This window comes from Venturia canescens, chromosome 10 (assembly GCF_019457755.1).
Source record: "Venturia canescens isolate UGA chromosome 10, ASM1945775v1, whole genome shotgun sequence".
NCBI lineage: Eukaryota > Metazoa > Arthropoda > Insecta > Hymenoptera > Ichneumonidae > Venturia > Venturia canescens.
Window position 1 is genome coordinate 14,281,528 of NC_057430.1, and position 61,165 is coordinate 14,342,692.

Consider the following 61,165-nt stretch of genomic DNA (forward strand, 5'->3'; position numbering starts at 1 on the left):
AGATAGACACATTTATTGCTCGGCTGTCGTGGCTCTCGGGTGGACTTCTCTCGGGATAATTATCGGCTCTCCGTGCTCGGTGGTGGTGCTGTTGCTGCTCTCTCTCTCTCTCTCTCTTTCTCTCTCTGCTCATTCGTGACGGCGAGAACGAACGGGCAAAAGTCAGGCGAGAGGATCGGGACTGTATATTAATATAGGAGCATATTCCGTCCCCCTCGCTCTGCTCTTCCTTCGCGCTTCGTATATATGCAACGCTAAAGAAAAAAGAATAAATAACATAAAATAAACGAGAAAACGGAGTGAGAAAAAACAACGCCGGAGCAGACCCCGGGGTCCCTCATCTCCTCTTCTTCTCGCTTTGATATCTCTCTACAGGCTTTTTTCGCCAGTCGAGTCTCCTGGTTTCCCTCCAGGCTGGCCTGTTGCTCACAGTTCTTCGTACAGGCCTCTCCATACCCGTCGCGACGCGACGACTAATACGATTCAATCAGGATTATTCAACGTTGCTGAAGAATCTTAAAGATTCTAAATAATTTTGAATTCTTCTGGCAAAATGAACCTCCTCCCGGAGACCACAATATTTTCTCTCCCCTCCCCCGCCCCCCCCCCCCATCTCGCCCGAAATCAATTCATTTTTCACCATTCACTCGATCTCCACTCCCAGTGGAATGTCCCATGTAATATCGTACGAGGGCACACGCTCCGGGGTCAGTATTTTGCCTCTGCTCTCTTCTCTTCTGCGCATATGCATGCTGGGAGCCACTGCTGGTAACATCGTCCTCGCGAGTGCGTACCTTCTACTCTCTATCCCCGGGCGATACAACTCGCGATCTTAATTGCCGCGAATTAGTCAGGAGCCTGACTAATGATGTCGGCTTTAGGCTCGTATAGGTGGATCTTCTAGATAACTTGGGTATACCTATGGACACGTGAGTATGTAGATATGTGGATACATTATTTATACATTTTATATACGAGGGACCTGGACGTTACTCGAAGCCAGGATGGCATGGTTCTCACTGAAAATCAATTGGAACGGAGTGTTTGATTATGCGGGATTTTGATTTTGGGGCTCCGGCTGATTTTGGTTAGAAAATTACTGAATTTTCTCGGCTGTTGATAACTGGATTCCTGGCCGAGTCGATCGCTTTTGTTCAAATTTATCATTTCACTTTGTACGAGGAATAATGAAAAGTTGGAAATTGACAGAAAATTTTCGTTGGATCGCGATTGGTTGCGAGGCTTTAAATCGGGGAGGCGGAAGTTGGATCGAGACACCCCGTAGATTCCCGAGGAGCTGGTCGTGCTGGAAGCTTTTCTTGAGGGATTTGTCGCCTCGAGGCTCCTTTGAACGCGCGGTGCCCACGCTCCTGGGCTAGGAACTATTCGCTTCTGATTCCGAAGCAAATTTCCACCTACGGCTAATCCAACGCCATTTCCCATCGAGCAACACCACGCGCTTATTTCTCAACACAGATCCACGCAATTATATCTCGATGATGATGTTACTTCGGAAGCCAATCAAAGGGCCTGCATTTCCTGGGGACTTTTTACCAAACGTTTTTTCATAATAGCTATTGAAAACGAAGAGATAAACAATTGAAAGAACACTTTTTTTTTTATTGATTTTATAAGTTTTGGGATTCTTCGTTGCGGGAGAGATGCAAAAATACTTCTGCCAGTTCCTGCGCATGCTCGGGGTTCCGTTTATCGACTATACGGATACGCACTTATCGTACACGTGTAATACATGGTTGCTGAATCTTTTGGAACAGCACGCTCATGCTGGTGCGCGCATACGTGTGTGTGTGTGTGTGTGTGCATTCATATATTTGCGCTTATACAGCGGGAGATCGTGAATTTTCAAGGCAGTGTGGCGCGTCAGGTGAGCCAAGGCGCCCGGAGCGCCGCTGATCACTTTGACCTACGACCCCATCAATCATCGCCAAATCATACACCACTTACCTCCTGCTCTTTCTCTTTCTTTCCTCCTTATCTTCCTCTCCCTTCGTCTCTTTTCTTCGTCCTCTCTCTCTCTCTCTCTCTCTCTCTCTCTCTCTCTCTCTCTCTCTCTCTCTCTCTCTCTCTCTCTCTCTCTCTTCTCCCTTATTCCTACGTCACTCTTTTCATTCTACAGGTATTTCGATGTTACACGCAAACGTGGCGCACGTTCACGTAATACGTAACAGGTATACGAGGGCACCAACCACCTCCACATTCAATAGCTGCCCTCCCCCCGGAGGTGGGATTTCTTCTTCTTTTCTTATTTTCACGTTGTTGCTGCTGCGCACGTAGGTTTTCTTTTTTCCTACTTTATTTCTCTTCTGAGAGCTCTCTTTCACGAGCTCTCGCACTTCTTCCATTTCTCTTTTTCTCCCTTATTCACGATCCCGCTTTTTCTTAGTGCAAAGTTTCTTAACTCCCTCACAGCGCACGCGTGTTGTACAACGTTCGCGGAAGATTTTACGGAAGGAGATTCTCATGCTGACGCGTAATTGCAGCTATGCGGGATGAGAATGGGCGGCGGGGGGGAGGAGGAGAGAGTCAAACGGTAAGGGATGAAGAATCCGACGAGGAAGAGGGGAGGGAGGGGGCGAGATAAAGAATCGAAACGGAAAAAAAAGAACGGAGAAATCAACGGTGGAGAAAGGGAAGTAAAAGGAACAAATGATGAATCGGGGAAGAGGCCTCAAGGCGGAGAAGAAGAGAAATAAAAACAAGAGGACAGAGGAGAAAATAAAAATTCAAGTCTCATGCACTCCGGCTGCATAGCCCCCGGAGGAATAACGACGAGTGAAAAAAAGGTGGGAGGATACGAAAGACGATGCACCTCATCGAAATGAACCTAGCAGCTACCTCGATTCAGGAATCTTCTCTCAATGGAAGCCTCCACACAGACAGACACTATGGTTAATGCATCTCGTGCCAAGAACTCCAACACGAATAATATCCTGTATGTACATGCCAACACACCAATTCTCACTAGTACAGAGATGGGGAAAAAAACGAGAAGGAACGAGACCAAGACTCAACATCTCACGAAAGCCAATTGAGGCGATACCGACACTCCCACTATATCCATGAACCGGTAACCGGGTCGTGGGTCGACATGGAAAATGAGAGCTATCCCATCCGATGCGATAAATCTAACGGTCAACTTCTGTACAATTTCTTCATTTTTATCTTTTTATTTTTTTATTTTTTTATTTTTTCTTCTTATTATTTTTATTTTTTCTGACAAATCGCCAAGATTTACCGATCGAGGCCATTCAAGATTTATCGGAGCGATCATCAGAAAAATTTTGATCTGTTTTTAGCCCAAGGATTCACTGTTTTCGAGGAATTTGGTGTTATCGTCAGAATTCAAGTGAAGAGCTTCCGAAGTACTTTTTAAGAGCACTTCGTGTGGTAGAAAATAAGATTCGAAGCTCCATTCCTTGTCAGCGAAACCCACAGCGTTGCCAGATTCCAATACAGTTAACAGCGCCACGAATTTTTTTGTACTCCACTTCAAATGTTGGATGATTCAAATGAAGAGCTTTCCTCAACGAATGATAACCGTCTTTTAGACAATGACACCGAATTAGCTGAGTTTCTCAAGAACTTTGGTACTCGAGTAAATTCGAGTGTGACCCTCGCAGCAAGTATCACGAAGCTTTAATGACATTCGGATGCATTGGAAAAGGAAAAATCAAGACGAGGCACTTGAATTCGTCAGAGTTGAAAAAAAAAACGAATCCTGCGGTGTCATAACGTTGAGATGACGGAGATAAAAGCTTTGCACTCGAACGTCTCTGTACGAGTGAACGTTGCAGGACGATGAGAAGGTGAATTTTGATAGTTTCATTCCATATTAATTGAGGAAGGATTAATCGACTGTTGGAAAAGCGAAGAAGCGAACCTGTGTGATTTACCACTTGAGGTGACGTGGCTTACGATCCTTTTTTTCATTCAAACCGTTTTCGACATGGACAATACAATTTTATAAAGTCTTCGAGTTCACCGTCCCCCCCGGAACAAATACGCCCTTTTTCTTGCAACACCGATAAATGCACACGTCCATATACATCATCGAGATTGAAAGGACATGCGTGGGACGACGTGGCAGAGACGAAGGTAAAAACAGTCGATAAACATACCGGGTGACTCCATTCGATCGGGTGAATTTGCCTGGGCAACCTCTCCCAATAGAGGTAGCCAAGATTCGTCCCGATTCCGCAATCGATCGAGCTTTCTCGAGCTCCTCACTATACGAATTATTTTATTCTACAATTTCGTTGCTCAATATTGAGAACCGGAAACAGGACTTTTGGCAATCCACAAATCTACGATTTGACAGAACGAAAAAAAGTTGATAGTAAAACGAATTTCGTGCACTTTAAATGGTTTAAAATCGTTATGAATTCGAGTGCAAAATCGAGGATTAACGAATTCATTGATTATCCGGAGCACCTTGTGCATACGTGCATATTATAGAGGATGAATATACATTCATCGTCTCGCGCGATATGCTACTGTGACGCTGTTGCACTCTGTTCGAATTTACATGTGAATGCGGGCCGCTAACAGATTCCTCTTCGTCTTGTTCCTCGTATAATTATTCTATATCTATATACGTGTGGTTTACTCATCGCGCGGTGCATACGCGGTCCATTAACCCTTCAGCCCGAAGGTCCACAGAGAAATATCTCGAGCTCGTCTCCCACGCTAACCGAATGGACCTTGAATATTTATTAAGGGGGGATCGAGATGACCTTCGAATTATGATGTAGGAAAGACGATCAGTGACAATTGAACGCTGATCTTTCGAAATGGCAGAGAAGAAAGTTTACTTTGGACTGGAACGTTTATTATGGATTTCGACAAAATCACTAAAACGTCAATCCAATTGTTGCGCTTTTATTTAAAATAATGAATCTTCTCCGTTCGTGATTCATCTTCATTTATTCCCCATTGAATTTCAAGCCCATAATATATTCTGATACGTTTGTTTTTGTGGTACGACTGCTGCCGAGAAAAAAGACCTTTGACCCTGCTGGCGAACGATTCATCCCTTCTCCTATCGATCCTTTTATCATATATTCGCACGAGAACTCCATCCGTCTCGTTTAAAGATGAAGCTTTCAAGCTTATACACAGTGAGCGAACTCTCGCGTCCTGGATATATTTTCAGCTCCAATGGACGCAGCAATTATTAAGCGGGGAGTCTTCAGCCACGTTTTATTCGGTGCATCGACAATTGACAATGATATCGAGCACCACGAAAACAAATAAGCTTCGACAGAGTTTTCTCTACAGAATTTCGAGGCCTGCCGGTGCGCAGAACTTTTCGTTGAATTCTCAGGACACCCTAGATGTGGAGAGATCGAAGGATGAGGTCGGTGCAAGGAGAACAAGCGTTTGTAGCGTTGCGATGAGGAAGCCTGTCCAAGAACGAAAAGAGATACGATGTATGGGCAGTTTGTAAGAGAGAAACCACCTCACGATGTTATCTAACTCTGGCGCAGGGCTCATCTTTTCAAACGTCTTCTCCTTAAGGCTTCATCGTTATGTATGCGGGGATCGGCCCGCCGTGGAACAATCTATAACTCGAGCCCTCCCGTGCCCATTGAGAAGTTGCTCTCGATGTTGATAATCGCTCCAGTCATTGGCTACCGATCGCTCAAACCTTATTTTCCGATCGGATCTAATCGCAATGAATCGATACAGAGAAGAATGGGCTACGCGAGGGCTCGACGCGAACGTTGAATTCTCCTCGTTTCGCGCGCACCTGTGTACGTTAGCCTGAAAAAACTGGGAACAACGACGAAATGGCGGCAAGTCGATTATCCCGGCGCGGCGGAAAAGAAATGCTGCGGCTCGCGTGGGAGGAAAATGAACAAATGAGAAGAGAATATATTTGTAGAAGGGAGTGAGAGAAAAAGGAGATTAAAAGAGGAGGGGAGAGACGGAGGAGAGAAAAAACGAGGAGAGCCGTTATATTCCCGTGGCATTTTGGCGTACCGAGGACGGTTATGTGCGCGGGAACCCCCCTCATCTGCCCCCGGCGGGTGAAATTTCCGCATTGCGTTCCCATGAGATTCGTCCTCGTCCTCGTCAGATCTCCTCCTCTGCGCGTTCCTCGTTCTTTCTTTCCACGCGTATCCACACACTCGCGCACGTACCACGCGCAACTCTCGCGTCTCTTGTTGCTCGAATAATAAGAAACGCGGGTATATGTGTGCGATCGCGCTCCCGGGAGAAAATTCATCCTCGCAGGCTACCCGCGATCCGATGCCTGAAAATCTTCGAGAGCAAAGTGTTTCGTTCTATTTCACGCTCAAACACTCTCGTTCACGGAGCGAAAGGAGGCCGAGGAAACTGGAAGGAATGGAAAATGTTTGAAATATATATTGCCAAGATATCAAAACTTCGGAAAATCGAATTTCGTTATTTTTTTTACGGTTACAACGCGCACCTTCGATTCGATTTCTTTTAAGGTCTCAACCACGATCACAGAAGAAGTGAAACACCGACAAAGTAAACGTGCATCTTTCCCCTTACAGGAGCCAATCGTCGATGTAACAGAATGAAAATATTCAAACGACCACTCGAATAGTTCGGCTGTACCTGGAAGCACCGTTGGGAAGAAAAAAAAATTATAAAATGAACAGCGTAACGAGGCAGCGCGAGACTTTTCCTTGTCACGATCATTGCTACCTCTTTGAATGCTGCTACTGCGAGTCGGTGCTTTCGTGGGCTTCTTCGAATATCTTTCCCAAGTTCTCACATATTGCAACGGCTTCAAATAGTTTCCCGAGGCTCAGATAGGAGCAGCATATTTCGAGTATGCGCTTAGATTGATCGATTTCGGGAGCGAAGCTCACAAGATTGATCGCTCACTTGTGTATCTTCAAAATGTATCGTGAGAGAAAAACACGAAACAAAATAATTCGTAGACGAGATTAGGAACAAAACTTAAAGTCTGTGCTATTGTCGCTGATAAATGAAATAAACGCTCGATACGAAGGCCGGGAAGCCGCGGATTCTCGTGAATGGTTTATTTCATTATTGACCTATTTTTACGCTTCCATCGCCCCGGACGAATTGATCGCTCACTGTATCAAGCGAGCTTGAACGATAATTAATAACGCAATAATTCAAACGAATACAAACATCTTCTGGAGAAGACATAAATTTTTTGATTTTTTGTTTTTTTTCAGCCACCATTTAACGCGAACGTGAACGCGGCGTTTTTCTTCCTATTTATTATGTAGCACAGTAGACAAATCAGTTTTTTCGTGTCTCTGTGTCTGTCTGTTCGAATCGCTAATGGCGAGCCAGATCTATCGGACTATTTTATTATGCTCGTTAATCTCCATCGTATTTTGCCTCGAAAAAGTTTATTTCGTTGTTTTTTTTCTTCTTTTGGCTCATGGAGCATTAATACGTCTTTATGATAGAGCTTGATGGATCATTGATCGCTCTCTGACACTTCGACCTCCCGGGTAATATTGATATCCATCATAAGTACAGCGGGGCAACCTGGAGAGTGAAACTCGAAAGTTTCTTTTTCTCTCTTCTTTCTCCGCGTGCATGTTTTATCTTCTTATTATTTTTATTCGTAAAATTTATTCTATTTGCTTTCTTGTTCGGGCTCGAAGTAACGAGGATCATTCGTCAAAAAGACTCGAGCTAGTTCCACCTGAAATTCAAATCGTTCGGCTCCTCCAAACCTTCCGAATCGCACTCCAGTCGAGGATCTTTTTTACCTAGAAACGTTTCAGCTTTTTTGTTCGAGTCTCGGTGAAAAAAGGAGCCGAGCGAAAACGTCGAACGCGGGCAGGCGTGATCCTTCACCTCTTTCACGATCGATCTCGGATTCAAGTACTACAAATTTATTGCGAATTATTCGTGAACGTTGCTCTAACCAAACATCCATTTATTACACGCGCCCGTCCGAACGAAGCCTCGCGCAATCATTACAATTTTTTCCCACCCTCGGAGTCTCCGAGCGCGTCCGCTATAAATCGAGAACGAGACATAAAAATATTTCATGATTTATCGAATCCATTTAATTCAATACTTTTTCATTGAGGAATACATAATATAAACGAATAAAAAACCACCCACTATTTCGCGCACTCGGGCCTCTCGATTTATACGACAAATTCCAACGTTAATCTCATCGAGATCAGTTGCTCTCGGATTCCGGTACAGTCTTCACTATGATTTTTGGCCAACGTTCAATTTCCTCGACGGTGAGATACCTTCGCCCCCGTATAGACACCCAGCCAACGGTATTGGACCTCGTCCAAAAACCCGAAAGATATCCTCACTCTCCTTCCCCATGAGAGAGCAGAACGAAAGAATCAACGTTTGCCTCTCTCTCTCTCTCTTCCTCGCTTTCTCTTGATAGCAGTCAAAGTGTCAGCTACGAGCGAAGTCTCTAGAAATCGATCGTATTTTTCGCACGAACGTTCAATTTTATTGAAAAACAAAAAAATGATTCATATCAGGTTTCCGGGCAATCGCTGCTCCACAAAAATGAATACTACGGCAATGGATGGTTAAGAAAAACTGTAAAATGAAGTAGCCTCTGTCTCTCTAAGAAACACCATAAATCGGTGTTCGCGCGCCGTAAGCGAGGCCACAAAAGTCAGGCGACAGCTCGCTGAAAGACGAGAGAAAACAGGCAGTCGACAGATTTTCGGGTAGGCAACGTAGTTTCGGTGGATACATCGCGAAGGAGAATTATGGCGAGCGAGAGGTGGCGTTGCGAGGAGCACGTGCATCAAATGGTGAATAGTGCGCGCGGTGTGGTGCGGAGCGAGTTTGTGTCGACGGGATAAGAAAAAGGGATAAATTCATCGGGACACGAAACGGCTCATGGCGTGGCCGATTGTCCATGCCAATTAGGTTGAATCCGAATAGCGTAACGGGGTTGGCTCTGCGCCTAATAATCGCGTTATTAACGAGCTACGAGGCGTGCGAGCACGATTTCACTGCTCCCATCTTTCTCGCCTTCTTACATCCCAGCACATATATATATTCGTGTATTAAGTTTGTAAATAGATGCGTAGAAGATGATTGGTGCTATTTTTGATAACGGATTAATGATTGCGCGATAAACGTCGTCGTTTTATTATTGTGAGGGAATGAAGAAATCGCCGGATGAAAATTCGATACGAAAATTAGTCAAAAGACCCGCAACTGCCAGTCCGTTGGATTTCCGTATTTTCTGGCCGATCGATCTCTTTTTATTTTTTCCAAAAGATTTTTTAAACGAAAGAGAAGGAGAAAGGGCGCGACGACCGAAGCACGCTTGACGGCTCTCAAGCACGATACTAATTAGCAACGACAGATCAAAGGCCCTCGAGGGAGATTTCGTTCCTCTTCCTCCTCCACTCGCTCGACTTTGCCTCCTCCCCACAGTTCGGGGAGCCTCGTACGATTGCCCGGAGCAGGAGGCGTACGAGATCGATCGCTGATAAAGCTCGCGTACATATCCACGAATTCTCGTTCTCTTTGAGGCAAGAAAAAAGCCAGTGAAAAAAAAGGAGAACCGAAGATTCGGCGCTGAAAAAATCAAACGCCGCGCGAATCGCTCTTACAATTAACAAAAGTCTACGTCATTGCATAGTTCGAGCACGGAATGTTCTATACTTCTAAACTCAACCGCGACCGGAAAGGCGTCCATAAATTATTCACGCGCGCGCGCACACACACACACACACGCACACACACACAGGTTTAAATGGAGATAAGGAAGTGGACAAAAGACAAAAAAGAGGCTGAAAAAGCGCCATTTTCCGAAGACGTGAGCCGTTCAACGACTTCCATCGTGTACGGAATCATTCGATATCACTATACTCGTCTCTTCCTCGGGCTGCAACCAACTCGGGAGAAAAAGATGTTAGGCGTTATCTCGTCCCGGTCGATCTTTCACGAATGCACGAATAATAGCCCGATTTGGAATTATTCGAGAATTTTTTCCCGTTCAGCTTTTAAATCCCGGCATTTTTCTTTCACTCGCGAAAGCGAATCGCGCAGAGAGACGCACACCCGGAGAATGGAATGAGGCCCTGAGGACCCATTAAACCGGGATTCTTATCACCGCGATATCAGAATGCCCATAAGTGAGGAGGAGGAGGAGGAGGAGGAGGAGGGAGGAAGCCAGCTGGAAAAATCTGATTCACCAAACGCTCAGTTTTATTCTCCCTTATATACACACAGTACATCACGGAATTATCATATTTATTTTTTCTTCTAAACAAAAACAAAGCAGCAAAAGATGGAGGTACGAGCGAATAAAAGTTGTGCGATCCTTAAAGAGCGAGAAGCCCACGTATGAGCGTCGCGAGATCCATGTACGGCGGCGTAATGGCAAGAATGTCGAAAGGGAAGGGTCGTTTCCATTCCTGAATGGTGTACCACGATGCGTTTGCTCGTAGATCTGCGAGCGAGTATTTAAAAAACTTGAGGAAATCGAAGCGAAAAATAAGTTGAGGATATGAGAGGAGTGGAAAGCAACAAGAAGAGTCCGAATTGACTCAGCACGCGACGTCAGTACTGAATAAGCAAAAGGTAAAAAACAATCGTTTGGAATAGCGAATTAAGGGGGGGAAGCGGCAGGACGAGAAAGAAAAAACGAAGCGCAGCTCCGATGCGGAGCTCCCCGAGCTTTTGACCGCGCTGGATATTGATCCTTCACGCTAGAATTAACTCTTAATCCAAAATCCCTCGTGCGTATGTGTGCTGAGTAAACATGAGATGCGACGCGAAGAAAAAGGAGGCGGGGATACTGAAAAAGGTAAAAGTATGTCGTCAAGCAGGACAACTGCGACCACAAAATCTAGAGAGGATGAGGACACGAAAAAGGAAGAGCGGGGAGCTCGCTTTCGGCGCGGTCGGATCGATTTCAAGAGCAGGATTTTGGTGGTCCTCGCTCTGCTCCGACACATCCGTACCTCTGGCAAATCTCACGCGGTACTCTTGATCCTCCGATCCGTATAGACCTCGAGATACGCAGGAGATCGAAAGATCGAATACGAGAGAACGAAGCAAGAGAGAAGAAATGGGAAGAGAAAAGAGAAGGAGCAGGAAAGCCATTCTGTGAGCTGACGAAACGATACGCCTCGGATTGTCACGAAGCGTCTCTGAAAATCGCTGAAGGATGTCGCCCTCGTGTCGTGGGTGACCGTCCGATATTCCACCGCGGGCCCGCCGCGTCGGATTAAGACGTTACTCTTCCTTCGCGTATTTTAATAACACACACTCGAAGCCCGTGCGTGTTAATAATAAAAGGATCTCCTGGCACAGCGATGATTCGCATATATAAAAATTATACAGACGTAAGTACGATTAAGTACGATCGCTTTGATCCACAGTGAAAAAATAAAAGGACGCGATGCGCGCGCGCGGCGGCCGCGCGCCAATGGAAAAAAGTATTGAGTCATGGTGCGCGATCGAGATTAATCGATTCGGCACTGCCGGCTTAAAAGTACTTTTGGAGCAACGCGAACATGATTGTAAAACAGAATTTGCATATTATCGTTTTCTTTTATTTTGTTTCTCATTCGTCCGATTTTTTAAAGCCCCCCATTTCGCTTCGCTCCTTTTATTTCATTCGCCAAATTGATTTACGCTACGAAAATCCGTCTTCCCTCGAACGATATCTGGGCCAAGAATGAACCTGAAAATTCAGCCGCGACCTACACGAAACTGTAGGCCGTTACGCCGGAGGAGGCAAAAGCTGGATTCGGAAAAATCTTGGACAACTATTCACTCATTTTTTCCTAGCTCTGACGTCCCGGGGCACGAGCTGGCGTCGATAGCGAAGCGAAAAAAGCTAACAATCGGTATCGCCTACGCACTCTCTCTCTCTCTCTCTCTCTAAAGGAACGCGGTGGAAAGAATGCATTGGAAAATGCACTCAACCTCGATATATAAAGTGTCCGAAAAGTTGCTATAAATCGAGTGGCAAATGAGCTATGAACTGACTAATAAATCTTGTCAGTTGTATAGACCGCAGTAGGGAGGCTCGTACAACGAATCAATCGGTAATTTAGCGTCTAATTTATCGTGTCAAGTGCTTCGAAGTACACTCAGACAAATTGACACTCCGACAAGATAAAACATCTCGCGCTTGATTGCCATGCAGTTTTTATAATCTCGATATTTGGGCGTGGGTCGCTCTTGTTTTCGCATCGCCGGGAATTCTCGGCTAACGGGAACATTCTCCGGTGCAGAGATAGAGAAGACTCGTAACGTTTGGCCCAGAGTTTTTTTTTCGCGTTGCGAGCACACATAATTCGTTGCCGCAGGTCTTTACCGTTTCGGAATCACTCGGTCTCTTATCCTCGCTACACGCTCCCGCTCCTCGAGCCCGCGTTTTCGGCACGGGAAAAAGGATCTGCGGAGAACTAAAAAAATACCGTCCCCCTCTCGAGGGCGAACGTTACGGTCTCCCTCGAGGGAAAACGAGAGACCATCGGCCGGGAATGTTGTACCTTCCTGGCCAATCGGGCACGGGGATGCTGCTGATTTTTCTGCCCGAGAAACTTAACGTACGACCGCGAAACACGTGTTTAACACTGCTTTATTGTTGCACCAATTTGCCAGCTCTCGTGCCCTCGCCGCGCCTCCACCTCCAAATATGTTTCGAGCCGGCCATCTTCACATGCAAAATTCACTTCTTGCTTCTTCCAGGCTCACGTTTTTCTTTTGTTTTTACATAAAACGCGTTACTCTTTACCGGAAATGCTTTTGATTTTTTCGCGAAATTCCTTTCGAGTTCAGTGACCCAAATTTAGTGCCGATTTAGTTATTCAGAAAAATCGTTTCTAGTCGCACCTCGAAAAATTTTCCATCTCGAGGGAAGCCACGCGAATTGGATTTCCCCGCTTGCAATAATCCCTGCTCATATAAATACGAACAAGAACAATTGCCGCTTTGGAAAAAAAATCATGTTATCTCAGAGCGCCTACGCACTGACATAACTCTCCATAGTGTCACGTGAAACATAATGAAGGAGAGCTGGAGCGAGGACTGCGGTGATAAATATCTCCTACGTGAAAAGAGCCAACTTTCGAATTCCATTTTCCTCGGATCGATCGTCCCGTGCATTTGATTAAATTGAAATTTATCGCAGGAGAACAGCAATCATAAATATAATTGAAGAAGCCAGAGTTTGAAGAACTCGCTCGGGCCTGCTGCTGGTCGGGCGAGCCGAAAAACGAGATTGCGAGGATTGCATTTTTGTTTCTCCTTTGTGACAATTACAATGATAATTCTATGATGAATCCCGAGCCGGCCTAAAAAATCGGAGTCATTATATCTCGAAAAGGTGGTTAGTTACAGGGCATCTTTCACTTCGCCAACCACACATGCATCGCGTAATGATACGATGCTTGAAATTAATGAAATATAATAACGAAATGAAAAGCAATGAAACGTTGAAAAGTGCGGAGGGATGAGAGGGGGCAATACGAGGCCTGATCACAGGGAGCGCGGCGCTCGCAGTTCCCTCTCTTCCCACATGCCCGCGTACACACCCATACGCGCACACTAGCAGGATACTAATAAATGTAACCAGTAGCATATCGTGATGATCGTCGCTCACGTCCTCGTCATTACCACGCGAAAAGGCTTACGCGTTCTTAATTTCGCGCTGGTGCGTTCTCCCTCCCCGTCTCGTAGCGCAGCTTCTGCTCTCGCTGTGTCTACACACGAAGCGAGGATTCCTCGCGTACACGGTAGTCGTCATATTCTCCTCAGAAATTTACTGGTGGACGCACGGCAAACCGGCCTTTCCCGTGTACGTTAGCGATCTTACGCCGCGTGTATAGCTATTCCTCTGGAGCGATGGCCAATCATCGATGCTCCTTTGCTCCGAGAGACGCGATAGAGAAGAGCTTCGGTTCGTTGTAACAACCCACGCCGAGTTGTACCGACGTGCACACGTTACGCACGCATCGTGCCACGAACTCGGAGTCTCGGCTTGGAGGGAACAGCCAAGCGGAAAATGAGGCAGAACGCCGGAGCTTGGCGAGGAATGCTGAAACGAGAAAAATCAGGAAAACATTTGTATTGATGAAAAATTAGGGAATTTTGTTGAATGAAAAGCATTCGCGGGACGTTTTAACGATTTTCCATTTCCTCATACGGATGACGGGATGTCCGCATTATTTTTGACCGCTAGTCCATTTTTCCTCGGGCTCTCCCGCACGTACGTGCGATTCGAGCACAGCTGGGGGAAGCTCTTCCTCGGGGAGGAAGAGGCTGATTATTGTCTGGGAGCACTGGCTTTTATCTCAGGGCGAGATGGATCTCGTGGCTCCTTTTCCTCGCGATAGACGCGTCGGTATATGTATGTTGATGCGTATGCATATGCAGCAGCACCCGCGAGATATTATGCTTGGACCGATCCTCCGCGGGACGTGATGCGCGTGTCTGAGCGGAAAAGGCGCGTGGTGGATCCGGTAATGAGGCTTCGGAGTTTGCTGCAACATTTCGACGAGATATGCTTCGATGATGAAGCGAGAGGGAGCAGAGAACGCGAAGATGAAAGAGAAAATGCGAGAAAGCAGAGGGGATAAAAAAGAAGAGAAAACGTGGCGAGGGAAAAGATCGAGCATCGTCTCAGTGCAGCCTGTAATCTTTCGATTGCACTTACGAGGGGAAGCTCCTCCATCGACGATTTAATCGAGCATCCTTATTCTTGTCTCTCTTACTGACTGAGAGACACAAGAAGGAAAAAAATCAGTGCGATTCAATGGGGCAGGCGAATCGGGGGCTCCAAGAATTTTTTCCTCCCGTCGCTCCGGACAGAGTTTCTGAAATCAGTATGGAAGCACAAATTTTTTTTAAGACCGATTAATAAGCGAATACAATAATGTTTTCAATGCTGCGGAACTCTCCACTTGGAATTTATTCAGGAATTGGACGAATGACAACGGTTTTTCTATCCCCCCCCGCAACGCTCCCGTTCGAATCGCTCGATGCAAGCACGTATGATTGGTTTCAGTTGAGATAAATTGATAAATTAAATAACGAAGGAGAAGAGAGAAAGCATTCGATCGGAGCCGGTATGGAAAGTGTAGTAGCGAAGAGCGAAGAGCTCGAATGTGGATTTTACGTCCGTTAAAAAATATATAACCCAGACAAATATATACATACATATATTCATGCGTAAGATTTCGTATGGAAAGAGGAAGAATAAAAGAAAGAAAAAAACGTAAAAAGTGAATGAGCAGCAGCGAGGAGAAATTACCCCCGAAAGAAATTACTGGCCAGGGCGGCAGTGCTCGAGGGCGTCCAAAGGCCCGTAAGAAACGGAGTAGTGGAAGAAGGAGAAAAGAGCGAGGCGCAAACGCATATAAAATAAGTACAGGAGAGGTAGTAGGTGGAGAAGAAGGAAGCTTACGCCCGATAAACACGTGTAGCTTTTAGCGAGGCATCCCGAGTTGAAGATCTTATCGTATCGGTAAAATATGCCCTCGAGAGACAATATTAACTGCTTCTGCGAGAGATGCACCTCTCTCTCTCTCTCTCTCTCTCCCTTATTTTTTCTTGTTTTTTATTCACCTTGCAAAAATTCCCGCCCTCGCAACACGTTTCGGCGCCTCTTTCGCTTTTGTTTCTCTCCTTTTTAATCTCCGTTTTTTTGTCGCTCTCTTGCTCTCTCCAACGTAGCTATTAATTCCGGGTGCTCGCACCCTCGATCCCGAGGTAACAAAACGTTGAAAAAATCGATTCACTATTTCAAGCATCTCTGAAAATCTTGGAGCAATTTGAGCGAGAAATTGTTGTCAAATCTTTATGTAACGACGCTTTCTTCCTTCTCTCTTATTTTCGATCCTCGCCGCCTCGGATGCAAGCGTAAAGTGAGATATTTTTCCTCTCATTAAATCCCAGGATAGCAATGGAGCTTACGTTAAAAGTGTCCTAACGAAGCTCCGGATAAAAGGAAAAAAAAAAAAAAAAAACGAGCGAAATTCACTCGGAAAAGGTAAATGGAGTCATCGACGTCAGAATCGCATACAGATCGGGAAAAAGAGATGAGTCTCGTGAACGAGCCACGAGTATAGTTTTATACGGTATAAACCAACGAGTAACCTACGCACTCGCGATGTGTCCCGCGGTGCACAAACGATATCGGAGCTGCCAATCTCGGGAATCTTAAAGTGCAATTCTCGTTCGAACCGTTTCCAGCGACCCGTTTCTTTTTCTTACTGCTAATGCGCCAAAATTTTTACGCAACGTACCGGGTGTCGCAAACCTCGGGCTCGATTCTGTGAGAGCTGAAAAACGTCACTGGTTAAAAGATTCCCCACGGAAGTCGTTGCCTGCTCGGACGCCTTTTTCTTTTTAACACATTCACGGAAAATACGCCGCTGAGGAAATGTTCGGTATTCGGAAACCAATTATTTCTTTATTTTCATGACTTCGCTGTTCACGTACTCGAAACGATTATTTTCTGGAGCGAGCGAGGTGACTATAATTGCTGTACCATTTGTCACACATGTTCACAGGCAAAATAAAATGTGAATTAAAAATCAGCACTGATGATTCTCTGCGGGAGAGATTCTCCGAGCTTTCATTTCGAGGGGAATGCGCGCGAGATTCTTTCGCGACATTCCCCTCGAATCAGGAATGAAAATATGCGCCTTTCGTAACGTAAAAAAAGCATGCAGCTCTCAGCGCCAAGTAAGAAAAAGAACAAAAAAAAAAAGCCTGACGCCGCGACTATCGTATCGATAAATAATCGAAAACTCGTTTCCAACTAAACTCTTTTTCAAGCTCACTCTGTCGGCATACTTTTTTCCTGGTGTCTTGAAATTATGAAAAATTTAAATACGTCATGAAGATTGAGGGAAAGAGCTTTTCATAGGATCCTCGTTAGGGATTCGGTTAAAAAATTAAACCGCACCTCCGAGGTTTGCCAACCTCGTGGGACACTGATTTTAACGGTTCTCTAATTTACACTGATCGTAAGTGATTTTTCTCATCTCATCGATTTTATCCATTTGTTTTTTTCTCCCTTCAGATCTTTCGCCATATTCGTTAGCACCTTTCCTTCTCCTTATTCTCTCTCAAAATGTCAAAAGCATATCCTTTCGTTTTGCTCTGCGCGACATTATTGGAACTGTGCAAAGGATCCCAGTCGGGATAAGGAATAAAATGTTGAGCCAGTTGTCCCGAATATCCCGAGACTCCAGTAAATTCCCATTACGATACAATCTCCAGTGCAAAAGAGTGCGAAATTCGCTTAATTTAAAGAATCTTATAAAAAATCATGTTCAAGTTGAATCGTTAATGAATCAATTAAAACAAAAATCAGTGTTACGCAATTAAAATTCAGAAGGCACAGTACTGCAGCTAAGAATTTGGATTCTTGGCCGGGTGTTGTTGAAACGAAAATTCGAAGCGCGATTGCACCGCATCTGCGTCGAAAGTGTCTCCCGAACCCGGTTAGGAAAGTCCTCGGGTCAAGGTCCCTCGTGATTAATGAATCAGTATCGTGATCGATCGTCCCTTCGCCCTTTCCAAATGAACGACGTAATTCCCCGAAAGCAATAAATACATTAATAGGTGATGAGAATTGAATATTTCATCAAGTATTGAGTTTAATATTGAAGCAACGTTGCTAAATAATGAGAATTTTGCTCGGGATTTGCCAGTGAAAACGGAGAAAAACAATGAATTATTCTATTGCACCGGACCACACGGTTTATAGTGCTTTTGTACGCGTTCGTAGGGAACGAATTGTTTTCCGGAGTAAAATCTCGAGCAAGTTGGCCGCTTTTAACGACCGGGGGAAGAGAATAAAAGTGTAGAAAAGCAAAAGAAAATGAACAAAAACGAAAAAAGAAAACGACGGAAAAGAAGGAAAAAGGAATTAGCGTGAGTAGCTCACAAGAGGAAGATGTAAAAGATGAAGGAAAAGATGTTGATGTGAGCGGAGAAGAGGCGAGGAGGAAGCTGCGCATTGTTCGCTCTCCTTATGTTGCCGTTCTATATGTTTGTGTAATAGCGAAGGTGCCAGTTAGGGACTTGCCAACGCGGCTTTTATAGTCGGCGAAGAGAGACCGGGAGAAAATCGTGTTTTCCGGAGCGCGGAACAGGTGGAGGCGGCAATTGCAAACCTCCGACGTTCTCTACCTCCTCGCTGCGTATGCTCTTCTGTAGGTCCGCGTACCCGTTGTTCTACTCTCTGTACATTTTACACTCGCCATAGAAGCTGCTCGTTTAAACTGCCACGCACGCTGTTCGCTACGATATCCGTGTCAACTGCACAAAGGGTGTCCCGGAAACGGGACGAAACTTGGGCGACGTCGACGCGAGGAACGACCTGAAATTTTTTCAAACGGATCCACCGCGAAGCCTCAAATTCTTGTGAAACTTTGTACGAGCCTCAGAAACATTTGGAACCGCGCTCATCCTCGCACTCGCATCCGGGCTTGAAACGAGCAAAGCCGAAGCTCCTTCGGCGCCAGGAATCACGTTAGAAAAATAAAAGCTGCATGGAACTGCACTGGGAGGCGAAACGAGTGAGGATTACACATAACTGAGAGAAAGAGAAGCGGAGAGTACTTTTTCGCGATTGCGAGGATTGAGGTATGAGAAGAGGAAAAAGAAAGAGTGAGAGAGAGAGAGAGAGAGAAGGGCGCTCTATCTCACGGCGATGATGACCGAGCATGCCGGCGTGAGTCTGCTTCTTTTATGCGTTCATAATTGAGATAATCTTTATATACCGAGAGAAGAGTCGAGGGAACGAGTAGACGACGGTTGAGAGAAAGAGGGAGAGAGAGATTACGAGATAGAAAGCTCTAAGAAGGAAGGCATCAGTCGCGGATTGGTCGGTATGTCGATTTTTACCAATCGGCAACTTCCTTCAAACGGTCACCGTTATGAGCAGACATGATCAGCTATAGCTGCACATAGCGTGTGTAATAAATTGAAACAGAGTGCAAAAACGACGAGTTTTTCTTTGAAACTTCACTCGCTCTTATCATTCTGCGCCTTCTTCACTTACCCCCCTCGCTCAAAACTGTCTTCGATGAAGTTTCTCGATCTTGACACGACGGAGTATCAACAATTATATGCAGACGATGGGGAAAATCGCGCGGGGAGCGAGTCCTCTGCGCACGGTGTGCACTCAATGATTCGACCGGGGAAATATTGAAAGAGCGTTTCGAGTTCTGCGCCCAGTCCCCAGGCCTCGTTCCATCATTTTCTTTTCTCTCTTTCTCCTGTGGAAAGCTCGACACTTAAGAGCGTCTCCTCCTCTCCCTGGTCTAGTCCCCCCTCAATCCTACCCTCGTTTTTGACTCGATAAACGGTGCCAGCAGGAAAGAAAATTCAGACCGCAGTTCGGAATTGCAGTTGGTCCTCTCGGTCCAGGCCCAGGAGTTTCATCTTCGGTTGTAAAAGCGGAGACAATGGGAAAAAATGGAAAGTAAGGAACGACTAAGAAATAGAAAATGATGTAAAATGTTGGAGAAATAAAGAAAAAGAGAGTGATAAAGGTGGAAGGAAATGGCGATGAAAAAAGAAGCGAGGAAAAGAGAACGAGGCAGCTGCCTCAGGGAGATTCGCAACGCGGCTCCTGTGTACATGCAACCGAACCAGCGGTTCCCAACTCTCGAGCTATTTAATCCCAAGATTACGATACGAGTCGACTGAAAATAAGAATAAGACTGAATTCTCTCGCGCTCGCGTTGCGCTACTGGAAGCTCCCAACGAGCCAATGATAATAGTGCTTAGCGAGAAAGTGTAAAACCTGCAAATCTCACAGCAATTTCCTCATTGTCCAGCTTTACAAGTACATAGATATATGTTTGCGGGTTTAACTGCGAGGAAAGATTCTTTCTTCAGCTGATTGAAATTACAGCGTGCAAACTATTATGCAGAAATGCCATTACTCGACGGAGATGCGAAATTTCATGGTTTTTCCAGGAGGGATGATTCGAGTGGAAGCTTGTCAATTATCATTTGAGAATAAATCATTTCTTTTATCCTCGAAATGATTGGAGTGACTTTAAAATCGCTGATATGGAAGCTTTTTCAGCAATCGGATGCTAACAGAGAATTTCCATTCGTTCCTTTTTGCCGGAAGGCATTCGAGCGAAGATTAGCTGCGTAGACATTTCAAGGAGGATCTCCAGTTCGTTTAGTTTACCATTTTTTTCTCAAACTTTACATTGCATTTTTTTCGAGGGGCACGAACGTTTCGGTCATCGAAATGAGAACCCCGATGATTGGGCCCAATTACAGGTGGCGAGGGCGAGTCTCTTCCCCTCTCCTTTTCCCGCAAGTCGACGTTTTTCTGTCTCTTCGAGCGGGTGTGCTCTCCTGGAAGAGTATTGCAGAAGAACGGGAGAGCATCTCGATGCGTGTGTGCTTGAGAAGCTGCTCTCCTTCTTTCCCTTTTCACTTGGTCAATATGGAGGCACGAGCTTTGGAGTTCCATGAAAGAGAGAGAAAGAGGCCGAGCAGAGGGAGACGAGAAGAAAAAAGAGAGCCGCGGAGAAAACGAGAGAAAGAAAGAAGAAGAAAGAAAATGCGCCGAGCGCCCAAAGAGAAACACAAAAAAGCTTTGAGGTAAAACAATCCCAGAAACATCGCAACGATGAAAGCAAAATCGAAAGAGCACGAGAATAAACGACCGAGAAATAAGGAACTAGAAAAAGGGGAAGTAACAAGTAAGCTCAGCTTTCGTGCTCATGCAACTTAACGTGTGTTCTTTGGCAGGTGTGTACAAGCTATTGCCCTACCTTCTCGGCCACCTCCACCTCCGCCATCTCTTTCGCGACTAACCACCGCCTCTCTCTCGTATCTTTATCTCTCGTTCTCTCTGCGCGCCTCAGCCCCGCGCGAGTACATTTCTCTCTCGTACAACTCCGCCGCCCGCACCAGGGGAAATTAAGCCCCACTTAACTCGCTGATTATCGTTGTCACGTACAACCGACCGCCATCCACCAACCAACGTATCACGTTTGCTCTCGTACTTTGCCGCATACACGATGCTCTTGCGTGTATCGCACACTGGTTAACTCGCGTATCTGCGTATCGAAGTCGTGCTCTCCCGAGCTCGATAAGCGACCGAGGTGAGAGCACTAAAGGCGGTCTGTAAACTGCCTCGTTATTCCACTGTGACGAACCAGCAGCAAGAACAGTCCCTACTTCTGACATTTCATAACTCTCCTGCTAATTATTCAACGGTGGTAATGTAAACAGCTGCAGGAATCAACATTTATCGAATGCACATTGAGATAATAAAGCTGTTGAAACAACGAAGTTTTGCATTACGGAGTGACTATGAAATGCGGAAACCACATTCTTACCAGGGATTGAGCAGAACTGCAAAAACTCTTCCAACAACATCGATTTTCTCGTGTAACAACTATTTTTTCTCTCGTTGATAAAAATAGAAAAATAATGAGAACCTCAGTGGGCTGAGAGTCTTGGCAGACACTAAGAAGAATTTGCATTCATCCGGGAATCATTTATTGCTGGATTTTTCGTCGAAACAAAATTTCTCGATCAAAATATATTTCGTACCTCGACGAGAGAGAGAGAGAGAGAGAGAGAGAGAGAGAGAGAGAGGGATGAGATTTATAGAAAGAGGACGTGGTAACGTATTTCACGAGGGTCTGGAAAGAGAAAAAAGGAGGGGGGGCGTGTATCCTCGGGTACATAATCCACTGGACCATAATGAATTCCACCCTCAACTCGGCAATCACGAGCGAGGTTCACAATCAAGGGAGACAAGCGAGGCTGAGCGATAGAATATGCGCACGCACACGTACACTTGCTTAAAAACGCATCGAAGCTTTGAATGATTGGTGACAAAGTTGAGGATTTTTGGGAAAACTGCATAATGTTGAAAGTCTAGTAGATTTCCTTGAATAATTTTAATGCTCGAAAGTGCCAAAATGCAGGAACAGAAGAGCTCAAGTGTCGCGAAATTTGCACTCCGCTGAAAGAGCTGGCCGAAGATAAAACCGAGGAAGAAGAAGAGAAGAATAAAATACTGAGACAAAGAGAGAGAATTGAAGGGAGAATAAGAAACGAAGAAGGAGAAAAAGCTCTCTTGATTTCTGCCGATGCTGCTGGACCACGAAGAGCGAGGCCTACACACGCTATCATTAGGAGAAGAAGAGGAGAATGAGGGACATGCGAGGGAGAGAAAAGGAGAAAGAGAGAAAGTGCACACACCAGGCACGGTAGGAGTCCGCGAGACGATGGATGGATGGACGTAGCACACTCACGTCGGTAGCCCTGACTCGCGCCTCAGGCTACTCTCGTCCCTTTTATATATAATGTATATAACACATATATACACACGGCAGATACATATATGGGCTGTTTCGTGCCAAGTGGTCGACTCTTCATCCAAACTGTGCGGATTGAAACTTTCGCTTCTTTTATCACCATCAGAATTTACGTGGACAGCAGTGTTTCCAAGTTTAAAATAAACATTTTTCAGTCGATCTGTGGAAGATAAACTTACGTTGAGATTCGAGCTCACGAAAATCCGGAAAAAGTTTTATTTTCAGTTTAATTTGACATTTTTCATTTTGAGTGATGAAATTTAGGAGAATTTTTGAGATATTTTTGACAAAGTGTGCGAGGATGAAACGAATGAGGCGTTTGGTCAACTTGTGGCAAATTCGCCCATACAAAAAGATCGTGATATTATATGTGGAGCAGCACCGGGCGATTTTTTCCCCCACGTATTATGGGTGCTGGTACTCTCATCATCCCTTTACCCTTCTTCTTCTCTTCTTCTTCTTCTTTCACCGTTCTCTTCTTCAGGACCCACTGGGATCCTCCCACTCCGACGATTTATACCCACGCATTCCGGTATGTCGTTCTTTCTCCTCGTTTTTGCCCCTTTTTACTTTGTTTCTTCCCCCCTGCCTCGCACTGTCCTCTTTCTTCTCCCGGCGATCTCGGATAATCATCGTTCTCTCGTATCTTTGAGAAGAGAGAGATCAGGAGCGGGGGAAGCCTCTTATTTTCCCTCACCCTCTGTTTTTGGTAGCACATCTCAACGCGAGCAGCAAACTCTTCTCCAAGTGCAAGTCTGCGAAACTCTTGCTGCTAATAAATCATCTTTTTTCCAGCTTCGAGGCCACATTTTTTCGTATGATTTTGACCAAAGTACAGAAGAAAATAAAGACAATCAACGGCGCAGCAAAAGCGATAAGATTTTGTTGAATTTTCTCATAATTCAATTGACATATCGCGCTAATTCTTCAGCCCTCAATTCTTCTGACGACTTTAATCACCCGGCAGAACCGTCCATCAGGAACGAGAAATCCGAACGCAGTGTAAAAACCCCGAGGAAAGCTGGGCACGTAGAGTGAAAAAGGGCATGCAATGGGAGAGCAGAAATACGAACGCGTTACGTCTGTTTGTAGTTCAACGATCGAGGCTCCGCCCAAGGGCTTTCGGTGGGCCTTTTCGCTGGAATTTTTTCAACCTATACACCGCAACGAGGCCACCTGTACACGAGAAAAGAGACAGAAAGCGGAGACTGAGAAGCGAAAAGGAGGGAGGCAGGGGAGTAGAGAAAATTCGTGGTTTTTATATGCCGCTTGAGGGCGAGCTCTAATGTGCCTTTGGGCAGGAATCGGTCCGCTGGATTTTTGTCGAAAAACACGAAGGAAAGAACGGGGAATTTCTTCGTACGCATTTTTCGGGAGTTCGAAAAGCCTCGGGGGATCTTAAAGCCGCGTACACATTCATACGTTCTCGTAGTATTGCACGTGCACGTGCAATAAGTGCAGATGCGGAGGTGCATCGATCAATGGACTTCGGATGCCGCGCGGATCCGAAGGGATAGTTAAGGGCGTTGAGGCAGCTTCCAGACGCTCCGGAGGCTCCAGACACTCGCGCTACTATATGTACTAATCTGTGCACAAACATATCCACGTGGCCTCGCCAAATACACGCGCAGATGCTCCAATGTCCCGTTTTAAGACTCGCGCTTTACTGCGCACTCAAATAAAATGCACGTGCGTGGGGCAACGTATATTTTGCATATATGACTTGCATAGCCCCGAGGAATCCGCGTTCCCTCACATGTGTGCCCTCGTTTAGATTCCCTCACGCACCCAAGCATTTTTGCTTACCCGAAAATCGAATTTTCGTCCTCCCGAGGATGCGCCGGATTCGTTCGGTAAATCCTCGCATCTTTGACGAATTTTTAGGGAATTTGAATCGAGGCTCTCCCATATTACATCCAACTGCCTCGCTCCCAAAAATGCTGGATTTACCGTAAACTCGAATGAGCATCCGTCGAGGGACACGAAGCGTCAAAACCCAGCCGAAGAATCGTGGATTTCATTAACAATCTTCTCTCTTCTTTTGTTTCACGTTCTCCGCTCGCTCTCGAGCCAAGACCGCAGACACATCACGCGACAATGGAGTGGTACACGGTACTTGCGAGAATTTCATGAGTAGGCCATCGTGTCCATGTGCTTTCTTAGTCCGCGACGATGAGTACAGTCTTCTGTGAAAAATAATAGCGCGGAGGGTTATAGACACACGCTGAGGAGACAACACGAGAGGACACCGTTAATTAAGAATAATGGTGAAGCTAATGCTTTTAACGAAAGGATCGCGAACAATGAGCTGGTGGATGCAGACGTTGCTCGTTACGAAACGTCCCCGAGGGGGGCGCTTGAACGAAAGTAATTTGAAGGATTCTCGAAAATGTGATCATTGCTATTCTGCTTAAGCCGAATTTTTAACATTTCGAATGGAATCCCAGCGACGGTTCGTCGAAATTTGGTTCAAATTTCTATTATTCTTAGACGTTTGAAAAAAATTCGAATGCTTTCCGAGGCATTTGTTTGGAGCCCTGTGGAATGCGAGATCGCGAAGGAATTTTATGATGTTTGAATACAAAGGTGCGATGTCAAAAATTGAACTGGATTTCGTGTGTGCCTCCCGCTAAAATCTACGAGGCTGCGAGTGTATTCGGAAGAGAGCGTGCGTGTGTGACACGCCCATGCTATTCGAGAGAAAAGATTATTCAGGCTGGGCGAGAGCTGCTGGCGGGCGTCGCCCTCGCTTCATCGCGCAAGGTGCAACGAAAATGAGATTTTTTTATCCCTCTCTCTCTCCCCCGCCTCTATATCGTACGTCATACCTGAGTTCAAGAGAAGCAAAAGTGCCGCCTCTGCACTCGTGATTGCTCTTCCCACTCTCGGCAGCAGCGTACTCGAGACGATTTTTTTTTCTCATCGGCCAAATATTATTACTGCGTGTGTATTATTTATTTTTGGATCGGCACGGGAAAATAGTTGCTTTCTATTGACAATGTTTTTCGAACGGCCAATTCCGCGAGTTGTTATTCGATGTTACGGAAAAAAAAGGAGGCTTCTCTTATCAACCGGAATCTCCGCGATATCAATTCTCATTCCATAAACGAGAATCCATTATTTCGTGCAATGAAATATTGAGAAAAAAATACTTAAACTTTGGTATTCCAGCTGGAGATTTCAAAGCCGAGATTTGGCTTTATCTCGAACGAGCAATTCGTTTTTATCGATCTTTCCCCCCCCCCCCCCCCCCACAGAAACGAGCTGCACTTGATACACCGCCCACAGAAAACACACAGATTCGTATATATCTGTATATACCGGGAACGGATAAAATTGCTATTGAATCCACCTGTTGAATGCGCAGGAATGCTCGTTTTATTCGAGCAGGAACGATCGAGCCCGCGTGTCTCGCGCGTTTCCACATGGCACTTTTTCCACTTGAATCTCTCTCGACTTCTGATCGGTGTATTTCTATAGCGATCTCGAGAGAGACTTCATCAAAGATACCGCGCCGCCATCCTCTTTTCACGAGAAACGAAAAACGATGACGATAACGACACTTCACACTACTCCTTTATATAAATAAACATATAAAGCGCGTGTATATCCGCGGAGGAAGAATTATTTGAGGAATCGTCGCCACATAATGGAATAGAGATTGTCGTTAAGATTTTATTTTTATTTTAGTCTTTATTTTAAGGCAGTCCGGGCTCGGAATATTACAACAGACGAATGTCTGCCTCGTCCGCGTCCCGTTCCAAAGTTCGCTTCAAGGTTAATGTCCCACTTATTGATTTTTAATTCGATGAGGTTGCACAATTTTATCCAAATGTCAATATTCAATGAAATCGAATGCCGCGGTATTTTTTTCTCCCGTGCTTCCGAGTAGATACGTTTATTTCGAGGAATAAAATGTATCTCAATCCCGTGTCGAGCACACGTTTCAAGAATACTTTCATAATTTCTCTTCGCCTCACACATTTTCTCTTGCCTCCTTATCCCTCTTCTTCTCCCTCTCTCTCTCTCTCTCTCTTCGCATCGTTACCTCTGATGATACAAATATTTGCAGCGTACAAAAGAATCTCGAGAGGACTCTCGGGCCACAACAGCGCAATAATTCTTTCTCCTTTTTCACCTCCTTTTTTTGCAACTGCCACTGCTCTTCGGGGTGTTCGCGATTGACGAGCGATGAATCGACTTTATAAGCAACCATTTCGTTCTAGCCTTCAACGAGGCGTCCTACCGTTCCACGCGGACGGAATGACGTTGTTTCGCTCTCCCTTTCTCTCTCACATTTTCTAAAATCACTCTTTAGCCGAAGATTTCTGAAGATATTTCCTTTTCCGTTGTTCCAACGTGTTCCAGCACTATCATTCCACCAACTCATTGAACGGATTCGACGAACTTTTCATCTTTTATGAAACGTCAAACGCAAATTTATCAGTTGGATACTTTTCTTGGCTAAAATCAAAGTTTTTCATAACTTTTTGGAGATGGAACGATTTTGAGCGTTGGAACTCTCCTTGGTACATTGTTGGAAGGAGACACAGAAGAATACAAAAAGAGAGCGAGAGAGCGAGAGCGAGAGATTGCATAGCGCCTACCGGTAAGAAAACTTGTTGCCTTGGTCGGCGTTGATTCGTGAGACGTTACTTCCACCTTTATTAATGGCCGAGACTCGCCTGCTCGTTCTCTCTAAGCAGGCAAACGTCTTGTTTGCCTTTCCACCCAATTCACTCACACCAACTATCATAAAACGCATGTGCATCGCTCGTATATAAATATCAAGCATGTGTGAGGTTCTCTATAGATCTGTATGCATCCAAGTGTACAGGAGGTTCGTGTACGAGTCGCTGTGATTCGTAAATTCACATTCCTCAAAGGAAACTTAATGAAACTCGAACGTACGTACGTATTTGTGGCGTCAATCCACGCAAAGATGATTTCTCATCGTAAACTGTCACGTCGAGTTTTAAATGACGTACAGAAATTTTCGTATTTTTCATAAAATTTCATTTCCTTCGATGATTTTTCTCTCGAAACGTTTCTAGAAAAGCTTTTGCGATCGTCCTGATCGTGCTCATCACTTTTATCGAGTTGCCTCAGAAGACTCCACGAATCCTATCATTTTTTCGAATGTTTGCAAATGATAGATAACGAAGAATCGAGACAATTGATTCGAAATGAAATATCCTGTGGATTTATAGTATACACATTAATAGCAAGCATAGTCTCGAGATGCTGACGTCTTTGAGGCTTGTCGCACCTGTCCACCGCTCGTCCTCCACCGGCGCAAAGCTTTAAGCCTGTCAGCGAGATTCATACGGACTCACGGATTGATATATCTATGCTCTTCTCGCGATCTCTTCGCTCGCACTTCACGTACGAATATTCTCTCGCTGCCCCTTTTATACAATCCTCTTCCGGATATTTCGTGCTCCTTATTTTTCGTTTCATTCCTATTCTTATTTCTAGCTCAATGTCTTTCGAGGGTTAGCGCGCGGCGGTGCGGCGACTCGGAGCGTCTTATGTCTCTCAGGAATGATAATAAGTCACGATTGTGACTCCCGGCGGTCCCACTACCCTCCTGACCGAACGGCTCGCTCACAAAGCATTTAAATATAATTTGACAATTACTGTTTAGGAGGAAATTTACTTTGTAACGATTATTCGTATGAGTTCCTCTTCACTGCTCATTCGCGACATTGTACAGGATGCTTTTGGGGCTTCTGTCGTTGTTGCGTTTCAACCAACTCTCGGACGAACGCAACGGAACGTTATTTGGATCGTGGCTTGATGCAACGTACAAGAATTGCGTAATTATTCCGGCGAGATACGGGAGAAGAATCGAGGCCAGAATGGTACAAGCTCAGTGGAAAATTTGCGAGAAACTGAGAAATACGGACGGCGCGCGCACGCACACAGACGAACGTACGTCTCAACACAGGTGAGCGCATGGGAGGCGAAGTTGACGATAATCGAAGCCGAAGAGCCTGGCACATTTGCATACGAGAGCCATTTCTACCGTGAACTTGGAACCTTCGCTGGTATTAATTACGAACCGACGAGTTTATTAAGAACGGAGAGCGAGAGAGGAAGAGCGATGAGCCGAGCGAGCGGCGGAGCAAGACGGGAGCGAGGGAGAGGAGGAGCTAGCTAGGCAGGTGGTGCGGATCGAGCGGGGAGGTTCTTCATACGGAATAAGTGAAGCAGGTGCATCATCCTCGAGGTGGGAGTTAAAATCGTCGGGAGAATCGATCTCGATTCCTTGCTTTAAAAAATAAAGAGTAAAATCGACGTTGTAAGATAGCCGATCAAGTTTAACGTGGCTCTTGGTTAGTGCGCCAAGATTATTGAGAGAAAATCAATGGCAGGAGGCTGCGAAAGAAATGAATTCTTGTCAAACGACCTCCGTCTTGGTTGGATCTAAAAAAAATGTCGTTTCTGCGCAAAGCTCGTGCGCACTCTTCCGATCGGTGGCTCGATCGAAGATGCTTCCAAATTGTCCCGAAAAATAATACTTTAATGTTTTTTCTTCTCTTCTGGTTGTTTTCATTCTCGATACTCTGAATCTCTCTCTCTCTCTCTCTCTCTTTGGAACGTGTGTAACACGGCCCCTAATTAAAAGCTTGTTACGAACTGGGACGAGAGAGAGAGAGAGAGCGACCAATTATACGTTAAATGTAGGCTGAAATATTTCGGAGAATGCGGGGGTGTTTTGGCTATAAATTTAGGCATCGCGTCCGCCCTCATCAAGCCAGCTGTGTGTTACTGATCTAATAATATCAGTGTGGTTAATCCGTCGCAATGTTTGCTCGGAGGCTGCACGTAACTGGCTTTGATGTGCGTCTCTCACATCCTTCAACTTTTGACGAATCCACGGCCGTGCGAACGCGCGGAGGAAAGAGCTGGCTAGAGATACGCGCAGAGAGAGAAGGTTCGCCTCGAGTTTGGTACATGGAGCGACTCGAGTCCGACGATTCTCAGCTTTCAAAGGGCCACGAGGATGATGATCAGTCTCGTGTGAACAAAGCTCCAACAAGATAGCTTTTAACGAAAGATGAGTCTGATGCTTGTTAAAATGGAGACGAACTAAACGCCCTATGACACGAGAAAATATACGAAACTCTCAAGTCGCAATGATTTCGATCGATAAATAATTATGAAATTAAATAATCCGCAGAGAAGTGGTTCGGAATAACGAAGCTGCGGAATGGAGAAGAAAAAATGTTCTTATAATCGATAAAATATTGAGTTGTATACGACTAGTTTTTTTTTAAACGAAACTGAACTGTGATAACTCAGCAAGTGTTCGATAGCGCTGATTAGACGGAAAGACGAACCACTGAAATGGGAGCGGTGAAATAAAACGCGAACATAGTCGTACGTGTTGAAATCGGGAGATCTCGATGAATCCTCGAGACAGTGCGGAAGATCGTGGTCGTTTTGCGATCGTAATACATGGTCGGTGTGTCTTAATTGACTCTAAACTCGATGGCATGCGCCACAAGATCGTTCCCGTACGATCGGGCCACGATTCGATCTGCTCGACGACAGATGGACCGATCGATAAAACGCTCGAGAACTCGAAGAACACGAAGGTATTTCCCTCTCTCTCTCTCTCTCTTCTTTCGTCTCGTGACGTTTTCTCATCGAGGTTCGATTTTCTCTTCGAGACGAACGATTTGCCAGCGATCAGGCGAGTGACGGACAAACGAGAAGGCGAAGCGAACCGTCGCTGTCGTCCCCGTGTCCGCTCTAATGTCTCATCCGAGCATCCTGCACATACTCATTTAATCTTTTCGCGATCACAGAACATCCAAAGCTTCTCTAAACAAAGAATCTCCAATGGATATTCATGTTTTCTTTCATCATTCGTATTACTAAAGTAATATCGACTCTCTTATAATTAGCGGCGTAATGACCAATGAAAAGTGAAATGCCAACACGCCGATTTCACAAATCGGACTCTCGAGAGATTAATTGCTTGAATATTATTACAATCGGCCGATCACCCCGATCGTAAATTGACCGTCCATCGTCCTGCTCCCCGATCTCGCCTGCTCCCTATCACGATAAAACGATTAATCACACCGAGAAAATGATCTTTTATTACGAAATTAGGATCGATACGGTTCATTAACGAACTCCCATCCCGTAAGACGAGATTCGCAAAATGTTGGATGCGCGGATACGCGCGGGGGGAGGCTCGTAGGAAAAGTGAAGGGGACAATGACGATCGGGACGAGAGCGAAACTCACGAGAATAAGTTTTTTCTACAGAGTTCCCGAAGGGGAAGAAGAGATGCAATTTACGGTAAAATTACCGAAGGCGCGAGGCGTGAAGAATTTTGAGAGGCGTGCAACAAGTGGTCGCTATGAGTGCAACAAGTTATTGCTCGAATGTGCGAGGACTTTGAGGTTGAATCGTTCCACCGCGATGTATTTTACATTCGTGTAAATACAGTTGAGAAAATAGCATGTTTATAGCGAAAGAAAACATTGAAATTCTTCGGTAAAGGAAACGTTTGTTTTTTCTCAACTTTTGTGCGCCGCGGGAACAAGCGCCGTGAATTTTCTCGTCAATTTTTATTCCAACTTTACTGCTTAATTTTTCCTCATAGGCGCGCGCACGCCCCGTCGAGAGTGCTTGCGCGCGATGACGCAAGAGCTGCCGTTCCCGATGCTTTCGGTAATTAGCAATCCAGTCCAGTGATTATTAGAATTTTATAATCGACTCCAGTCGCACTCGGACGTAAAGATTCTTTTCAAACATCCCCGCTTAATGACTCGCACTCGACGGGGATATTAGCCAGATTGAAACGTCAAGAGCCGACCATGTTTCGCGACGATTTACCGAATAATAATACAACAACAAAGTAACGCTTTGATCCGAAGAGGCCTTGGGAAAATGGTCTTGAAACGAGGGTCCAGCGAGCCACCCAGCGCGATTTTCTCAAGGCGTGAAAAGCTCGGCTCATAACGTCGTCGAGTGCGCGCGTTGTTCACGCTCAAGACATCGGAGCCGGTGGACAAAAATATATGTACAACGCGAAGCGACGACGGCGATGCATCGTCGACGCCATCCTGACATGACCGACAAAAGTTTATACCTAAGCCTGCGCGCGCGCACCATCTAAAAATCGTCGGGCGGTTTAGCTTCGTCGTGGGCTTTTGTGGGCACGTAACACGAGTTCTGTCCGCGGAGAGTCGTAAATAAAAACAATACGCGGCTCGTGTACAATGCGCCAAGTTTGTTGCCTCGTTGTTTCTTCCTTTTGGGCCTTTCGCCCCTCCGAAATGTCTTCACTCCGTCGCGAGACGCAAGGTCGGAGCGTTTCAAGTCGTTCCTCCTCGCTTGATTCTTCTTCGTCCCCCGCGGAGGGTCAACAGACGATCCAGCCGGGTCCACGCGCGGAGACACGAAAAAGTCGCGAGAAGCTGCGCGCGTCATAAATTATATTTATGCAACTTTCCAACTTGAGTGGCGATGGACAGGCGCCATGCAGAAATCTCCGGATAACAGTGCGACGAGCACCAACCCCTTAAAAACGAGCAACTTTTCACGTAGCTGAAAATCACACGAGCGACAAGCCCGGAGAAAAATAAGCCTCGGAATTCTCGAAATTTCACGGAGAAAATCACCGGCAAAGTTTTATCCCGTGGAAGCCTCGCGATCTGTTTGCCATCCGCCCCGCCAAACGAGCCACGGGACACCCTGTGAATGTTTACAAAACGACGGAGATCTCGATTTCGTCTCTCAACACGAAGCGCGCCTCTCCCGTCGCGAGAACAACGCGTCCTACACGAATCCGTTGTCAGAGGGTGAACCGGCCGCGAGGCAGGCGTTATGTCGTGTCAGACGTCGTAAATAACTTACCGTCTCATCGTTCACGAGAGCGCACCCGCGCCGCCCGTTGACGGACAATGAGAACATCAGCTCTCTGTCTTTCTTTCATCCTTCTTGCCTCGCCTCGTCTCGCCTCGCTCGCCGCCTTTCTTTCACTTTCTCTCCTCCGCACCGTGTGAGCCCCTCGCCGCCCGATATGCTCGCACGTTAATTTCTCCGTTTCTCGCTTATTTGCGTGCCACGGTCTTGTATCTCTCGTGTGCGTACAACCTCGTAAAGCAGTTAGGGAACAGCTATTCATCATTTGCTAGCGCATGTAACGAACGCCAAGTTTGATGGAACTTTCATCACAATATCCCATGCGCCATTGTCTTTCGAAATCCGAGACTTCAATATCAACGCAACCGCAGCTCTGCGACCAGATTTCTTTTTCTCATTTCCATATTTTCATTAACACTCCCGAAAATTACCGTAAACGCGCTCTCGCGGGCTGACGTTAATCGAGAAAATTAGAATACCGTCGTACTTTGTTAGTCAATCGACGGAAATTCGAACTATTTGCACTCAGTTTGTCTTAAAAACCTTCCAGGAAAACCGTACTTTAGACCACACTACGATCTTAATATAATCGAGTTGAGAGCTTTCGTATCAAATGTCATGTCGCGAGTATCGAGTTGAACGCTTTGACTACGAGTCTGAAGATGAATTTCCCTTCAGGCACGGCCAGGTAATCAGTCAATGTGCACAAGAACTTCCCTTTTGGGAGAGAATCGCATCCAAAAAATCTATTGTTTCAGGGTTCGAGTACCGAACCATCGAACCGATATCGAAACATTCGAATATGAAGCAACGGAAATTCTCGAATCAATCATCCCAGGGCACACTTGAGTCAATACTTTCAGAGTCAAACTATTTTGGAGAGACGTTCGACTGCTTGAGTTACGATCTCGATACCGATGTTTCACCATCTGTTTGTTAAGAGTGTCCAGCCAAATTTCGAAAACATGATAACGTGACAATGACAAATCCATACTTTTCGTAATCTTGTAGGCTAATAAATATTCAGCCTTAACCAAGTTTTTCAATGCTCACGTTTCAGGTTAAAAATACTTGCAGTGTTGCTGACAAAAGCATCGAAAATTTGATAATTTCATTCATTTTCCAATGTCTTCCTTGCATAACAATCGTGATACTCGCTCATTAACAAATCCACACATTCGCTTACATACAAAAATATTATCATACTGAAACTGGGATCGCAATAAAATGAAAAATGTTTGTACATTTTCAAGTATATTTCGAGTAAAAGTGCAGTCATTTACAATGGCAAATATTGTTCCATTCGCTGTTATTCAGTTTCAAATTGACTTTCAGGAGGGCAGGAGGCGTTTTTCGTCTCTATTTTCCCATTAAAATAATAAGCCTCTCTGTTTCTCAGAGGAAGTGCGGCACTGCCCAGGCAAGCGGGCGAACACAGATCGGGGTCCGATGCCCTGCATTGGGCTGCGCAGTAGCCACACTTCGCGTTGATTGATTCCCCAAGATATTCCACTGCTCGGGAATGAGAACAGGCATGGAATTGGTCTGATCCACATTCGGGTTGAGGGTGACCATTGTTCAAATGAATGTTCGTATGACCCCGAGGAGTAGAGATGCCAAGAAAACCGGGATCCGAGTAGATAATTTGTACGTGTACAGCATCGTGGACGGTGATTCCCTGACCTCGGTGATAGTCAACGAATAACGGATAAGCCGGATCCAATCCTGTCAACAAAAACTCATGGCGTCACGTAACCATTGAAATTCTAGGACCATTGAGTCTGTATTTTCAACTAAAATCGATCCAATTTGATGCTACTTCGATTCCAATTGGAAGCTTGAGATAGTAAGCAACGTTAGTTTTCGTTGATTGTTGATTTTGTGTCGCTACCGATAACAACTCCGATTGGATCCTTCGCTAGCGAACCGGCGATTCCCATGACGTGAGCGCCCACACCGTGACCAATGAGAGTAGTCCGCACCGGTTTTAGGGAACCAACTCTTTGCAGATGTTCGATCATCCTGGTAAGCGCTCTGCCAACATCTCTAACTTGAAGCCGCGTCGTTCCGTAGTCGGAGGAAGCTATGGAGCCCCAATCAACGACGATCACGTTGGAATCCTGCTTTTTCAGAAGCTCTGAAATTTCATGGATGTCGAATTAAATTTCGGGAAACTCCAAGGGAAAGAGAGAGAGAGAGAGAGAGTTTGAAAATTCTTACCATCGCGAATGAAAGCACAAGACCGACTTCTCTTGTCACCCATCCAATCGTGGGTTACTAAAAAAGTGTGCTTGTTGCTGTCGAATCGACTGCCATTGAGCGATTGTGGATCATCGGTTATTAGCTGCACAGGGGAATTTTGACTTTGACGAGTATGCAAGAAAAATTGAACTTGGCTTGAATTGAAAAGACCTTTGAGTCGCGGAGGTTCACTTTCGATGCTCAATTCAACGAGCTCTCCAACGCTGTTCTCCACTTTGAGTCCCCTCGTGAAGTTACGAAGTTCTGCACTCCATTTAAATAGACTGTTTTCCAAGCCACTTTCGGCTGAAATAGCGAATTTGAAGATGCTTTCGTCGTTATTTTCAACTCATGGGAACAAAAATGATCGAAAATGAGTAGCCCAAAACTTTGATAATCTTACCAAAATAAATACTGAGGAGAAGACACCAAACTGAAGTGAGGAGTTTCATCATTTGGCACTCGAGACTTTGGATTGATTTTTTTTGTGTCGAGGGTTTATATATGCCTTCAAAACTCTCACGTGGGTTTGGCACAAATGTGTGGATAATAGAAAACTGATTAATAGCCTCGTGCGTAAATCTTTCCTGGAGTCTGAAGTTATTCAAATTCGTTTAACCCAACCAATATCGAGGCCCATTATTCAGAGTGCTTTGACACTTTGTGACAGGAGTTTCACGCGGAAAATTACTGTGTTATTGATGTGGATCTGTGGGACCTTATCGCCACCTTGGGAGAACCTTTTGCGATGTCCCGAACGAAGAAAATGTGGTGAACTTACGATGATGGAATGTTTCTTATTGCTCAGACATGATAATGATTTTCCCTGTAAAATTACACCTCTGTGTATCGACAGCGATGAATGCGCCGCACGTAAATCTGGCGATGCCATTCATTCGAGCACTTAGTTGGGCGACCGCTCAGCTATGAATCAACTCTCACTCCAGGCCCCGAACAGCAGGCAGTTCTCGGAGTTTTTAATGGTGAAAACCAATTGGAACTTCGCAACTTCATGGGCAGCAGTATCGCTCAGGTTTCTCACAGTTTTCCTTTGCCCTCGTGTCAAAATGGGATGAGCATCGTGTTGAAAAAAGTGCCCTCAACAACAGGCCTCTTTTTCGACACAGTAAAGTCTTCATTTCTGCTCCTACGTTCATTACACACCGACAATAATGAACGATTTTTCATTGGGTTCACAGTTGAAAAACAACTAATTAATTTTTGACGTTAAGACCTTGAAGAAGAGGGGCGTCGAGCTGAAAAGCATTTGCAAATATTTTGTAGGTTCTCAAGATTTTTTTCGTGCTTTAGAAACTTTCCCCACTCGTTCGACATTCGGTTTTGTCAGGCTAAATAAATACAAATTCATTTAGAATAAAGATTTTATTAAACGAATCTTACAAAGCATCTGTGTTCGGTGCCTCACAGCGCAGTGAGGCTCACAATTGCTGCAGTTGAAATTGTTGTTAAGCACTCGAAACGATCAGTTCGCAGCTCTCAAGAGGAGAGACCAAAAATCTCAGACGCTTACTCACAAAAGTTACAAGGTTTTTGGACTGTTCGTCGATATACAAAAAAAATAAACGAAAAAATGAATTCTTCGAATAACATTTTCTTATTTCCTGCTGCTCCAAAAATCACTTAATTCGTATTTTGTGCTGCGTGTTCCTCGTGCCAACCTCAAAAACCGACTTTAAGCAGTTAAGCGGAATAACGAATGTCTCTTATTCTGCGCGGGCTGCTCTCTCCAGTTAATTTCTAAATTCAAGCGGAAGCGAATACGAGTTTTTGACGCGAACAGCAGAAAAGAAAAGACCGATGGAGTTGGGTTTCTGGGCAGGCTCGTTTCTGTAATTGGGAAGAAAATTTGGATAAATTTTTCCAGAGAAACGACTTTAGGAAGAAAATCGATTGAGCAATAGAGACTCAAAGCAGCAGGCAAATGATCCATAAGCTGAGAATCCGATTGATCGGTTGTTATCGGAGGAATCTCTGATTAGCCTCACACCTGCCACGTTCGTCTAGGCGTTTCCACAGATCCGCTGTTGAGTACACAAAACAGCGATTTCCTGAGGAGCAGCCACTCGGGATTACGCGGAATCCATTACTCGCCACGCGTGACTGAACGAACTCGCGCTGCTCGTGTACACTCAATTTGTGTTATTTGTCGAAGACGTGGGAGAGAGAGAAACCTCGTGACAAAATTCCTCCGGCGGGCTTATTCCATCCAGAGGACAAAAAGGCAGACCCTCGTCCGCATTCGGAGACTCCGGAAGTCGAGGGTCAATTTCGCCTCCTCATCCACGATCCAGGCGAACACGTGGCCCGCTTTCTCAAGATCTCGTCTCTTTTACTCCGGAATTAAATATTTTTGTAATTAATTGGACGAAATCTTGCATCTTGCAGATTTCTTCGTGCCATAAATGCACTTGGTACGAAGCGAAATGAAGAATAATTCTACTGAACGTCAGTCTTTGTTCTCGTCGATTGAAATCAAACGCCAAAGAGACCTTCGAGTCCCACGTTGTTTCCTTCTCGTTCGAAAACAACGCTCCGTTCATATGTTTATATTCATACACGAGGCTTGCAGCGCCGTTGAAAAAAAGGGAATTTTTGTATCGCACCGTTTCTCCCTGACCCTGTCAAATTTCGCGAGCTTCCAAGCTCAACATATTTATTTATTACCGAGCGTCTGCTGGATCCCACACTGTGTGCTCCTCTTCCTCTTTCGCGCTGCTTCTTTTTCCATGCTACGTCGTCTGACGTGAACGCCTCCGCGTTGCATTTGGAGTGTATAATAACCGGGGGCGCGGACCAGACAAGTCTGCCAGCTTCTCTTGATACTAATATATCCCACTTACATGTACGCACACACGGAGAGCCACTAAAATATGTGGAATTACGCACATGAGAGCACGCACGATTCAGAGTCTGGGGGCGGACAAAATTCTAATTCTATAATTTCACGAGTTGCTGCTTCTTAAAGTTTAGTAAAATGGAAAAGAAGCAGGAATAAACCACGGGAAACAATCGGTGAGTCATTATACGAAAGGACAGTAATAATCACGAGAGTGGAAACAAATTCGATCGAGGCACCGAAATATAAACAGGATTTTACTATTCCGAGAGTTTTAAGAGACGAAAATAACTGAATTTTTCTCTCCTCCGCGAAATTACGAGGAACACATTTTTGGAATAAATTCCAAAGGAGCGAAGCAAATACGTGGGTGAATCGGGCTCTCGCATCTCGAGAAATGTGAGTGTTGCAAAATTACTGACTGGTCAAAATTAGTACCAACTTCTCTGTGTCGCGAGATGCAACGAGGCGTCGGTGCGCTCTCAGTTTTCGTCTGTAAATATTATATATATATAAGTGTATACGTTTCGGAGAGTTCATGCACAATTTTCGGAGGCCAACACCAATACATATTAGTTCCATGTCGACTCGATTACATAACACCCGAAGTTTGCCGCATCGCGTAGCCGCCGTAATTCGCCCTCGTCCAACAGCCCCCGTCCTCCTTCCCCGGCTCACTTTTCCTCGCCGTAGTTGTCTGGCCTGCTCGCTTCGCAGACTAATACTCTTCGTCGTCCAGGAATGCAACAACTGTGAAAGATTTCTCTCTCTCTCTCTCTCGGCTGCTTCTCTTTCTCTCAATCTGTGAACGAATGCAGTGTCTTTTAGCATGCTCGACACCCACTCTCACAATCCCTCACTGGCGACGAAGCAAACTCGCTTCTGACGTTCCCAAAATGTAACTTTGCTTTTGATTTCTATAAATTTGGTGTTTCAACAAATTATCGTGACGAGCTTGATCGGGGAGATCGATTTTTGAAGATAATTTTGACAAATTTAGAGCACGGAATTGCCTTTTTATTCGGAAGATTAAACCGCCTCGAAGTGCCAAGTCCAGCGTACTTGTCCGCGGAGAAATATTGCCTGGAGTTTCGAGAGTTCGGATCGGCTCGAAAGGGAGCCGAAATTATGCAGATTGGAGGCTCCAAAGAAAGCGGTAAATAAAAGCCGACGATTAGACGTAATAGAGACGATTCGAAGGGCACAGTCCTCGGAAATAACCCGTACAAATGTTCCTCGTTTTCGAGCACATTTGCGAGGCGTGTCCCTCCAATGGAGGAGATCCTACCGCTTAAAAGGACATTTAGTCCAAGTTGAACATTCCCATTTTGGGAGAAAAAATATGGAGAAATGGGGAGGGAAGGTTTGCCAAATTATTCAAAATTCTTTCATAGTAATTACTGGATTTAAAAAAACTCGCCTTTGGCCCAACTTTGGATCGGTCAATTACTCAGGAATAATGATAATGCAGCAGGCTCTGAGGGAGTCCCTGCCAATTTGCTGCAGTGCAATAACGTTTAGCCAATTGTTATAATTCTTCGACGCCGTTTTGACCTCGTTTAGGCACCAAGGGGCTTGAAACACATCAGAGGAATTTATGGAGACATGCTGCACCGCGAAATTTCATAGCGAAAACAAAAGAAAGCTGCGAACAGCGAATTCTGCCAATTCCTCAAAATTTAACGACCACGCTGACACGAAGTTTGCGAGTTCGCTGTCACAAACGTTCCTCCAGTTTTTCTTTCGAATTTTATGGGAATATAGCTATAGACAAAATGCTTTGAGGGTTCCTCCTCTCGCGAAGAAATTAACACCTCGTTCCGGATCAAAAGTGGACCGAAAACAGGCAGTAAACGTCACTCTACAATGTGTCGCTTATAGGCGAGCAGCAGCCCGCTTTCGACGTTTAAACTAGAAGACCGCCCGCGCGCCTGTACGCGTATGCACACGGGGAATTGCGTGGCGCATAAAACAGTGTGAGAATCCTCGAGCGAGCGTTTGAAAGAGCGGAAAACAAACGAGACAGGGTTGAGACACTTTACGTCAGCGGGATATAACAGAGAGATATTCGTGCTGCTCAACGGAGACGAGAATGACGATGGAGATGTTCGTGCGTTTGAACGAGCTCTCGCTAAATAAACTCCTTCGGGTGCGGGCATCATTTATGAATGAATATTATGCCCTCGTTCAACTTCCAAACCACCAATTCGTACAATCAACTTTATTGTCTCTAATATTTGGCCAACTGAGATTCTTGCCTTCTGATTCATGCTGTTTGCTCTTTGTACTGGCCCGTGATTCAAGCGGGAGCACTAAGAGGTTTGTGTGAAGCGATCTTCCGGATCGACGGTAGCGAATCAAAATTATGGCTCAAACAATCATCGATCGGAGGCAATTACTGCTGAGCTTTTGTCATCGATTGCCTCGGAGCTCAATCTTTCTCATTGTAATTTGATCTCGACTATTTTTAATTGTGAATTATTATTTGAAAAACTGTCGATTTGTTGAGAAAAAGACCAAAAAGTTTGACTCCGAGCGCGAAAAGTAAGCAACGTTAATAAATTTTCATTGCGCTCACTCGACAGCTTCATTCACGAGGGATTTTGGATAATTTTTGTGGTTTTCGCGACTTTGGTGAGGGCTCGCCGTAACTCAGAAGATCCCTAATGGCTCGGGGCAAGGTAATCATAGCAGTTTTATCGATGTAAACAAGCGCCAAGCTTCGCTGTGGATGAGAAAAACGATAAAGATGAAGAGAAAGAGAAGGAAAGGGGGAGGATGGGGTATGGAAAATGAGAGAGAAAATGATGACGAGGATACGAGGCAGAGAGGGAAAGATGATAGTGCGACAGCGTTCTTCTTGCCCCCGTGCCAAAGTGCCGTTATATTTTTAGAAACGCACTCAGCATAGTAACGTCAAACGTCGTCGTCGTCGTTGGCGTCGACGACTACGACAACGACGGCCACGAAGAGTTGCACCTCACACGTCAGTTTTTACGCCCTCGCCCGATGAGCCAACATTCACTTAGGATCTTTCTATCGCTGAGAAAGTATTAGAAGGAAAAAACTAAACGAGATGAGCAAATGAGTCAAATTATTTTTTACGAAAAACTTGAAACGAAATATCGAACCGTTGCTTTTGAGTTGTGTTTAGTTCGGCTTTTTTGAGTTGCTTTTTCAGATCAATGTCAAATGCCACTTAGAAGTGAAGTATTGTGGGGTCGATCGAAGACCAAATGCAGGGACTGCTTTAAAGATTTGATAAGTGACGTGTTCAAATTATTATTAAATCGGAGAAGGATTTTCTTCGATCGTTTGGTCATTGGAAATTGGATGACCGAAAGACTTTCGGAGACTCGGGGACCGCGAGTGATAACTTTTGTTTCGATCTGCCTGCGGAAAGCAGCGAGGAAAGTTTGAATGAAAAATTTGAAGAAAAGGACGGTCGGTTCACCTGGATGGTGGAATATGGTCGGAGGGCCTCGTAAATCAGGGGATTTCGAATACGAGACGGAACGAGGAAGAATTTTGCGTGGCGAAGGAGAATTTTCTTCCTCGCTCTTTCTCCTTTCAACGTTTACACTGGAAAGAAGCGTTTTCTCAGTCTGCTTGCTTTCTGGTGCCTCGCAACTTTGGGTCGAAGAGGTCGGTTATAATGCACGGATGGAATGGTGGTGTTGCAGTTATTTACGACATTCGTGGATGAGCAGTGCGAAAATGCTCGGCTCACGCATTGACGCCGCGGCGGGCGTGCAATAGTTGTTCTTCCGAGAGCGCTAGCGCATCCACGCCACAGAAGCAAAAGAGCTTCTGCATTTTCCCAAGCGGCCCACTTTATACACATAATGAGAGAGATAAATTGCGAGCCATTATTATTATCCGCGCCGTTCTTCTCGCCATTACGCCGTTATTATTATCCTCGCCTCGTGGACTTTTCTCTCTCAGCTCTTTCTCTTTCTTTGCTCTCTCTCTCTCTCCCTCTCGCCCTCGCGCTCCCTCCATCTTTTTCTCAACTCAGAGCCGAGATGAATTCGAGTTACATTCATAGACCACGATAGAGGAGCCTAAATGGCAAAGAACAGGGAGAAGGAGAGAGAGAGAGAGAGACAGAAAACGAGTTTCGGACGACGTCGACGACGACGGACGAAATCTGTCCGTTCACTGAGGTGGGATCATGTACGATTCATAGTCCGCGCACCGTTCCATTAATGAGGGGGTCCCACCATCCCTATCTTACACTTTCGTTTCTATTTCGTACTTTCTCACTCATCTCCTTTCTCCCTCTCTCTCTCTCTCTTTGGCTTTCTCTGTCTTTTCTCTTGTAGAGATCCCTGTTATTATAGCTGTTCATAATGGCTTTGGACCAGTGATGAGAGAGATCGAGCTACGGCGCTGCCAAGACAGCATCGCGTATTAGAGATCCTCAAACATCTCGCCCGCGGAAATTCATCCGATTTGCATGTATATCCATGTATAAATATATACACATTACACGGCCTGATACACCCTTAAACTATGACTGCATCGAAAGAGAGAGACAGGGAGAGAGAGAGAGAGAGAGAGAGAGTCTATTTTGATGATAAAACGAGACTAACAAGAATTTTTATTGCACGATTATCATAGTGGCAAGACTCGTATCGCTACGAAATAACCGCGGCGTCGCCGAATATGAAAATATGTTTCAAGAATCAGCCTTTCACTACTGCGAGTGTCACAGACCACGCTAAAATTATGAGCAATAAACACCCTCGAAGCAGTAATGCAATTAACGGAGTTTCAGCCAATCTTACGAGCTAATACGCAAGATATTTCGTAATCGTTATTTTGTTGATCTTTTAAAACACGCTCATTATTTTCATCTCAAACGTTTTATTACTCATTCTGAAAAATTTTTATTGACTGCTTCTCAAAAATTTGTCGAAATTTCTCATTCAAAATGATTCAACGATTCAGACGATATTTGTTTAAACAATTTTTCAAACAAAGTCTCATAATAATGTTTCGTAGCATCTTCATTTAGATTATTGAGAAGAAATATGAGCATTTTTCGTTTATTTATTCTCGTCTACAATCTCCCTCGTTATTTTAACGAACACACGTATTCTATTAGACTGTGTATGCGAAAGTTTCAAAGCCGGTTTTATAAGTCAAGAAGAGTCAACGACTGCGATCGAACATTCACGATTTCCATCATCGCCGGATCGAAGATATGGTCGATAAATAAATTACTATGATCCATCCCGATAGACGCGGTACTATTATCGAGAAATTGATATTAACGGCTTGTCGACAAGAATAAAATTTCTAGTTGATGAGACGTTGGAAATTGAAGACGAACTGCAGATCAGCATATCACCGATGTAAAAATGTGTCTTAGGATATTTGAAAGTTGTTTCAACGATACTCAAAAATAACTGTTTCCTTGACTCCAGCTTATTTTTTTGGGATAAAATTTTTCTCAATTGCGGCTACGCGTCAGAAGAAGTCTCAATTTTTTTCTGATTATATTTTACTCCTAAACTCAAAACGATTACGACTTTCTTCTCAGATAAAGAAAATCTGAAAAAATGCAGCCTCTCTTCCTGCCACTGAGTGTCAACGAATTTTCGATACTACAGTATTCATTCTCGTCCACCTGTGAGCGTGTCAACAGTTTGAGAGGGATCAAAACAGTTTTGAAAACTGGAAAGTTAGAGTTGATTTCGTCGTCCTTTGCGTCACTGTTTTTGGAAATTACGACGTGTGGAATTTCAAAAATGCTTCCTAAAAATGGAAAATTCGAATTCGAGTTAATAAACACAGAAAAATGGAAAGTCAAAAGAGAAGGTAAACTAAAAATAGGAGAAAGTGGTCGTCGAGGAAGAGAAAAGATTGGAAAAGCTTCCCGGTTCCTCCTCCTGGATCGTGAGTTTTCTTTCGAATCGTCATTTATTTGAGTATTGTTAGAACACTTTATTGAGTGAAGCGCCCAAGAATACGTCGAGCTCTCGAGCCTGCGACTGTATCTTATGGGGCACCGGCGATGTGTACGCGCGGGGTATCTTGACGTGGTCCGGGAATCAAGTAAAGCCAAGACTCTCCACGGCTCGTTATTCATAACTCTAGGCGTTTTGTCGCGAACAGCATTAGCCCTTGTATCGTAAGTGCCGGGCGTCGACGTCTCCCGCTCGTAATTAACTGCCGAGTGAAAGGAGATAGAACCAACCCACACGTCGAGGTAGGAGAGGAGTCCTCATCGCGGTGATTCGAAGGCGCGGGAACAAATTTGCTTCTTCTTTCATATTTTCAGTTATCGTTTTTCTTTAGTAATCTGCTCGTTCCTTTCGTCGATTTTTTCCAGGTTTCCTTCTCCTTCGTGGTCGTCGCGTTGCCGGTTTATCTGCAGTTCGTTTTTTTTCACCTTCCCCTCGCTTGTTCCATCGCCGCTTTCCTGATTATCGAGCTTTCTTTTACCAGAATCAATAACCATAATCGATTCGAGCGGACGCGGATAAGTGGACCGTGGATATCGCGTGCGTAATAGCAAAGAAAAACACGCTTTTGTGAAAAGCCAATGGAACGAATAAAAAAAAGCTGCGAGCTTTCACGCCGGCTGGAGAGCAATTTATTCTCTTCGTCTGGCTTTTGCTTTTCTCACCCTTGTCTCGTACGCTCTGGTGAGAACTGGAGGAGACGCCCGAGGAGTATCGTCGCGTTGTCTTTTCTCCGGAGGAGAACAACAAAATGAAGACTCTTCGTATACAAATACGTTGTAGACGCTTCCAGCTGAAAGTGAGTGTTGAAAAAATACGCGGATGCGAGACTCGCGACGACGGGGAAGCAGAAGAAGAAGAAGAAGACGAAAAGCTCGAAAGAAGCAAATTAATTTGAGCTTCCGAAACGTTAACAGTGAGTCTGCATGCCGCCTCCTGACAAAGAGTAGAAATTTAAAATATATGTTTGCACTCGAAAAGTTCGAAGCGTTTTAAGCAAAAGGGCGAATACAGAACGATATTGACGCTGCGTAAAGGCACGACTGCGTCCGTCTGTTCGTCGGATTGAGAGACTGAAGAGGCAGAGGGTTGGAGGAGAGAAACGAGGACGAGAAGAGCCAAAGCAAAAGAGCAAAATCCGCAAGCAGAAATCAAGTACGAGAGAGAGAGAGAGAGAGAGAGAGAGAGCCCTGTGTTCTTTGTTTTTCACTCGAGGGCTTCTCTCGCATGCCACGAAAAAGGAAGTAAGAGAGAAAGAATGAAGAAGAACAAGAGATAGAAATTGCGCCAGACAGTGGAGGGCGTGGGAGATACATTTATAAACTCTTCTGTGAAGAGAGCTCCTGCTTTTCGTTGTGATCGCACTGATTTACTGGCAAAACTAACACGAATGTATCTCCAACGTTTGTTTTTCACCTTCTCGAGTACCAAATCGTCGAGGGACTGAGTTTTCAAAGGACGATTAATCAAAATACTTTTGAAATACGTGCATCTATGAAAAGTTCACTTTTACTCGATGAAAATTCATCGGGCACACGAAAATTTTGCGTTTCTTCGACCAGACGTTTTTTCGTGAGCCTAGTTTTCGCCGTTTTTCCATCAACTTTTACCGACGCACTTGCTTCCATTCGAAATGTTCGTAGGCGTTTGTCTACTTTGCTCGTATATAGTTGACGAGACTCTTCTTTGAGACGTTCTCGAGACGAAGTCTGGTGCACGCACCCGGAAATACCGGAGCGAAATTGCGTGCAACGAGACCAACGGCAGCCGAGGATGAGGCGGCTTAAGGGGGTTATTTGTAAGAGAAACAGAGAAAGAGATAGAACGAGAGAAAGAGCGTGTCGCGCGGAGAACGTGCGCTTTTGCTGGCGAACGTGCTCCTCTCGCGAGGCCGTAAGACACACCGGAGAGATCAGCCTGCAGAAAGTCGCACACCCTCCCTGTGTGTCTCTCATACCTAATAACGAGATGAAGACTGGACACAGCCGGTCCCTCTAGCTTTTCTCTCTCCTTCTTTCATTCTCCCTCGCTCTCCTGCCTCACTCGTGCCTCCTCTCTTTCTTTCCCACTGTTTCCATTTCCTTCGCTGATCAAGTTTCACGACGGAGCCGCTAATCGAAAGCGTCGCTGGTTCCCTGCAATCCAAAATGAGTTTTATCGTCAAAATAATTTGCACAATGAGACAGACTGAAAACCAAATTTTTCTCATCTAACAAAATCCCATTTTTTTGGATCAAGTTGTTCGATCACACTTTTTTTATATGCCTAATTATTTATTGTTTTTATCCAGTGAATTAGATTTTTTTTCGATCAACAAATTTCTGTCGATACACGAATAAATTGTGTTTTAAAAAATTATCGAATCAACACCGAACCAGGAGCAATAAATATTTGAGCTTTAAGGCATTTTTCGATTTTTCTTCAAATCATTTATGCACGTTATCGCGCCGACGATTGTTGCAGGGTAGAAAAAAGATTTTGGCTTTCGGTCCGACGTGTTTATTAATGAGGCAGAATTTCGTTTGGAGTGACGCTCGATACTTGATCTCTGGTGAACAAAGTTTGAGATTTTTGTGTGGATGATTAACACAATTTTCGAGAATTCGCCGAATAGAGAAAGCCCCGATAACCGAGAGGAAATAAAAAACGAGTAAAAAGCGTGACGGTAGCGTGTGTGAACGCATCTGGAGCAGTTGGGATGCTGTAAGATAATTTCTAAAGACACTAGTTATGCCGCTTGTCTGAGAAGAGAAACTGGGAGCGGTACTCTCGTTATTTGAAATATGAATTATGACGGCTAGCTGATTAATTCGGGAGGCTACATTTCGAGGGTGCTCGGGGATGCTGCGCTATGCATCTAACTAGAGAGACTGGCACGAGGATAGAGCGGGAGAGAAAGAGAAAAAAAACGTACCGAAGGAAAAAAGGCAGTGGAGAGGGCAAATATTCGCGCCTTGAGACAAAATGCTCCAAAAGCTTCGCCGAGAAGCCTCAACTCTGCGCCCTTTTATCAGCCATATCTCAAAGTGCTTCTCAAGAGCGATCTGCGATTCTAGTTCGCGAGAGTCGACACGATAATCCGGAGTTTCGGAAAGCAACAGCGAAAACGTTTCTCTCCTGCGCTCGTAGGATGCTCGCGAAAATTATTTATACGTCTATGTCGGCTCGAGAGATGCTTCGCATAAACGCCGCCCCCTCTCTCAAGCTTCTCTCTCCTTTCAAGAAAGAGAGAGGAGACGAAGAAGAACTAGGACCGCGTGCGAGTGCCTTCGTGTGGTCGTCGTCATCATCATCGTACTCGACGTCGACGTCGTCTGAGAGCATGCTAGCCCGGTGGGTGGAACGATTTCGAGATTTCTCTCCTCTCTCGAGAAGCAATCTCGTATCTTCTCGTTGCTAATATAACTCCACATGCTACAGCCTGATTTACGTTTGCCATGGCTTCGTTGCTCCCACAAGCACGAAATGAGAGACCGAGAGAGAGAGAGAGGAGGAACATTCTGTCCCTGACCTTCTCAAGTGACCACTGGAAAATGCGATTCTACTATAAATATTTGTGTTAATTCTAATTTTATTATAAATTCGTAACCTTCGCTTTACATTAATGATCGATCGTCACAGAAATTCAAACATTCGTTAAACATTCGATCTCCCTCGGTCGCTCGTACAAAAATTATTATTTGTTCAACCCGAGAAACTCGAACTTCGTCCTCAAACAACGATCCACCAGAATTTAGAGTCATAGCATATCTGCGGATATTTTCGAAGTATTTCGCTCGAGCAACTGTGAAAAGATCTTCGAAAGACCCGAGAGCTGCAGAATCGATAAACGAAAAATGAAAATTTGGAAAGCGACTCGGATGACTCGAGCAGAAATACATCAAGTTCTGCTCCCGTATATTTTCTGAGAGCCTATTACTCGGCGCGGTGTTTCGCCGGTGGATACCTCAGCACAGAGAGAGAGAGAGAGAGAGAGAGAGAGACGCACATGCACACAAATCGGGCGCGTTTCAATTTCATTCTCGCTACCTCGAATTCCGTTCCGCGTTCGCGTCTGTCGTGCTCTCGCGGTCCGATGCTCGTATGACGCCGCATCTCTGTCGGTTTGTGTCGAGAGGGGAGGCTGTGTGGGTGTTGGTGTGCTTTGGACGATGATGAAACGTTGGATACACAAGCGTTCGTAAATCTTTCGTGGGTCTGCTCTCCGAATTGGCCGCTCTTAGTAACGCGTCTCACTTCTGCATGTGCTCGTGCGTGTCCGTGTGCTCGACTCTTTGCGAGGGAGCATTACGTTGATGCACTATTTATAAACACGTGACACCGGTCGAGCAGTTTGTGCGGGTGGCGGCGATGAGGAAACAGAGATGGAGAGAGAAAGAGAAGGAGGGAGATCGAAGGGAGAGTAAACGAGAGGAAGAGAGCGAGCGAGAGTCAGACGCTTTTCTATGTTTATTTAATAAGCCTGCGACTACTGAAACGTCTGTTCTCTCCGCTTTGCTTTGCCACTGTCACGCTCCACTAGTAAAACTCCGCAAAATGCGACAACTATGTGCATCAAAACTGCTACCACAACATCCTCGTCGTCGTCGTCGCGGTTATACTCGCATAATCCACCTGCTCGCCGCTCCACTAAAACGCGACAAACTCCTCCGCCTGCTCCTCCCTTTTTTTTTCTCTCTTTTGTATAACACACCGAAGATATCACGTCCCGGCTTTAACGTCGTTCTACTTAGCGCGACTGTTTCTGTGCTTAATATACTCCCCGATTCATTGAGCCGTGTTTCCAAAATCTCAATGGAACGATCATCGGATACCGTGGCATTATTTTGCTCTCTGTACTTCGAGGTTGAATTGAAATGTGCTGGGGGTTAGAAACCTCGTTGCAACGACACTGCGAATTATTGTCCCACTTTTTTCAACGACGTGAATGACTGCAGAAATAAATGAGCTTAGATAATCGTTTCGTTGAGGAGGAGGGAGGAGAAGAAACACGCTCGCGAAAACACTCGATGCTTTTTCCTTCTCCTTTCGCGGCCTCTTGGCAACGCCGAGGGGGAACAAAGTGACAGTCGTCAACAAGCTCCCCAGTTATTTCGTAATCGCCATTGGCAGCCGGCCCTTTCCTTTTTACTTTCGATCAACCCTCTCCGCACCTTTATTTTCACCTTCGAGCCGAAAAGAAGAGAGAACAAAAAAAACAAAAAAAAACAAAAAAATCAGCACGGAAAACCAGCAGAGGAAGCGAGAAATTCGTACGAGTGCTGATGACAATCGGAGTGACACGATGTGTTGGCGATTAAAGAAGAGGCCGATTCGTTGAACGGAACGAAGATTTTTTAAAATTAAGATTCGCCTCCACATTCGGACGAGCTGAGAAAGTAAAATTCTTGATGGTGCCAATCTCGCGGTTTCTTCGCCATCCCAACCCTCCGGTTCGAAGGGTCAGAAAAACCCAGAAATTGCCAATATAAAAACGAATATATGCAGTCGTTAAAGAATCATAAAGCCTTTTAGAGACGTTTTTTATGGATCCCAATTCACAAGAAAAATTTCAAGTTCGTCATCGTTTACAATTTTTTTATGTGCAAGATTTTATGAGCTGGTTCTTCGGATAATCAAATCTTTTGAATGACCCTTTTCAATATCTTTTTATCGATATTAACAAGTTGAGAATCTCCGCATCTCAATTCCCATGTCGCCAACATTCTCGTAGCACCTGACAAGCCTCGCAAACACACGTTGACACACGAATCACTGTTTTTATTTTTCACCGATAAATCTTCATTCGAGATATACCCAAGAAGCGAAAATGGTTAAGTATCCTCCGAAAATGACTGCCCTCGTCGTTTCGGCGATACGAAATTTACGCGAGGTTAAGGGCTCCACGCCGAGAGAAATTTTGAACTTCATCAATTCTGAATACAACGGCTCAAATATACCGACCGATGGGAACGTTCAACGAAAAGTGAGTACATTTTTTAAACGGATTTTCGATAATTTAATAAATAAATTCTGGAAAAGAACTCGGGAGCCTCCCGACAACTGGTTTGTCGATACATTGAGGTTAGAAAAATCGTCGTGCAGCGTTTTTTATATTCATTCATTCGAACAAAGAGACCAAAAATATTTGAAAATTTCAAGAATCAATAAAATCCCCGAAAATAAATCGAGTACACTGAGATGATAAATTTTCCATGAAATCCCCAAAGGAGCAAAGTACACCGAGGACCAAAAAAAAAAAAACTTGTCGGATCGACGAATCGTCGCGAGCAAAGTGGAATTTGCCAACTCACTAAAAAATTGGTTCACAAAAACATTATCGTATCACCAAAATTGAGATGAATGAGAAAATTTCGTTTGCCACAATTTGTTGATCCAACAAAGAGTTTTCAGTGAATTCGTCAATCAGCCTATCAGCCTAATCACTAAAGTAGTGAAAACTTTTTAGCTCTTCACCGCACTGAAGCGAGGATTGGAGTACGGAATATTGAAAGAGGTTCACGGCCACTACAGTTTGAACTCGGACCCTGAGCTGACGACCGACGGTGGGTTGATGCCAATGGAGAAATGTGGTTGCGCCCCAAAGGGAAAGTCCCGTCGGCGCCGAGCGATGAGTCGAAAGGGCGGTGGGGGTTGCAAGGGTCGGTCGAAGCGGCGTGCTCGTCGCCGAGCACAAGCGGGTTGCGGAGCTGGAGGAGGTCGGAAGCGTAGGAGGAGAGGAGGTGGCGGCAAGAGTCGTTCGAGGGGTGGTTGCAAGACGGGAGGGTCTCGTCGATCCCGTCGAGCGAAGAGTCGAAAGGGAGGCTGCGGACCGGGAGGAGGAGGGGGTCGAAGGAGGAAGCGAGCGGCAGCGCGGCGGAGCCGACCGCGTCGCGGAAAATCGTGCAACAGTCGACAGGACGAACAGATGGAAAGGCTCGTCAAAGACCCGATTGAGCCGAGCAGACATCGCGAGAATAACGGAACCGGAGGCTACGCGTACGATCATAGGGAGGAAAGGAGAAGCCAGAGTCGAGGAAGACAGAGCGTTGCTAGTCGAAGCCCGAGCCCCAGCCGATCTTCTGAGAACAGTGATCGCGAAGGGAACGGAGGAAATCGACGGGATCGAGAAGCGGAGTGACTCGGATCTTTCGCTCACCCACCAAATTGGCCACGTCAATTTTTCGCACTTCTTTACTCGCTTTTTTACAACGTGCCTCTTCGATTTATTCCCGCTTCTCCATAGAATTTGCCACTTTTTGTATAACTTCGCTGTTTTTTGATATATATATATTTTTTTTTTTTAATTTTTTTTATTGTTCTGTCATCCAGTCAATATTCTGATGTCGAAGAGCGTGGAGAAAATCTATAACTGACTTGTGGAATAAAACTTATGCGGCGCTGTGGTTTTGAACGAGCTCTTTTGGTCTTGACAGAACGTTTATTTTGCTTGAGTATATTTGTTTGGCCCTCCGGAATTCTCGGATTTGGTATTTTTTATGCTCTTGATGAGAAAGTCGTTCGAGGGGCTCACCCAAGAGCATCTCGAATCGCTTCTCATGTCGGTTGTTCCGAATATTCAACTGGAGTGACCGTTTTATTCTTCAATGGAGTTTAATTGAGCTCGGTCCCTCCAAGGAACATTCGATTTTAATAAAATTTCTACAAATCCGAGTTTCTCATAATTCTATCTTTTCAGGAAAAAAGCAATTTGAAAATCGGTCTCTTTGTGAAGACATTCGAATGAATTTTTCTCGCCTCATTATTCAGGTTTACGAGCAATTCAATTTTTTATTTCAAAAGCTTTTCGCATTCTTCCCGCTTTTGAAAGTTTTCTCGCTTCTTCCTCTCCTTTCCTCACCTCCGCGTTCTCAAAAAGCATCACGAGCCTACAAACGCGTTTCTGGCGACGGTAACCCGAATGAAAAGCGACGACGATGAGTCTCCGGGTCGCAGGGTCAAGCCACAGGTTAGAAAGGATCGAGAAGTGATTACCGGTATTTACTGGTGCCCACTACATTCGCCACAGACCCGGCCAAACGGAGGGGAGGAAGTGAAGAAAAAAACTCTAGTCCTGAGACCGGGATACCGTTCTGCGAGTAGGGAAACGTAATTTGTCAAATTTAATTTGCCGAGTACGAAGCTTTCGTGTGAATTGAAATCGACTTGAAATTCTAGCCTTTGAGGATGCAAATTACCAATTTAACGATTTAATTTCTATTCTATAAACGCGAATGAGAAATCACAAAGATGAAAAAATGCTTCACTTCGTTCACTTAATTTACGTTGATTCGTGTAAGTGACCGTAAATATTTATTAATTTTATTATCTATTTTAATTACGAATATAATGAAATTCTGGTTTTTCAAGCATCCGCTAAAAATGATATTTTCATTTTTTATTTTCATTTGATTCGAAGCATGCGGCCAACTGCGAATTTCATTCTCTCGAGTCCTCCTGGTAGTTTGGCCTCCCAGCGTGTGCTCCCTTCTGATGGAGTACGTTGAGATTTTTTAAAAAATATATTGTTCTATCAGGAAGGTAAGAAAAAGAAAGGGCCGAGGGGAGAGAGCAGTCAGTGAGGTTTGTTTCTCCTGCTGTAAGAGTTACGTACTTCGTACACGTGAAATATGGTGAACTTGATAATAGTATAATCCGAGTAGAGGAGAGAATATGAAAGAGAAAGAGCCGGGCGAGAAGGAAAAGGAGAGTTCGGTCTTGGCGGGAGGGCTCGTTGGTCGTGCCGCATTTCGTCACGGTTAACACTTCTCATCTCTACCGTGTTCACTCCTTTTTCTGCGGCGGTGGCTTTTCTACCGCTGTTAATGACCCCGCAAGAGGCGAAGATAGCGTCGCGGCCGGGCGCGCGGGAGAGGGAGATATCGGCGTAGCAAGAGTTTCGAGAGAGCGAGCGACCTTGCCGGTTGGAGCCCGTAAGAGCGGGCTGCGTTTTATCATTCTTTTACTTTACCTTTTATTTAGTCGTGCAAGAAAGTTACGAGAAATGAGGGGGCGTGGGTGGAGCGTGGATAATTGAAAAGAATAATTATCGTGGGAACTGGAGAACGAGAGAAAGAAAGCTGGTCGCCTCGAGTGTTGAAAAACTCTCGGCGTCCGGTCCCCACGGAATCTTGAAAATAGAAAAGGCAAACAATATACTTAGTCGAAGGATTATTTCGAGTGGAGATCGATAACTGGGAGAAAAAAAAGCTTCTAATTACAAAGTCAATTATTTATGGTCACGCTGTTTAATTACGAGTCGAAACTAAAGAGCTCGACACTAAGACAAAACTGGGCAGGGCCTCTGATAAGATAATGCAGGAGAGCACATTTTTTCTCATCTTTTACAGGCTGCATTGAGACGTTAGTCATTATTTATTGCCTATAACGAAAGCCTCGAGGCATTATTCTTTCTCTCTGCCTCTCTCGCTTCTTTTTTCCCCAACACTTTTTTTCCCCACCGCGCGATCTCTTAAAACATGCACTGCACAACGGGACGGTAGCGAGCTCAAGCGATAAGAAAGTAACGTACAAATTGAAAGGGGATAATTTGCGAGAATACTGAGAGTGTCCGAGGCAAGTTCGAGTCTCTCTTCCAGCGCTGTGTTACTCTCACTGTGTTCAGTACGCGCGTGTGTGCCTGTGTTGTACGCCGCAAGAAAAATATCCACATATATCGCGTGTGCAAGAGGCGAGATGGCCTACGAGAACTGACAAATTTACGAGAGTGCAACACAACGGCCAAACGACGCATGTTATCGTCTTGGCATATTCCCGAGAGTGCCCAACTTTTTACATCACTTTTGTATATTATTTATATCTCAAGAGTATCACATTTGACGGAGATAAGAATAAACTATTTTCTTAACCCCTTTAACCTTACGGTAGTGCGAATTTGTACGAGCAACATTTTTCCAGAGGAATTACGAAATTCCTTTTTTTATGGATTTTTAACGTCAGCTTTTATTGACGCTCAATTAAATTGCAACCGCGTGATTACGGGCAGGAAATTTTACTCCAAAATCATCCACTTGTGTCTGCATTTTGGGATTTATTTTCATATCGGAAAGACGAATTGAAATGATGAAATTTTATGGAAATTTGAATTGGATGGTGCTCTAACGTGTGTACGGTTAACGATTGATATTTTTATCAATACGATGAACGACAGCAAAGAAGACAAGTAACCTTCGATATTCGAGTACTCGAAGTGATATTGAATAATTATTGAAACCGCTTCGGAGGTTTGGACTCGCTGTCCCTCCTTCGCTTTGTTTCCTGCCCCGTTCTTCTCTAGTTACAAAGTGTAACTAGACTGGCGAGTCTGGCGTGGACAATAAAAGTGAGCGATATGATCTCGCTCCGGACGATTTAATTTCCAGGAACGCTAGAGAATAATCCGCCTTGTGAAAGAGGCGAAATGAAGAAATTGCGAAAAGGAAAAAGCACGTGAAAAAAAGAAGAAGACGAAGCGAGAAGCAACGCTCGCGAGAGAAAGAAACGAAACGAGAGAAGTGTCCGAGGAGAGGGAGGATGAGAGTCGTGAAAAGGTGTCGAGAGCTTTTTCTCACGTGTAACTCGAGGCACGATAGCGTCATATCTTCACCTCCGCCTCGTCTTTCTCTCCAGAGTGATATCCTCGAGATTTACTCGCTTGTATACCGCATGTAAGTAACTATCGCGTACAGAAACATGAGAAAAAGGCCTTAAGAGAGGGAGAGGACAGGAGGGTCAGCTCACGCAGGCACTTTAAATTCGTAAAGGTTTTTATAGAGACTCTAAAAAATGCCCTCAAGCAACGCAAACCTTACTTATCTGCAGCTACACATCAATCTTAAAAAATATGATTGGACATGACGCCCACGAATAAACATTTGACGAGTCCAACAGTCTTTTGTTTGCTGGCGTCTCTCTTGATATTCGTGTGGCCCCTCTCGCTCCTTTCTCCTTCCCCGCGGTACTCATTTCGGTCATTACATCACAAGCAGTCGGGCTCGCCGGGACGAAAGAAAGGGAACGTGTGAACGTTTCTCTCTAATCCAGCGTGGAGCACAGGAGCGGAGGAGGTTCGTTAGATCGAGGATTTTCGTTGAGACGTAACGCGCAGGAATTTGTTTACACGCATAATATTTCTACGGCTGGATGGAGAAAAAAATGGGGCGAAGGAGCGTGAGGAGTTAAGATACGAAGAAAGGAAAGAGCGACGAGAGAAGAGGCGGAGTTAATTAGCGCCGAGATAAATAATTACATCGGTAAGTTGTTTGGCGCGTTTCCGGCGTGAGCGTGTGCGCGCGGAGGAGCCGGCTGAATGGAGAACAAGCGGGCGACACATCCGGGGGTGGTTTACCAGCTGCCGCAAACGTACGCGTGTTCCCTCGTTGTTGCGACGTTAGCTGACTTCTTACGAACGCTTTTGGGCGCTGCTGCTCCTGCGGCTGCTTTTTCACGAAGACAAATGTCGCATTCGCGCTCCTTTCTCTTGGCGGTCAACGTGCACGCATATCGCTGCGAGTGTGTACTCTCCCCCGTTAAGGCACCAGTGTGTACTCATGTATTTATGTATCCGATGAAATAAGGAGCAGCTAAAGTCTTTTTATTCGGTACGTTTGCTCTCTCGACTTCTTATTATTTCACATACATTGTACGCAAACTTCCGGAGCGCAAACGGCGAGGGCGATAACGGTGAATCAAAGGCTCCGTGAATGCTGATACACTTTTCGATGTGCGCAGTTTGATCAATTTACGTCCGCGGCAAATGAATGACTTGCGGTTGCCGCACGGGGCCGGGGGCAGCAACATACCGAAGGCCCTTTATAATTGGCTCCCATCAAAACTCCTTCTTCGTCTCGTTCGTTTTACAACTCGCACGGAGACTTTTTCCAACGACTATGCGAGCAGCTCCGGCAAAATAAACCGCATTTTCGGAATCACCGGAGCCGGAATACACACATAATTGCTGCAAAAGATTAATGCTCATTTAATATTTTCCAAAAAGAAATATGTTTTTCCACCATAGTCCCGCGATGCACCGGCCGCGCGGACAAATCCATCGGCAGGAAAACTCGCGAGCACCGAGAGCGGCTCATAAATTATCGAACTTGTACGCCACCGTCGGCGCTTTCGCGCGCGGTCGTCATTATCGGTAAACACACTATTAAAAAGCCTTTCTGCGGATAACTCCTCAACTTAGTGGCCGAATGCACGTACCCATATACGCGCGCATACGTTTCTTAAGAAAGGGAAGAGCCTGGAGTGGTGCTCGGACCGAGCAGAAGCTGAGCAGCAACGCTGCCTCCTCGATGCTCGCACGTACGAATATAACGTGTCCAGAGGCCGAAAAAACAGGCAAAGAAAAGAGAGAGAGAGAGAGAGGCCGAGACGGAGAGAGAAAACTCGCGGCGTTTCTGGTACACGAGAGTAAGAAAGCTGTGTACCAATCTAGGCCCATAAAACTGGAGCCGAAGAGTATGTCCGTCCGGTAATAACGTGCGAACGCGCTATCCATCAGCTCTCGCGAGGACAAAACAGTTAAGCGCCTCTATCCGCATGCGGTAATGAACACCGCGCCGGTTTTGTGTCTTCTGTTCGACCGACTGCGTGTCAGTCTTCAACTGCAGAACAGCCAATCTATATAGAAGCGTACGAAGCGAGCATTATTTCATGCTTTATATATGTCTATACATTTTGCTAATTTTTCAAAGCTCGATGTACGAAGCAGTGCAGCAACGAGGGAAGCACGTTCGTCGAGGTTCAGGAACGAGACCTCTCTCCGAACTGCTCCGAACTAAAGTATGAGAAATAAATTGAAAAAATGCTCAGAAAGTTGGGAAACAAGGAGGAAATTGTGATTAATTGACATTCGATTATAGTACGTAATAATAAATTATTCAAAAATTCGTTTCATCGAGCCCCCATAGTGCCATCGGAATTCGTGGGAGGATCACCTTCGCACAGAGGGAGAGCTACGCGATTCTTCTTTTATCATGATTGCATGATGCAGAATATGTGGCGTGATCGAATTCAATTACTCAAGTATTAAAATCATATTTTCATGCGCTATAAGTAATGCGAGGATTTATACAACTCTACTCCATCCCCCCCCCCCCCGCAATCTCGCTCTCTCTCTTTCTCTCTCTCTTGCTCTTTTTCTCGTTCACAGTTGCCCTGATCTCCTGGAGCCTTCGGTGGGCAAGACGACGTGTGCGTAAAGCACACGCCCGTAATTAACCGTGATTAAGTGTTGCCCCGGGCCGGAGCATACATTTACTGGGACGGTAACAAACTTTAGCACAGAGAGAAAGCGTTTGTGCGAGAACAAGCGAGAGGAATAAATACGCACGGACACTTATATTTCTATATTGTAATAAAAATATGATACACGTATATGTATATAAAATGTTGGAATAAGAAATTTTCACGTGTGTTCACACGCGGTTCCTCGCGCCTCCCCCCGCCCCTCGGCGACTCAAATTATTTTTCTCTTTTTCGTCTGTACGGTCTCGAGTTGCATTTCTTTGCTGGTTTCGTTTGAATAATCACGCTGTGTCATGCAAACACACTACTCGGGCGGAGGGAAAAGAAGCCGAATGAATGGGAAGGGAATCCGGGACTCGCGCGCGCGCGCGCGCGCGGGGGAAATAAGACAAAACGAAAGTGTCAAGAAGCCACTTTCTTGAATATTTTCATCGAAAATAGTAACCAGTGGAATTTACTGGGGGATTAGACTAGAATGTGCTTCTCCGATTCACATTAAAACTCGACAAATCGAAACGATGATTATTCCCGACGCGGGACACGAGGAGAATACGAAATTTCGCGATTGTCTCGTAACAGAATCGCCCTGCTCGCCGATCCTCCCTCGTCCCATTCTCTCCTCCGTACGCCGCCTCCGAGTATCTTGTTACACAGGCTAAAGCATAGCACCAGCCAGCACTTCGTCCTTTTACTTACAAACACAAATGCATCTACGGGGTGTCCCGTTTCGATTAATCTCCCGAAACAGCCAAATTTCGGTATAGATAAGCTAAACGGACCTCGAAACCTTTTTTCATTATAATCAACCCCCTTAAGCTTCACCGAACCGGAAAACTTGCCGAGCCCCTCAAAGCCACTTCCCCATTAAGGTATTCCTTTGACGAACCCAAGCATTCTACAAATAACTGATTTTTCATTTATGTCAAGTAAAAGTGCATGCGAATAAACCGGCGAAATTTCAGCTCGGGTTGTCGAACATTTAATAAAGAATGAAAATTTCAAAAATCGTAAAATTTATAAATAATTCTCAATTTCTGATGCAAACTGTCTCACAGAGGAAAAAAATTTAAGAAATTCGTAGCGACGGTTAATAGAAGTTGGAAAAATAACAGAAGCAGAAACTTTTCGTAAATATATAACTGCGACTTCTCAAAGGTTCTCGCAGTCAAATTTCGAGTGCCCCATATTTGCCCCATCAAAAAATACGCTCATGCGAAAGGAATACCTTAAATAAATATTTCAATATTTTTTCATCCGTCGCCCAGTTTTGATGATCGAAGCACTCTGAAAAGAGGGCCCCCTGCAACGCTTCGGTTTCACGATCTCTGAGCACCTATCATTGGCGGAGCACCCTGTAGATTTGGCTTCGGAAATCCCGGAGCGGATCACCCGGCGAGAGAAAGATCGAGGGTTGATTTTTCGAGACACGGACAGTGTAAAATCGTATATTATATATAGTCCGTACGTATTGCGAGTTTGTTGCTTCTGGATTTGTGCCGAGATAATTGAACGGCGCGGTCAGATACGCGAGGCGTCCCCCCGCACGTACGCGCGGTGTATACGCGCTTTTATAGTAAGCTGAGCGGGAGGGCCAGGTGTTGGACGACAACTAGTGTAGATTATAATTTACGATTCGAATATAAGAGCGCAGATTTTATTAGGCATGAAAGGAGGAAAAACGAGGCGAATGAAAATAGTGGATTGTTTGGCGAGTGGATTCGACAGAAGAACGTAGCTGCGAAAAGGGGTGCGCGACATTGGTTTTAAGTGGGGTCGAAATATGGAGGAATAAATGGGAATATTGAGAGTCGAGGATGAATGAAGAATTGCGGAGGATTGACGGGAAGGAAAGCACCGCGAACGGATCTCAATCCGTTGCGTAACTCGGGGGAAACCCCCTCGTAAATTTGACGAAGTGACACGTGGATTTGTTACGTGATGTATTTCTAAAAGTAAATATGATAATTGAAAAAATAGAAACGATCAATTTGAAGCTCGTGAGGAAAATCAGTCGGGAAGGAGGATAAAATAGATGCGGGAGACGACGACGACGACGAAACGTTTTCGTGTTTTCGGAGGTTAGAAAAAAAAAAACCCCCGGTGGCGAACCGCACTCCATTTCGATTCCGCGGTCACCCGCGAGCGAGCACCAGCAGCCGTAAAAACAAAAATAATAAATGGCTTGCTAGTTCGATATTGCGTGGGTGGCACGTGAGTCCGATCGTGCTTTGCTGCACTCGTGACAGTCTCTTCGTCACTCTGGTACTTAGCCACTCGAGAAAAACTAATGGGTGTAGAAGAAAATCAGTTGTCGAATGATGGACGGGCCTCGCCTTGGGGTTCGTTCTCGTTCATTTTTTAAAACTCTCTCCCGCACACCCGCTCTCGATCTTTTTATTTCTCTCGATCTTGGCAATGCACGAGCGCAAAAGTTCGTCTCGGGTGCTGCTCGTGCGAGCTCCGCCGGCGTGGGCGAGATGGATGTCTCGCATTTCTTTTTCTCCCATTTCTCTTTTGCTCTGGAAAGACACAAAACGCCTACGCAACTCTTGTAAATCAAATATCAACCGAAGACACGCTGAATTTGATATTCTCGGGAGCCTCAACATTTTCACAAACATTTTTTATTTCATTTCACATTCGTTTGTGGCCTTCCGAGAACTGAGGATTTATCTTTTCATTGCTTCTCAGTCGTCAGATCTCTCGATTACCTGCTCTGACTGCGAGTATACGCCAGCAGATGGCCGAGTGCTTTTTCTGCAATTGAAAAAATATTTTTTCTCCATTTTGTTTTTGTTCAACTTTTCCAGTGTACGAGCGCCTTCTGTGGGGGCTCCAGCGGGAAATTTGTTCTGGTACTTCAGTACACAGGTGCTGGCGGAAATTCTATGACTTCCTCATACTCCGAGCCGGGCCCGAGTCAGCGAGGCTCTGTACGCACATAATCGCGCAGCTAACAATTTCCTCCGGGCATCGCGGGCTCGCTGTAACGCGTTTCCTGACGCAGGCTTCGAGCTTTTTTCGCACATTTTTCAATTTGAGAATTCAATTAGTCCTCGAAACGACGCTCGCGTTCGTAATTTATCATGAGCATCGAGCACTTTCCTCCGGTTAATCGTTACGCGCCTCAGTGGCCGTGGGAATCGGACGAGTGTTTGGCGAGACGATAATATTCATAGAAAAAATAAAGGGAAAAATGAGTAATAAATGAGAAAGATGCGGCGGGAGAAATTCGACTGAGAATAAGCAACGTGCGCGCGGTTTGTTACAAGCCGTGGACGATGATCGGGCAAATAATGCGAACGCGTGTGTATGACGTTTGCGATCGTTCCTTCCGCGGGTGGACAATGAAAGATAATTAAGGGACGTCTCTCGTTCCGCGATTAAGGTCGTCCCGTCTCGCGTTTCTCCGCGGCGTCAAAGACGGAAAAATACGGGCGGGAGGGGGACGTACCGACTCGTGGTAAACAATCGTTTGATGCACGCGGCAATTTATCGATAATTAACATTTTTGAAGACGACGCTAACAATACGAGGCTCGATTACCGTTCGGTATTTTAAAACGAGCAAAGTTCAAAGGATTTCGATTAAGGTCGTTCATGCACGAAACGATTTTCTTAAAAAAGTCTTTTAATTTACGCAGAGTTTAAATGAGTAGTCGACTGACACGCATATCTAATTTTTAAGGCTTCGTCTTATTGGTTATTGCGACAAACGTCCTTAAATATGAAGAAAAATACACAGGGTTACAAAGACTAGGCGTAAAAAATCGTTTATCTTTCCATATTACGAATGAACGCTTCTTACGAAGTTTATGAAAAACGTACACAATGAAAATGAAGTATATAATGAGGGTTGGGTGGGGTTCGAAATTTCGAATAACCGAATTGTAGAATGGTCGATATTTCGAAATTAATAAATTCGTCATGTAAGATTGGAGAAAAATAAGTAATTCGAAATTCTTATTCCCGATCGACTATTTAGCAGATTACGTCTTTAATCGAATATTTTTTCTTTGAATTCGCATTTATTCGAAAATATATATTTCGATAGTTTGCATTTCGAATGCAATTTTTACAGACCATACGAATGTCAAAAGTTCATATTTTCGAATTCAAAATGGAGAGTAATTGTTTTACAGACAGACCAGAATATAGAGTAGCAAAAAATCGAAAGTGAATTTTTCGAGCCTATAAAACTTGGATATGCGGAATAGCGATAGCTCGAAAAGGCGAAAGTCAAAATGGCGATGTTTAAAATTGGAGATCACCGGTCTGAGTAAGTGAGTGAGTGAGACGCGTGTATTTGGAGCTCCGCTGCATTTCTTTATTTTGATCAATCGACTTTCTAACGTTTCGCTATTTTGACCATTCGACTTTTTGGTGTTTCAGTATTTCAACCTCAGTAATATTTGGTCTTTCGTTATTATATTTTCAAAATTGTGAATTTTCACTTTATCGCTGACTATAGTAATTTATGAATCGAAAGAGTGATAGTCGAATTTTCGAAAAATCGATATTTTAGTCATCGTTCTATGGGCAATTGTTACATTCTATTTTCGATGTAAAGGTGCTTCGAACCTTGCAGTTTCTGCTTTATTTATTTTCGGCATTCAAAGCTCTAATCGAATCTATCCGTCTCCATATTATCAT

General features: G+C 44.9%; 2 protein-coding genes across 2 annotated transcripts; one reads left to right on the forward strand and one right to left on the reverse strand.

The window, feature by feature from the left end:
• Nucleotides 1-33,519: 33,519 nt before the first annotated feature.
• LOC122416795 (phospholipase A1-like) lies at nt 33,520-35,241 on the reverse strand. Its single transcript, XM_043429840.1, has 4 exons — nt 34,855-35,241; nt 34,431-34,757; nt 34,102-34,347; nt 33,520-33,935 (listed from the first exon to the last, which is right to left on the reverse strand). The coding sequence occupies exons 1-4, from the start codon at nt 34,904-34,906 to the stop codon at nt 33,520-33,522; spliced, it is 1,041 nt and encodes a 346-aa protein (XP_043285775.1). The 5' UTR covers nt 34,907-35,241.
• Nucleotides 35,242-45,846: 10,605 nt separating this feature from the next.
• Nucleotides 45,847-50,654, forward strand: LOC122417336 (serine/arginine repetitive matrix protein 3-like). The gene is made up of 2 exons (XM_043430773.1): nt 45,847-49,245; nt 49,729-50,654. Exons 1-2 carry the CDS (start codon nt 49,090-49,092, stop codon nt 50,398-50,400), a joined length of 828 nt encoding a protein of 275 aa, XP_043286708.1. The 5' UTR covers nt 45,847-49,089; the 3' UTR covers nt 50,401-50,654.
• Nucleotides 50,655-61,165: the final 10,511 nt, after the last annotated feature.

Bases quoted from the DNA above. Each gene is read 5' to 3' on its own strand.
- LOC122416795 (XM_043429840.1), bottom strand. From the start codon at position 34,906: ATGATGAAACTCCTCACTTCAGTTTGGTGTCTTCTCCTCAGTATTTAT. The intron at 34,758-34,854 runs GTAAGATTATCA...TCGCTATTTCAG, and splicing joins TCTCCTCAGTATTTATTTTG to CCGAAAGTGGCTTGGAAAAC. The intron at 33,936-34,101 runs GTAGCGACACAA...TTTTGTTGACAG, and splicing joins TCCAATCGGAGTTGTTATCG to GATTGGATCCGGCTTATCCG.
- LOC122417336 (XM_043430773.1), top strand. From the start codon at position 49,090: ATGGTTAAGTATCCTCCGAAAATGACTGCCCTCGTCGTTTCGGCGATA. The intron at 49,246-49,728 runs GTGAGTACATTT...AAAACTTTTTAG, and splicing joins ATGGGAACGTTCAACGAAAA to CTCTTCACCGCACTGAAGCG.